Source organism: Lactuca virosa, chromosome 3 (genome assembly GCF_052849685.1).
Source record: "Lactuca virosa cultivar CGN04683 chromosome 3, Lactuca_virosa_CGN04683_v6, whole genome shotgun sequence".
In the NCBI taxonomy this organism is placed as follows: domain Eukaryota; kingdom Viridiplantae; phylum Streptophyta; class Magnoliopsida; order Asterales; family Asteraceae; genus Lactuca; species Lactuca virosa.
In genome coordinates, this window is record NC_136428.1 from 245,164,014 (window position 1) to 245,230,109 (window position 66,096).

The 66,096-nt window shown below is 36.0% G+C and overlaps 1 pseudogene across 1 annotated transcript; it reads left to right on the forward strand.

Moving 5' to 3' along the window:
- Positions 1 to 23,039: 23,039 nt before the first annotated feature.
- Positions 23,040 to 26,365, forward strand: LOC145167093 (aquaporin NIP2-1-like; annotated as a pseudogene). The gene is made up of 5 exons (XR_013740894.1): positions 23,040 to 23,245; positions 24,645 to 24,869; positions 25,535 to 25,729; positions 25,818 to 25,879; positions 25,964 to 26,365. The product of XR_013740894.1 is annotated as an aquaporin NIP2-1-like (transcript).
- The last annotated feature ends 39,731 nt before the right edge of the window (positions 26,366 to 66,096 follow it).

Below are 66,096 nucleotides of genomic sequence, written 5' to 3' on the forward strand. Positions count from 1 at the left end.
ATGCAGGTATGTATACTTGGTTAAATATTTTATTATTTAAAAGTATAAACTCTTGGTCAGAGTATTTTAATCCCGTTGTGTTCATAGTTTGTATATCTTTTATGGGTTGATATACTCGATTCACTATAAACAATGCTCTGATACCAATCTATCACACCCCAAAACCGGAACGGCGGAAACGTTCTGGGGCGGAGGACGTCATGTACAGTATCACAACACAGCAATATAGTAAACAAGCAACCACATCCATTGCATTAATAGTGTATTTAAATACAAGCGTGTTCTGTACAGTTTATAAGACACCAAAAATATGAATCAAAATAAGATGGATCTTGAAGAGTGCTCCATCTTCTCAGAAGCTGGTTCTCTGTACCTGTCTACTGATGACCTGAGAATACAAGTTATTTTGAAAGAGTTTATCAGCATTAAAGCTGGTGAGTTCATAAGTATTTTAGTGTCATTGCTTACATGAAAAGTTTGTAAGAGGTTGAGTGCGTAAATTTGTAAAAATGTTTGTAGTGATTGTTTCAACTCTTAGAAAATCCTATATTTTCTATTTAAAAGTAGTCTTCTACCAAGACATCAAGTACTGCATATTTGTTCATTTCAAAAGTGAGTATTTCCCCCAAATGTGACTATCATTTAATAAAATATAGCTCTTGTATTACTGTCTATGTGAGAAGATCACAAAGTAGATGTAATGGGAAAATAACGTAGTACGGTAGTATTACACTATAATGGCTACAGCTGTATTAACTACCTTAAACCAATTCTTAATTAAGGTATAATGTGATATAATTGTAACCATACTTGATCGACCTTAGTAAAACATGACGCTCGAAGACGTCGAGATGGTATGACATTCATCACCCGAAGACATGCAGGTCCCACTGTAACTAGCAACAAGGTGTAGGACGGTCAGTCCAGTATAGATCTATACACGAATTCACGCTCTTCCTTCAGAAGACTCTGGTTACAAGTCGAGCCATGACAGAGTTGTCATGCCCCGAAGTAGTGCCTCACATTTTAGTTATAGTGTGTATGTATTCCTTGTATTAGTGTAGTGTATGTTCTCTCCTGATCCTCATCATAGTGTGTTCTTTAGTATAGAGTTTAGTTTGTAAGAATAGTATGTATTAGTGTATGTTCTCTCTTTCTAGTGTGTAGTATGTTATGTTATATAGTGTATGTATCGTTTACAGTATGTATTGACTCATGTATGAACTGACTCCTTGTATGTTTCATAGTATTAGAGATAGTGAGTAGTATACTCCTAAACTATACCTATTATAGTTTACTAGTAATGTAATATAAGTAACTTAGCATATGCAACTTTGTTACCCAAAGGGTTAGAACTGAAGTAAAAGCTTTACATCTACACATATATACATGATATATAACTAAGGATCAAACGACAGTTGGACAAACAACCGGGTACTCTAAGTCCACAACCAAACAAGGAACAGGAAATAAAGTGAGTTATCAGTCCTAAGTCCTTCAAACCTTACTTATATAACTATATACGCATTAGACATGGTTTGGCAACATATAAGTTTAAAGAGTTGAAAGTAAAGATTTGATAATCAAGAGTAAGTTTTATAAGCAGTTTAACATGTAAAAGAGTTTGATAACCATTCTGAAATAGTTTCGTTGATAAAACAGTTAAAAGTATAGAAAATCCATTTATTTGCAAGTTATAAATCACAAGTGATTGATATTATAACTAGTTTGATGCAACTTGTATTCCCCCCCCCCCCATAAAAGTATTTAAAACATTTGAAAGGTTGATTTAGGGGTATGAACTCACCTGCAGTGAGTAACTCGAATGAAAGGTCGATATAGGATCGTCGGGTGTCAATTGAAGTCTTGAGCACAAACAAATCCTATTTTCATGTAATAGCACATATATGAATACACTTAGGATATATAACCACTAATAGACACTTGGACACGCCTTAGGGACATGAAAACACCTAGAATCAAGTGTTACTAACACCCCTTGAAGTCCCTAAATGAGTGTAGGGCCTTAGATTTGAGTGTAAGGCCACCAAACTCAACCTTTGTGAGTGTGCGGCCAGAGTGTGCGGCCAGACCTGTGTGCGGCCAGACCTGTGTGCGGTCGTACACTCCCACCTAAAAGTGCCCAAATCAATTTTCCAAGGCTTGGGGATGATCCTAAGAAGGTGTTTTTGTCGTTGTTATGCTTAAAGGAGTGTTTAAGTCCATTTTAGGACCAAAAGATGTGTGTGCGGTCACACATGATGTGTGTGCGGCCGTACACACATGAAGATCATCTTAACACGATGTTTTCATGGATCAAACTCGAGGAAAAGGCCTTCTAAGGTGTTGTAGTAATGATCTAAGGATGTTTACTTACTTGTATTGCCGATTGCAGAAGAAAACTTGAAGAACTCTAGAGAGAAAATGTTCCAGCTTTGAAGGAGTGGGAAAAGGGTGTAAGGTTGACTTAGGGGCCTTTATATAGGCTGGAGTGTGAGGCTAGGAGGGTGTGCGGTCGGCTGTGTGCGGCCGCACACACCTTGTTTGGTGTGTTTGGCCCGATTTTGTGATGCTACACACATTCTAACCCTTCCTAAGACTCATATCTTGATTATACTAAGCCTAATGCACTTATATACACCCAAAACTTCATTACAAAATAGCAAAAACGAGGCTAACTTTGATAAGAATGAAGAATGTATAAGTTAGAAATTTCGGGTTGTCACATTTGAACCTTTTATATCTTTAATAATACTTCATTTATTACTTATATATTTGGAGTTTGTATATGTTTAAAAAATCACCATTTTAAAAACTTATATTTGAGTATTTCAAAAAATTTCATTACTAATGTTTTTATAAAACCTGATTTTATTTTAAAACAATAACTTGTTACATCTTATGTCCACATTATAAATTTTGAAAACCAAACTCCTTGTGATGTTTATTTTGTCCAAAATTATTTTAGCCTGTGAAAAACTAATTTATCAACCATACATAATAATTGCATAAAAATAAACAACACAAGCATGCATAAAACATATTTGCATAAACATAACCAACTAATGACATTTTTGTGAGCCAACACAAAAGATGTCAAGTCCATTCCTAAAGGGACATTTAAAGGGACCAAATATATTCTAGTAATGTTGTTTCAGAAGCTCCCACTTGAGAAAACACTCATTGCTTGCAAAATATTAAAAAAGTTTTTTAAAGGTAATAATTCAACAACATGCAACACTTTTTTGAAAATTTTGCAGAAAGTGTTGCATTAGGTCCAACAGCTCCAAGGAAAACTGCCAACAGCAACACCTTTTGCAACAGTTTGTAGAAAGGTAGTCTATCCCCCTACACACTTTAACATTGCGAAAATTACCTTTTGGTCTTCAAAAAATGGATCCATATTCATTTCTTGTTCCCTTTTTTTTATCAATAAATTATTTCTAAAAACGAATCTATTCCTTACAAAAATAAACCAAGAAAACTAATCTATTTAATTTATTACATATTATATTAATTAATAAATTATTACAACCATTTTTATAACAAAAACAACAAATACAACAACACAACAACACATTGGTCCTTTGGCTAGTTTATGCACATCACACATATCAACATTCACACAAAACAACATTTTGTTTTTCTAAGACAACTTTAAAATGACAAAAGATGCATGAAAACTTTTGTAACAAAACTAACAATTATAGAGTTGTCATAGAAAATATATATGAACTCATTTTCTTACAAAAACAAGTTATCTATATTTTCCAAAAACTAAGATAACAAAAAATCATAAAATCTAACCAAACTCGCAAGGATAGTTCTAATACTAATTGTTGGGTTTTTTTCTAAAATTAGTTTCAAAAACAAGAGATTTAGAAATGGAAGACTTTATATTTTTTTGAACAATTATAAATTGGTTATAACCAACCATGGATCTTCTTGCAAACTTTCGAAAGAAAACAAGCACCATAGAAGAATATGAAGAAATAACAACCTTTGTAGTTTTTTGGGACCTCTTGAGAGGCCTGGAAGTTGATGGAGAATGTGGAGTAGCTCCTTTATGGAGACCAACAATGTTTCAACTTGATGTAGATGCTAGTCCAAAACCCTTAAACTCTTAACCTTTAGTTCATATCAAAATATGAACTAAAGAGAGCAAAAGAAATTAAGTATTATTCAAAAGTTTAGCAAAAACTAGAGAGAATGAGATGAGAAGGGGAGGATACATTTTTTTTTTCTTCAAAAACTAGCCAAGAGTGAACGTCTCATGTGTAGTCTTAAAGAAAAGGTAATACCCTTAAGGTCTTAACACTTTTAAGACTAACATGTCCCTAACGTTCCCCGTACCTTTAAGCCATGCTTTCTTTTACTTAAAATAATCAAAAGGTCATGTTTCTTTTATTCATTCTTATAAAGATATAAAAGAGGGCAAAAGTTTATAAATTTTGTAAACTTCTTTTATAAAATATAAACTTTGGCATTTGGCTAAAAGACAAAAGTCTTACTAGTCTAGAATAATGTATATGACATAATAAATCATAACATATGATATATATTATGTTACTTGCTAATGAAAATTATTATTTCCAGTAAATAAATAATTTCCAATTAATTATAAGAGTTTCTTGAATATTTATTAAAATCAATTTCTAATAAATAATCAATTGTATCAGGTTGTTGTTAGTGTGACCATTTACGATCATATTTTATCTAGCAACATCATTTTATAATGACTTTTGGGCATATATATATATATATATATATATATATATATATATATATATATATATATATATATATATACATATATATATATATATATATATAGTAGTTTATAAACCATGGCAACCACGGGTACAAAATTAATTAAACTTTCATTGTAAAAACTCAAAATTATTAATCAATTAGTTTAAATAAATTATTAATTAAGAGATATTTTGTAGTTATATAAAATTATAAACGTTGATTTAAATAAATACGCGACCTTATAATCTGTATTAGTTTTATTTTAATTTTTATTCTAACGTTATTAATTTAACTTAGTTAGAATGGAAAATTTAAAATTTCTAATTTGAAATGGAGAATCAATAGGTTAACAAATGACATGACATTAATTAGGAGGCCTAATAGGGTGACACATGGCAAAAAGAGAATAAAACTATTCTTTTTATTGGAATAGGGATATATATATATATATATATATATATATATATATATATATATATATATATAGAGAGAGAGAGAGAGAGAGAGAGAGAGAGAGATAGGTTCAGGTATTCTAACTAAGTATTGTATGGATGTACGTAGGAATGATTGTGGGTCAATCGTTTCAAAATGGTAAATTTGTACTTTTATATATAATCATTTTTATAAAACAAAAATAAATTTTATTAGATATGGAAAATCCCCAAAAATATGGAACAGTTTCTATATAAATCCCAATCTACGTCACATAAACCCTAACTTGAAATGCACCACCGGTCTCCATCGTCTGCAATCTTCACAAACTCGGATTTTCGATTTCATCACTTCCCATCACCAAGTGTAAGTCATCCCCCTTAAACCCTTCATCAATCATCAATCCTAAATCCCTTACTGTCTTTGCCTCTGTCAAGAAAATCATCGTCCTCCTCACGAGACTAGCCTCCGTTTCTCCCTGTCATTCCCTTTCCGAGCTGCCTCCCTTCACCGTCAACTTCGTTGCCGACAACCCCTCCAGCGACGCTGCCTCTTCCATCGCCGCCGATAGTGCCAAATACTTCGTCAAAGTAGCCAATTTCTTCGATTGCAGGTGATATTTTATTACTTTGCCCTAAATCTTGACTTCGTTGCCGACAACCCTAGCTTGAAGGCTTGTTATTATCGTCGATTTCATTGATTAAAATAAGGTATTTACTTTTTGTGTTGATTTTCTAGCTATGACATTGATGTATTTGCTCTGATTCGATGTAAATATGCTCTGCTTTCTTCAAAACAAGATACCATTAGGTATTTGTTTAGTTGTACTTGCCGATTGGATTTTCTTGATTCTATAGGTTTTTCAACAAAATCCTGTGTGCCCAAACAATCAATCAACACAGAAGAACCTGAAACTCCGCCCTGAATACCACACAATTTCTTCTGAACTAAAAGCTCTAACAAAAATGGTTCAAGAAAATCTAAGGGGGTCCACTGATACAAAACAAGTTTCAAATGCTGCTTATCGTAAAAGTTCTTTATTAGAAAGGGGAAAGTTGTATGAAGAGTATTCTGCAAGAAGAAACAAAAGGCTAAAAAGAAAAAGAGGTGAATCTGAGGTTGAGAAAATACCCCGTGTAAACAATATTTTGGGGTTAGGAATGAGTCGGCAAAAAAAACAGAAGTCAAGAAATTTGAGAGTGGAAGGAAGATGACAACCCCAATGGTGGAGAGGAAAGAAGTGGGGTCCACATTGAGGTATTCGTTGAGAAGTAGCTGCAAAGAGAATTAGAAACCGCCTTTGGAAATGAGTTTTGATAGATCGATGGAAGGAACTGTGGAAAAGAAGACTATTACAGTTAGACGAACTGCAAGAAAAGGGTATTAGCGACTTGTTTTTGTATCAATATTTGTTAGTATCTGTTTCTATTACTGTTAGTAGAATGACAATTGCATTCTTATAGAATGAATATTCTTTAAGAATGACTTACTATAAAGCATTGTATTCTAATAGAATGTGACAAAAATTCCAAGAATGACGAATGTGTAATTCTCCAATTCATAGCTCAAAAAATGTTGTTATTCTTGAATAATGTTAATAATAGATGATTATTGTTTAAGAGTGTTGTTATTCTTTAATCCATTGCTCAAAAATTTGTTATTCTTCAATAGGTTCTTTCAATCAGAATATGTATTCTGTCATAATTTGTATTTTGTCAGAAAATGTATTCTTACAGAATTTCCGAATTACGAGAATTATCATCCCTACAATCAGATTTTTAAAATTAATAGAATCTATTATCCTTAAAATATGCAATTTTCCTTTTTTAAATTTATGCTAATTAACTAAAATACCCTTAGAATGAAATTAGATGATATTTTTTAATTATCTTTAATTTAATAATATGTATTATTCACTTTCTTAAAATAAGTAAAATGATTGGCCCACAATCATTCATACATCCACACAATAATTAGGTAGAATACAATAATGATTGGTCCACAATCATACCTACATCCACACAATAATTATAGTCAAAACTACAAAAATGGGCCCTGTGGTATGCATTTTTTTGGGTTTTGGTCCAAACGCCGACTTCTGTGGATTGGTGGTCCTTTTGAGCTAGTTTTGTTATGTATTTAGTCCCTCTGAATATTGAAATGACTATAATACCCTTAGGGTAATTATTTTCCATTTTTCTTTAATTTTTTTAAAATCTAATATTTATTTATTTATTTTAAGAATTAAAAAATTAGAGGGGGTCCGCCTCTCTTTCTCTCTCTCTCTCTCTCAAATCTGAAAAACATAGAAAAGTGTTTCATCTCAACCCTTATGCATCATCGTCTTCGTTCCTCTACCTCTCCATTTTTTCCGGCAACACCACAACCACCACTGATTATCACCTCCCTCTCTAGCCTCTCCCGTGCTCTCCATTCCCATCTCCAACCACATGTAGTTTATCCAAACCCAAATCCTCACAAGCTGAGACGAAATCGATATGGGTGGGAAACTCACCGGCTCTGCCACACTCTGTAACGCCCGTGTTTCTAAGATAGGCATTAATGATGATGTAAGAGTCTAGGTCAACCTTTGTAACTCATTTTGAAGAAATGAAAAGGAATTATGTGATTATTATGTGAATTATGTGTTTATGCTTAATTATTAGGATTTAATTAATTAAGAATAAAAATAAGCGTCGAAAATAAATATTAGATAAACCCAAAATCTACGAAGGAAGTTGTAGTGGTCGCGACAAGGATTCCGGATATATAAAGAATACCGAAATCCGAGTTATAATGAAGAAGTTATGACATGTCGAAGTTCCACGACAAAACCGGCACGACGCCGAATGACGTAAAAAGTGAGTTTTTGATAAACTACTTTTTAGCCTTGGTGATCTAAATGAAAGTCGTAGTGTTCGTTAAACCGAGAGTATGTATAAAAAGAACGTCCAAATCTGATTTCGTATGAGGAAGTTATGATTTTTCTAAGTTTCAACTTAGCAGTAGACAGCTAAAAATTCGAATTTTGGATCGAGTGATTTTTAGCCGACACAACCTAAACGAGAATCGAAGGTCTCGTCAATAGTAGTACAACGGTAAAAAGACAGACGAAAACGGACGTCGGATGAAGAAGTTATGAATTTTTAACGGATTTTCCTGTCCCGGTCTGTTAAAAATAATAATATTAAAATTAAAGTCAAAATTATCCGACGAAGTCTAAACGAAAGTTGTAGAGCATAACTTTACCTACGCGTGCATATAAAGAACGTCAAAAACGGAGCTCGTATGCGAAAGTTATGGATTTTAGAAGTTTTTGGCTCAAAAATCGAGAAAAACACGAAATCCGAGAAATTTTGCATGGTCCGGAATAGGCCACGTCACCCACTCCTCGCAGGCGCCCCGTGTCCGATCTCGGTGAGTCAGCAGACGCGTGTCCGAAGCAGCTTAGTCATCCGATGCTTGGTCCAACCGAAATCCGACGCGTGCCCGGTGACTCCTCGCTTCCGAAGCCGCCTCGCCTCCGTCCGATGCGTATCGCACCAGGTGTCCGAGCCTCGCATGCACGCTATCTACCCCCTCGCATCTGCTGCCGCGTGTTCGCTTCTCAGCCCTCGGATCCGAAGCCCCCCCCCCCCCCCCCTATAAATAGAAGGGTGCGAACCCTCCTGATGATAATTTGGAAAATTGCCATATTTCACCCCTAACCCCATATTTCTTCCATTCCAACCTCCCCCAAAGCCCCGGTATCATACCAAACACCCGAAACACGTCCCGAAGAGCCCGAGAAATTTATCTTTTCGGTTTTGAAGCCCACTCCTCGGAGACCCCGATTTCTCATTAAAACTCCCGGTTTTATCAGAAACGATTGTTTTAGGAAACGAAGTGCTGCTCGATTATCGTTAAATCAAGTGAGTGTGTAGTCACTTTCATCTTACACATAGATATGAAGTATTTTCTATAAAATACATGCTATGTGTAATTATATTAATTGTTTATTTGAGATGACTGTTGAATAGATGTTTTATACAAGTTTTAAACTGTATATGTATTTTTATCTACAAATATGTTGGGTAAAACATGAGTAGAAGAAATAGTCGATGTGTGTTAAAATGATGAGAGGCCTCGATGTTGTTGTTGTTGTAGTCATCTAGCGGAATATAGATGACGACCATGGACCTTTCTAGACAGTCCAGTGGAACACTAGCAGGTTCGCAACTTGTAGGTGTTGGTGAACTATATGTTCATTGGTGTATTCCATCCCCCTCATGGTTGCCTTTAGGACATGTATGGTTGAGGAGTCCCCTTAGCAGTAGTGTCCATCCCGATGATAATCCTTAGGCTAGGTCCCTTGTGTTAGGTGTTTAGGGACGTAAAGTGAGGATAACGGGAATAGGTAATCAGGGTTATTGTTGGTTGATGGATTTAATAAATTTATTATTATTGTGGGTTGAAAACCCTATATGCTCACCAGGCTCCCAAGCCTGACCCACTCAGCTTTTTATATTACAGGTAGTGGACCCCGAGCATAGTCGGATGATGATGAGAGATTTTTGGATTATAGGCCAGTAGTTGTAAATAACTGTTGTAAGGCTTATAATGTCTTGTTTATGCTTTTGATCTGTATCGGAACATGACATCCCGAGGTTTTGATATAAAATGAAAATATATATTTCTTAAAGAAAGGTTTTGATAAATTTTATCATGTTTTGTTTTGGGGGACAAATTCCGCAACATCTTTTAAAAGGATTACTCTGACTTTATTTTAAAAAGCATAAATTAAATCGGTCTTTTCTGGCCGAGAAATTAGGGGATGTCACACACTCCAACAGAAGTGGTTGGTGAGACATTGGTTGTCAATTTCGTGTTTTAGGTCCGCGTCTGAATGAAATCGAAAAACCTCCATCTCCATGTACCTTAAGTATTCAAATCTGGTCGACCATTCTTACCAGGTACTTATTAATTTGGTAGAATGCTAAATAGAATTGGTGACAAAGTGGAGGTAGTCACCGAAAGATATGCTTCAAACCACATTTTAGATGTAAAACGGGATGGAAAGAGGAAAGGGAAAGAAGATGATGTGGGTTAGGTCTAGGAGAAAGAAAGAGATAGAGTGGGCCCCATACGTTTATTAATAAAATTTTAAATTAAATAGAAAAAAAAACATAAAAATTGTATTAGAAGAGTATTTTTAGTCTTTTTATTTTTTCGAATGACCAAAATCACAAGTAAACTAGCTCAAAAGGACCACCAATCCAAACTTGTATGGTTTGGACCAAAATCCAAAAAAAAATACATACCACAGTGACCATTTTTGTAGTTTTGTTATATATATATATATATATATATATATATATATATATATATATATATGATTTGTTATCAGCAGGTATTCATGATGCAATTTTTTGTGAATATTTTTATGTTTTTGTATTAATTTGGATTTATTTATTGATTTGTAGTTTGGGAAATAACATCTTTGACATGGATGAGATGATATTTTAAAAAGTAAAAACGTAAAAAAGCAACAAACTCATAAACATAAAATATAGACAAAATTATATAAATGGTCCTTATGGTTTATCCATAGTCACAAACTTTGTCTCTGCTACTTGAAAGATTGAATACTCATACACTAACGGATGAACATTAACAGTGACTGCAAAAACAAAATTCACGCAAGTTTTGGAAACCTCAGGGACCATGTCCGTCAAAACAAAATAGCAATGACTGAGTTTGTGATATCTAGTAAACCACAATGACCATTTATATAATTTTGTCTTTTTTAAAAAACATTTACTTGCTCTTTTTATGCACGTGTCGATAAGTTCGAGTTTGAATTTGTTTCAACATAGTTTTTTTTTACGTTTTCGTGCTTAATTTTATGTATGTTTCCTACATACGATTCGTATCATATATAATAACTTCTGCTCGTTAATTTTAAAATATATATATATTATATTCACGTTTATCTACGTTTCAACGTATTTTGTTTTACATTTTCTTGTTTGATTTATGTATTTTTCTTACTTGTGAGTCGGGTCACATATAATAATTTTTGTTCATTACCTTAAAAAAATTTATTATATTCGAATTTGTCTACGTTTCGACGTAACTTCTTTTATGTTTTTCGTGTTTAATTTTAAGTACGTTTACTACATTTGAGTCAAGTCAAATATTATAACTTTAATTTGTTAACTGGAAAAAAATGTACGCTTATTTTCATGAATGTGTCGGTATAATAAATTCAAAGTGGTCAACTTTTCAACGTAAATTTAAAACTTTCGTTCATTAATTTAAAAATAAATAAATAAATAAGTGGTCAACTTTTCAACGTAAATTTAAGTACGTTTACTACTTTAATTTGGTCAACTTTTCAACGTAAAATTAGAACTTTCATGAATGTGTCGGTATAATATATAAGTGGTCAACGTTTCGACGTAATTTTTTTATGTTTTCATGCTTATTTTTATGTACGTGTTTTTTTCGTTCGTGTTTTTTTTACATCAAAACGTAAGTTTTATCAATACAATCGTCAAAATTTAGCTTGCAAAATTCAATGCTTATAATTACGTTTTTGTCTATTGTGTTGATAAAAGTATAATTTTGACGATTGTATTAATAAATATTAAGTAACATTGCATTTGTTGGTAGATAAATATACAAGTACCACTGACTAACTCCAATTTATACCGTCAAATAAAAAGACATTATATGTGATCAAACTGATACGTAGGAGCATACATAAAATAAGCATCAAAACGTACATAAAACATACACTGAACATAAAATTTAGAAAAAAAATCAAATTAAATTTATATCAACACATAAGTAAGATATTTTTTAAGTTAATAAAAAAATCTCAAATAATCAAAATCGTATTAAATGTGACCCGAGTTATACGTTTCAAACGTACATAAAATAACGCACAAAAACGTAAAAAGAAATATGTAACGTAGACATACTCGAATATAATACATTTTTTAAGTTAACGAACGAAAGTTATTATATGTGACCCAAATGATACATAGAAACATACATAAAATTAAGCACAACAATGTAAAAAAAATTACGTCGAAACATAGACAAACTAGAAAATAATACATTTTTTAAAAATTAACAAACAAAAATTATTATATATGACCCGAATCATACGTACGAAACGTACATAGTGTTAAACACAATAACGTAAAAAATTACGTTGAAACGTAGACAAACTCGAATTTAAACCGACATGAGTATAAAAAAACCAAGTAATTTTTACAAAAAAAAATAACCTAACAAAGTTTTAAAGTAAAATGTTGATTACCTTGGATTATACCGACACATATATAAAAATTAACACGTAAAAAATAATTTTTTATAAGTTAATAAACAAAAGTTGTTAATGAAAATCAAATTATATATAATACGGGGATAAACACGAAAATTTAGGAAATATAAGGTGAATGTAACATTTTACAAAGTTCAAAATAAAGGGTTCAAAAGTGATATTTTAATAAGTCCAATGGTGGAAAAGTCACAAATTCATCAATATAAAATATAGACAAAACTACATAAATGGTCCCTATGATTTATCTAAGGTTACACACTTAGTCTCTGCTACTTGAAAAGAGCAAATTACTCTCACACTAACAGATGAACAGTAATTTTGTTAGCAAAAAATATCAGTCACGCAAGTTTTGGAAACCACGGGGACCATGTTCGTCAAAAAATGAGCAAGGACTTAATTTGTGACCTTTGATAAACCTGACCATTTATGTAATTTTGTATATATATATATATATATATATATATATATATATATATATATATATATATATATATATTTCTAATAACTATTGTGTTCCTGAATGCACCAATCAAAAGTTAGCAAATAGTTAAATAATTAATTAAATCAAAAATTGTATTTTCGGTTTTTTGCACTTGCAATTAATTGGATCATTTAATTAAATTCCTTCAGTTAAGGAAACAAAATAAATATGTTGACCTAATCTCTCTCTTATAATTCCTCATTCAATCGTCACCCTCCTTCTTCCATGTACCTATCGGCACCATCGCCTGAAGGAGCTGCAACAAGATTTGGGCTTCATTCGATCTTATTTCACCGTCGTTTTCTTTATCTCTCTCGTTCGAATCCATGGGTCAATCCTAGAATACAGTGATTTATAGTCACCATAAAAAGAAAAATGTGATGACTCTCATCAAGAATTGGAAAATCCATGTTCGTGTCCTTAATTTCACTGGATTTTATGTCGAACTTGAGTTTCATGATCTATCGACTAGCACCGGCCAACACCACTCCATAATATATGTTGTCGTATTGCCTTCACATGATGCTGCCATCCAGGTATGCAATTATATTTCTAAATATTATCAGTTCAACAAATCGATTTTATTACCTTTGACCTTTATCACTTAAATTTTGAATTACAAGTTTTAGATTGAAATTGTAAATCATAGGCATTGGAATTTTCTTTTTGAGGATTTCCTTTGAACCTGGGTAATACAATATCATTAGATTATATTATTTATTATTCAAATTTGACAATTTGGTAACGAGAGTTAATTTTTATCATGGATGTTAAAACAAAACAATGAACTTTGTTAATTTTTATCATGGATGTTAAAACAAAACAATGAACTTTTTAATTAGCAGATCAAAATAATCAAAGAAATTGTGTTGACGTTTTTTGTATATGATGTTAGTGTTCTTTGACTTTTTTTGAATGGCTTGCATATGAATATTTATTAATTGTTTGTGATATGGTGTTCATATTTGATTATAAAAAAAATATGTGCGTTTTTTACATATCTGACAGAATATATTTATATATGCTTTAGAATTTTTATTATACATATAATAAACTAGTAGTTGCATTAAATTACAAAATGTTATTGAAGCAATAACTTGGTAATTTGATTGTTCTAAATTTTTCTTTGCATTGTCTATTTCTTCATTCGACATTTATCAGCCTTAATTTCTTCATTTGTTCTTGATATTTGATTGTTCTAAAATTGTCTTTGATGAAAAGGGTTAAGCTGGCATTTTGTCAGAATTTGCATGAAAATGGTTAAGCTGGGGATTTTTTTTATATCAAAATGCAAACACTTGTTCATTCTATGAGAATATAAATATTACATAAAACATGTGTTGCCAGTAATTCTGACAGAATACATTTATACATGTTTTAGAATGTTTATACATATAGAAGAAAAGACTATGATTTAAGTGCATTATGTAATGTATTCTGTCAGAATTTATTTATATAAATACATTCTGTTAGAATGTCTTTGAGAATGTTTTTTAACAACAAGTATAATATTTTAAAGTTGATTATGTTTTTTTTTTTTTGGGATTTAGGTTTTGAAGGGCTGCCATTGATGTGGAAAATGAAGAAAACATGGAGAACGAGAATACTCTAGCAGAATATTGTTATTTTTTAAGAATTTTATTCATTTTTTTATATTCTTTTAGAATATGTATAATTATATTAAAATGTATAAGGTTTTTAGTCTGTAAGAATATGTATGAATTTGTATTTAAGTTCGGGTGTATAAGAATATATTAGAATGTTGTTATTTTTCAACCTCGGATTCAAGAATTTTGTTATTCTTTAATAACATTCTAATAGAATAAAATTCTGAAAGAACATCGTTCTAACAACAAAATATTCTAACAGAATAAAATCGGTTATGTTTAAAAATAACGTTAAAATTAAAATTGAATTAATTAAAAAAATTCAGATTTTTAAAATTAGGAGAATTAATTATCCCTAAAAATCCGAAAATTTCCTTTTATAAATGTAGTTAATTGTCCAAAATACATTTTTGCTAAAATTTGTGTGATTATATGGTACATGTTATCCCATTGTATTATCATACACTCTCAAATCATGTTCATTGATTAATTTCATCCGTTGGTCCAGATCTGTGCATTCTGACACACAATAGTTAGTAAAAACAAAATAACCTAAGCATATATATATATATATATATATATATATATATATATATATATATATATATATATATATATATATAATTATGTGAAAGTTCAAATGAAAACAATTATGAAATCGAGAACGCGAGAACATATCCGGGTCACATATTATATTTTTCCGCAAAACCCTTCGGTGTACCGGCGTGACAGATGAATGTAATATTCATATGTGAATATAATGGTAAGTATATTCTCGTATATTTCAAATTTGTCACTTAAGCGCTCTAGTGTATCGGGATGACGGAACAGATAACATTCATATATAAATAACTATATTCATATATATGAATAAATATATGTCTATTCATATATGAATATAACGGTTCGTAGCGGAGATAGTGGTGGCAATGGCGGTGGTAATGTCATTGGGTACTAAAGGTGTTGGTGACAATGACGGATATTCATATATGAATAAGTATATAGTTATTCATATATGAATAAGTATATATACTTATTCATATATGAATATATAAGTATATACATATATAAATAAATATATATCTATTTTCATGTGATTATTCATATATAAATATGACGGTTGGTGGTAGAGGTGATAGGGATGGCAAGGGTAGTGCTGGTTGTGGCAGTGGTGTTTGCGAGAATAAAATTGTTTCATTTAAATCTAAGTTCATATATATATATATATATATATATATATATATATATATATATATATTGTTGTAAATAATTGGTGGTGTTGTAAATAATTGGTGGATGACATAATAATTGGTGCATGGTACATTTGTCAACATTTCTAACTAGTTACAATTATATGTTAGTAAAATTTGCAGTATAAATATCCCTCCATTGTAAAGAATGTGATACATCAAAAAGTTATAAGAGATATAATTTTCATATTCTCTCTAAATATTCTTTCTTCTCAATTAAAGTTCTTATCAAAGTTTACTAGTTTGGTTTGATTTATAGTTACATTAATTACGCATTATTCATAACACGTTATCAGCACGAAAGCTCTAATCAAGGTTATTAAACAAGTGGAAATTCACATCTATCTTAATCAAGGTATGTATTACTTATTAAAAACACTATTAATTATAAAAACCTCAATCATATTAAAATAATAATAATACTAATGAATTAATGAAACTTATACATTATGTACATTATGGACTACTAACAATTTTTATTTCTTATACTAACATTTCTTTATGTATTCTAATTTTTATACTAACATTTACATTATGCAACTAATTTTTATTTATGCAAAATAACATTTACATTATGCAACTAACTTTTATTTATGCATACTAACATTTATATTATGCTACTAACTTTTATTTGTGCATACTAACATTTAAATTATATTTATTTATACATGTCAATGTTTATTTATATTTTAGATACTCTTCATAATTTTATTTAAACATTTACTAATATTTATTTATGTTTCTAATTAGTAAAGTTATGTATTAGTTATAAGTCTTATTACATGATTTATAAAATACATATACATATATACACAACGGGAATATATATGCAACGGTTATAAACAGCAAAAACAACGGCTATATTTTTTTACCATAAATAAACATCTTTACCCTGCTTATTTTACCCACAACAAATTTTTCTCTCTTGTAGCAAATAAATCAATTTCAAGAAATCAAGCTTCAAGATGATTCATCCTTTTGTGATAATCATGACTATAATAGTCATGTTACTTTTCATCCCAATCCTTAACATCGAAGATAATATGGAATTTCATCTACTTTTAGGCTTGTATGCAATGTTAGCTTTACCGCTTATTTTTTGTGTAATATTTATTGAAATAAATGGATTTTAATTTTAATTTTTATTTTGTTTAAAATTTATAGTTACATTATGTCCAACATTGCAAAGCTCGAGTTTGCAGTACTTGAAGTTAGTGGGAAAAACTATGTGACATGGATGATAGATGTAAAAATGCATCTTGAATCCATGGGTATCTCAAATACTATATATGAATTTAATAATTGCTTGGCACAAGACAAAGCAAAAGCACAAGTTTTCCTTCGTAAGCATATTGATGAAATGTTGAGATTTGAATATCTTGATGTTACTGATCTAAGTATTCTCTGGAATCTTTTGAAAGAAAGATTTGATCATCAAAAAGAAGTTATACTTCCAAATGCTAGAGATGAATGGAGAACACTAAGGTTTCAAGACTTCAAGAAAGTAAATGAATACAACTCAGCTTTGTTCATAATATGTTCACAACTCAAGTATTGTGGACAAGAGGTTACTGATGAAGATATGTTGGAGAAAACTTACTCAACATTTCATGCAACAAACATTACTTTGATGCAACAATATCGGATGCAAAAGTTCACAAGATATTCTGAATTAAATGCATGTCTGCTCGTTGCAGAGCAAAACAATGAACTCTTGATGAAAAACCATGAATCTCATCCAACGGGATCAGTAGCACTTCCTGAAGCAAATGCTACAAATATTGATGGTTATCGAAACAATACACGTGGACGAGGACGAGGTCGTGGTCGAGGACGAGACCGTGGCTATTTTAATCGAAAAAAAAGCCATAATCAGAACCATAATTATGGTCGTGGACAAGGTAATAATCGTGGTCGTGGCCAGAAAAGAAATAATTACCAATATTCATAAAGAAACAATGTCCACACACAAGATAAGGCCAAAGTGGCAAGGCATGACACTGGGACATCACAAAAATCTGATGGTTCATGTTATAGATGTGGTAGCACAGGCCATTGGTCAATGACCTGTCGCACACCTGCACATCTTTGTCAACTTTATCAAGAGTCCATTAAAGGAAAAGGAAAAGAAGCAAACCTCATTGATAATGTTGAATTCACTCCGCTAAATGTTGCTGATTTCTGCAATGACATGGAAGACATAAACTAAAAAAAATCTATTATTGTTCTAGTAAAACTGTTTTTCCTTCGTTTGTTTTTCATGTAATGTCTTTCCTACAATAAATGAACTTTATTTTTAATAATAATTATGATTATGTTTATTCACTTATTATTCCTTTTATATGTGAAGTTTAATATGAGTCCAACTGGAGCACAACACCAAGAAAATATTGGAGATCTTTGTATAGCAGATAGTGGTAGTACACATACTATTTTGAAATCAAAGAAATATTTTTCAGAATTAGTACCAACAAAAGCAGTCATACATACAATATCAGGTCCTGCAGACTTGATAGAGGGAACCGGGAAAGCCCATTTTATATTACCAAATGGTACAAGTTTTTGTATAGAAAATGCCTTATTTTCTCCAAAGTCTAATAGAAACTTATTAAGTTTCAATGACATATATTTCAAAGGATATGACACAAAAACTGTGACCATTGAAAATAAGAAATATATGTATATTATAGACACAAACCATGTGCTTGAAAAACTACCAATACTTGATTATGGTCTGCATTATACATATATACATATGATTGAATCAAATATGGTAGTCGAAGGAAAACATTGTGATCCTGGGACATTCAGTTTATGGCATGATAGGTTGGGCCACCCAGGATTAACAATGATGCGAAGGATAATTGAGAATACACATGGGCATCCATTGAATGACCAAAAGTTCCCTCAATCCAATAGCATAAAACCATGTACATCTTGTTCCCTTGGAAAGTTAATTATAAAACACTCTCCAATGAAATTTGAAAGGGAGTCACCTAGATTTCTAGAAAGAATTCAAGGTGATATATGTGGACCGATTCACCCACCATCTGGACCATTTAGATACTTTATGGTCTTAATAGATGCATCCAGCAAATGGTCTCATGTTTGCCTATTATCAACTCATAATATGGCATTTGCAAAGTTTCTTACCCAAATTATTAAATTAAGGGCACATTTCCCTGATTATACTATCAAAAGAGTGAGACTTGATAATGCTGGTGAATTTACTTCACAAGCATTTAATGACTATTGTATGTCTGTAGGAATTGTTGTTGAGCATCCAGTTGCTCATGTACACACACAAAATGGTTTAGCTGAATCACTGATTAAACGTCTCCAGCTAATAGCTAGACCATTGATAATGAGGACCAAACTTCCTGTTTCTGTTTGGGGCTATGCAATCTTACATGCTGGATCATTGATACGCATGAGACCAAGTTCATATCATGTATATTCTCCACTACAACTTGCTTTCGGTCAAGAGCCAAATATATCCCATTTGAGAATTTTTGGGTGTGCAGTATATGTCCCTATTGCACCACCTGAACGGACGAAAATGGGTCCTCAAAGAAGGTTGGGAATATATGTTGGTTATGAGTCAAGTCTCTATTATAAGATATCTTGAACCATTAACAGGTGATGTTTTCACAGCACGCCTAGCAGATTGTCAATTTGATGAGGCAAATTTCCCATCATTAGGTGGAGAAAAGAAGATTCTGGAAAAGGATGTGTCATGGCATGAGCCTACTTTATCATATCTTGACCCTCGCACAAAGCAATGTGACATGGAAGTTCAAAAGATAATGCATTTTCAAGAAATGGCAAATCAATTACCTGATGCATTTACTGACACAAAAAGGGTGACTAAATCATATATACCAGCTGTCAATGTTCCAGCTCGAATTGACATTCCACATGGACAATCTGATGATAAAGTCACTCAAGAGTCTAAAACACGCCTGAAGCGTGGAAGGCCATTTGGTTCTAAGGATAAGAACCCACGAAAAAGAAGAGGAGCAGAAAATGCACTAGATCACGATGAAAGTGTTCCTGGAGAAACATGAATTATTCAAATTCCCCCAGGAAAGGAGGATGATGCATTAAATTATGGTCAGACAAATAGAATATGTGACCAAAATGAAACTGACAATATAGGTGCAATATTTTCTTATTTAGTTGCATGTGATATTATGAATGATGATCCCGAACCACAATCTGTCATTGAATGTCAAAGAAGAAATGATTGGGCTAAATGGAAGGAAGCTATGCAAGTTGAATTAAATTCTCTTAACAAGAGAAAGGTTTTTGGGAACATTATCCTCACACCTGAAGTTGTGAAACCATTAGGATATAGATGGATCTTCGTACGAAAAAGAAATGAGAAAGACGAAATTGTAAGATACAAGGCCAGGCTTGTTGCTTAAGGTTTCTCTCAAAGACCTGGAATTGATTATGAAGAAACTTATTCACCGGTAATGGATGCAACCACTTTCAGATATTTAATCAGCTTGGCAGTATCTAAAAATTTAGAGATGCGTCTTATGGATGTTGTTACAGCTTACTTGTATGGATCACTTGATAGTGATATCTATATGAAAATCCCTGAAGGATTTAAAATGCCTGAAGCGTTAAGTGAAAAACCCAAATAAATGTATTCTATAAAATTACAAAGATCTTTGTATGGTTTAAAGCAATCTGGGCGAATGTGGTACAATCGTTTAAGCAATTATTTGACAAGTAAAGGTTATAAAAATAACACTATTTGTCCATGTGTATTTATTAAGAAAACAACATCTGGATATGTGATCATAGCAGTCTATGTTGATGATCTGAATATCATTGGAACGAATAAAGAAATCCTTGAAGTGATTGAACTTTTAAATAAAGAATTTGAAATGAAAGATCTTGGAAAAACCAAATATTGTCTTGGTTTACAGATTGAGCATATGCCTAACGGAATACTTGTGCATCAATCAAATTACACAGAAAGAGTCTTGAAACGTTTCAATATGGAAAATGCAAATCCTTTAAGCACTCCAATGGTTGTTAGATCATTAAATATTGACAAGGATCCATTTCGTCCATGCGAAGAAAATGAAGAAGTCCTTGGTTCAGAAGTATCATATCTAAATGCAATTGGAGCTCTTATGTATCTTACCAATTGTACTAGACCTGACATTTCTTTCACTGTAAACTTGCTAGCAAGATTTAGTTCATCCCCAACAAAAAGACATTGGAATGGAATCAAACATATTTTTTGATACCTTCGAGGAACTAGTGATTTAGGGTTATTTTACCCTAACAATTCAAAACAAGGCTTGATTGGTTATGCAGATGCAGGTTATTTGTCTGATCCTCATAAAGCTAGATCTCAAACTGGATATGTATTCATGAATGGAGGTACTGCAATTTCCTGGCGTTCTCAAAAGCAAACACTTGTTGCCACATCCTCAAATCATGCTGAAGTAATTGCACTAAATGAAGCTAGTAGAGAATGTACATGGTTAAGATCGATGACACAACTAGTTTTAACTTCATGTGGACTTGAAAAGGATATATGTCCAACTTTAATTTATGAAGATAACTCAGCATGTGTCACTCAAATGAAAGAGGGATATATCAAGAGCGACAGGACAAAACATATACCTCCAAAGTTTTTTGAGTACACTCAAGAGCTTATAAAGAACCATCAAGTTGAAATCAAATATGTTCAATCCAGTACCAATGCAGCAGACCTTTTTACGAAGGCACTTCCTACTGCAATTTTTAGGAAACATGTTCATGGCATTGGAATGCGACATGTGCATAGAATATAATGTGACGGGTGTCTAAATAAGGGGGAGTCAACTATACACTGCACTCTTTTTCCCTTCGCTAAAGTTTTTTTCCCACTGGGTTTTCTTTAGCAAAGTTTTTAATGAGGCAGTACGTCAAAGTTGAACGCTAAAATGATGTCATCCAAGGGGGGGTGTTGTAAATAATTGGTGGATGACATAATAATTTGTGCATGGTACATTTGTCAACATTTCTAACTAGTTACAATTATATGTTAGTAAAATTTGTAGTATAAATACCCCTCCATTATAAAGAATGTGATACATCAAAAAGTTATAAGAGATATAATTTTCATATTCTCTCTAAATATTCTTTCTTCTCAATTAAAGTTCTTATCAAAGTTTACTAGTTTGGTTTGATTTATAGATACATTAATTACGCTTAATTCATAACATATATATATATATATATATATATATATATATATATATATATATATATATATATATATATATATATATATATATATATATATATATATATATATATATATATATATATATATATATACCCCACCCCTAGCCTATCGACCACTCATGTTTAGACAGCAAAAACTATAATAATGTGATATCTAGTCATCTACTTTTGATTTAAAAATTATACAGGATACAATTTAAGGAAAAATATCATTTCAATATAGATTATAAAAGCTGATAAGGTTTATTATTATATTACAAATAATTATGTATTGATGGTGGACACAATGACATTAGATAAATTTTGTAAACGTTGAGAAACACTACTATGAGCGTTATAGCGCCTGGGATGTGGATTAATAGAAGTTTTGAGTTCAAAACCAAACACACTTTCTTGATTGTTGGTTTGAGTTTAATGAATGATATAACAAAAAATATGGATTCAAGTTTTTGTTTTTTTTTAACGGCAAGTCTAACGAGATTTGAACTTTCAACCTCAAGAAGGGAGGGCAACACCGGATACTTCTAGGCTCTACTAAAAATCTATTTTCATAAAATAGTTTTAAGCCTCTAAAAGTGGTATATAGTTATTTGTATTGGGTGTTTCAGTTATCACAAGTTTCAAAGAAAATTATTTTAAAATCATTAAAGCGAGAGAAACTTCAATCAAGAGATTATAACTATAGTCTTTAGGCCTTTCTTTTAGATTTACAATACTAATGATTGGTAGTTTAATAAAATCTCTGTCGTCGTCGATACAGAAAAAAAGACAATAAAAAGAATATCTAGCCAACAAAGGGCCAAAATGTTAATTGCCAAGACCGTCCTATCAACAAATCATGCATCTGATGATTTTATCTTGTTCACAAGTTATTATTGTTTATAAAAAACTTACTTTCATATGCTTCAAGTTGGTTAATTGTTATATAAACAGAACCTCAAGCACCTAAGGTGTCACTTTATAGCTACCACTAGCATAAAAGATTCCCTTACATTCATAATCAATGTCCAAAATACATTCAAATTATGGCACAAACGAGTTACCCATCATTACAACCGAAATAACGGAAGAAAACCAACAGTTTAAATTCGCTACATTACTTCAGCTTCGTTATCCTCCTGGTTTTTTCCGAAAGGTAAGTTACCGTTTCCATAATGTTTGATTTCATATCATCTACATTACATTAGGGATGAGATTTAAAACCAGAACCGGAATATGTAGAACCAATCTGAGTTCGGTCCGGGTTCCGGGTTTAAAGAATGGATTTGTTCGGGTTTCGGGTAATCTGGGTTTGGGTCCTTCGGGTCCGGGTAAACCAGGCTTAAGAACCGGAACCGGTGTTAGGAACTGGAACCTAGGGGACGGAACCGATTTTTGTGAAAAGTTTAGAACATACATATCTCATTCGTTTGAAGTTGGATTGATATGTGGTTTTTTTCAGCATGTAGTTTAGAGTTTATACATGATTTTAGAGTATAATTGTATCATATTTTGTTTCATATTCATTGACTTAACGTCCCTCAAAGTTAGATATGAAAGCTAGAAATTTTTTATTTTTCAACTTTTTTTGTAATATGTGAAAAATTAAAATATACATATCTAATTCGTTTGAACTCGTATTAGCATGCAGTTTTTTTCAACATGTAATTTAGAGTTTATAAAAAAAATTTAGACTATAATTTTGTCATTTTTTGTTTTTTATTCGTTGATTTATAGTCCTCTAAAGTCGGGATATCAAAGCTTGAAATTTCAGTTTTTCAGCTTTTGGTTTTCTGTGAAAATTTTAAAACATGCATATCTAATTCATTTGAAGTCGGATAACCATGCAGTTTTTTCTAATGTGTAGTTTAGAGTTGTACTTGATTTTAGACTATAATTTTGTCATTTTTGGTTTCATATTCATTGATTTACAGTCCCCTAAAGTCGGGATATCAAAGTTGTAAATTTTCAGTTTTTATGTATTCTGTGAAAATTTTAGAATATGCATATCTAATTCGTTTGAAGTCGGATTAGAATGTGGTTTTTGGTTTGATATTCAATGACTTAAAGTCCCCCGAAGTCGGGATATCAAAACTGAAAATTTTCAATGTTCAACCCACTAATTAATTACCAACAAATTCTGATTTTCCTAGGTTTTCCGGTTCTAGATCCACTTTACACGGCTCCACTCGATCCACTTTGACATTTCGTGGTTTTGCGGTTCTAGACCCACTTTATTTGGTACCTTACCCGAAACCGAACCGAACTCGGTTCCTATATACCGTTCTAGTTTCCGGTCCTACAAAATCTCGCGATCTCCGGGTTTTTATGGGTTCGGTTCCATCTGGGTCGGGTTTGGACCCACTTTCATCCTAATCTACACGGCATCACATGATAACCGTCATACTGCTAACAAGATGAGAATTGATAAGAGATATCTCATGTTCAAAATTTTGAATTACCTTTCTTGCTTTGAGGACATTGTGATTTACATGTGTATACCCTTTTTTATCATCTTCAAGTTGATTTCAAGATGTTTTGAAATTGTTTTTCAGGTGGTGGCAGAGGCGGTTGCCACCTTCTTGTTGGTGTTTGTGACATGTGGATCAGCGGCACTTGCCATAAGCAACGAACACAAGGTGTCTCAACTTGGAGCCTCGCTTGCGAGTGGTCTAATTGTGACCGTTATGATTTATGCAGTTGGACATATTTCGGGTGCACACATGAACCCTGCGGTCACACTAGCGTTTGGAGCCGTGGGACATTTTCCTTGGAACCAGGTACGTGGCTAGACCTAGACCATGAATACAAAATGTATCATATTATTTAAAACCATATAACTCAATAGGTTCGAACCATATGTGGTTAATATGAGTGTGTGATAAGGACGGGAACATGAGGACCAATAGGAAGCCAGGTGAGTTCGTGTATGACCTGATTTGGGCCACTACATGACCTACTTTTAGTCAGCATATTGTATAGCTCCAATAGTTTCATAAATATTTTTATGGTGTTTAATGAACTCAAGTCAAATCCATCCAACTTCAACTTCAAGTAAGGTTTTTATACTTAGATATAAATACAAATATATAAACTAATTAATAGTTATCGTTATTATGATATTTTAGGTTTTCTATTATTAGATGTTATGTTAATATGAAGATATGATATGATTTTTGAATCGTTGACTTAGTCCCAAGGTGGTAGCAAATTTAAAAAGTTGTACAGAAAAAACTATAACCCGCTGTAGATGCTTCCATAATAGAGTTTTTTCTAGATCTTAATGAAAAACTCGTTCAACTTACAAGTAGTTTATCTAAAAGATTATTTATTGTGTACTCTAAGTTTTATAACTTAAAAGTTTTGAGTCCATAAATAAGTTAAGAATCTTTATAATGGAAATATATATTGATGACAAATGAAGCTCACCCATTGTGTTTATAAGGTCCCAATCTATGCAGTTGCACAACTAACGGGGTCTATAGCTGCTTCATTCTGCCTACGTGTACTTTTACAACAAGGGACACATTTGGGCACAACAACACCTTCAGGGACAAACGAACAAGCTCTAATAATGGAAATCATCGTCACTTTTACAATGATGTTTGTCACTTCAGCAGTAGCCACAGATTCTAAAGCCGTAAGAACACCACGAAAGTACATTGACTTTTTTGAAAATGTCATAAAGTTAACAAGACACATAATTCGATTCTAAAATTATTTTTCAGGTAGGAGAGTTAGCGGGTATAGCAGTAGGATCGGCAGTATGCATTACTTCCATCTTAGCAGGGTAACATTTAACATAATAAAATCTAGTTTTTAACTAAATATTATTTTTATAAAGATTAAGTTTTTTATATGAATTATTTTTCAGACCGATATCTGGGGATCGATGAATCCAGCACGCACTTTCGGGCCGGCTTTAGCTAGCAATAATTATAAAGGGATTTGGGTGTATATTATTGGCCCTATAACAGGAACGGTATCTGGGGTGATGTGTTATAATTTTATTCGAGCAACTGATAGACCTCTTCAGATTTAAACATGGAGAATGAAGAGCAATGACGAAAATGCTATTGTTTAAAGATAAATTAGTTCTCTGTAATTGTATATTTCGATCAACTATAATGGTTTCTCATTGAATAGAATAATAAGGTAATAGAATTAGTTATTGCATTCCATTTCATGCCGGCGTTTAGGAATGGAATGTAATTAATCTTTTGTATTATATAAATAGCAATATGGTATTAGAAATATTATGCATATTAGTTTATTATAGTTATAAATTATGGTGATATTGCCCCATTTTACGGGGATCATAATCTCTAAAATTTCTTTTAGGCAGAGACCATTTATATAGTTTTTTAAACACATAGACAATTTTCTAGTGGGACATTTTTTGTAAATTACAGGGGTGCATTTTGAATCCGCTTCCCTGATTCTTTTTATTTGAAAGGAATGAAATATATCCCACATTGGTTGTTGTACGTAAAATCCACGCTATTCATACGTTATATAATGGAATGGTTCATATATTCGGATTTTTAGATTGATTTTAAGCTAACCTGAATTATTATTTCAATTTCGGATTGATATTTGTTTATAAAATAAGAACGGAATAGTCCAAAAAAATTGAATAACAATTTCTTTATTTATTTTTAATATATAACTTTTATCATTTATAAATTTACTAAATAATTTTTAATTATTAGAAATTTCATCTAATATAATACTTTAATATGTATTTTTTATCAAAAGTTTTTTGTCAATAAAATACTAAACTACAATCAATTTTTTTTAATAGTTGTTTTTAAATTATAATTTATAACTACAAAGTTTTTTTAGTTACTTTTATAGAGTTGGTTAAAATTTAAGTTCTATATTTTTTAAAATGTCTTGCCTCTTAACAACCGAATTATAAAAACCGATCCAGCCGAATTGTAATTTGGTTGGATCGAACACCCCTATTCTTAAAAACCCACAGTTCCACATTGGTTGCTAATAAAAGCAGTCATCCTCCTAAGCCTCTATATAATGATTTATCAAGGCTTAGAAAGATAGGTTGCGATTAGGTTTGGGTTTAAACCTGAAACAAAACCGGAAGGAACCGAAAACTGACACATCGAACTGGCCGGATTGGGTATTGGATTCGGTTTCGAATACTTGAAAAGCAATGATAACGGTTTTGGGTTAAAGCCGACCCAAACTCACCCATACTCATCCCTAACATTTATCACAAAATAATAATCCATTTTGCAATATACAATTCACACAATACATTTTTCACAAAAATTGATTTATGATTTATCCTTGCTACTAAAACATTTTAATAAAAAAATGGTTGTTTGCTTGCCGCATGTTTTGGCGGGATCAACCGTTTTGTAAGTTGAATTTTCACGATAGTATGATAAAAGTTAGATATTGTTGTATTTGTTGTTAGATAAATGTACAAGGTCGCTATCACTGATTAACTCTAATTTATAATGTCTAATGAAAATGTATTATATGTGACCAAACTCATACTAGGAAACATACAAAAATAGACACAAAAATGTACACAAAATTTACCTCAAAACGTAAACAAACTCGAATTTATACTGACGCGTACATAAAAATAAGTGAGTAAGATTATTTTTTTCAAGTTAACAAACGAAAGTTGTTAAGGAAAATCAGATTATTTATACTATGGGGTATAAACATGAAAATTTAGAAAATTGAGGTGTAATACTCGGATTCAGGTATGTTACCTTTTAGTCCTTGAGTTATTGATTTTATTGCAAAAGAAGTCCCTTCGTACACTGGGCGTACATCTATGTACACTTAGTGTACATGGGCAAGCGGAGTCAGGACCTTGAGCCAGGTACGCGGGGCGTACGTAGCCAAAAAGCAAAACCCTAATTTTCGGGCATGACCACTATTTAAGCACATTAATGACCTTTGTACCCTCACCATTCTCATCCTCCACACCTCTAAACGTTCCAAAAACCCTAGTTTGCTTTGGAGTGTGATCTTTGAGCTTGAAAGTGACATTAGTGGCCCTTTTTGGTGTGTTTGCAAGAAGAAGAAGTTGGTGAGCAAGCCTTGGACGTGGTTGAGCTTCAAGATCCTGAATCTACATCATATTAGGAGGCTTTTGGAGGTAAAAAGCTCCTACATTGTTAATCCTTTTGATACTTAGAGTTAGGGTTTGCTTTTAAGCTCATTTTTGGTCCATGGACTCTTCTTTACGAGTTTGGGCAACTCCAGAGACTAGAAATGTTAGATCTTAGTTCTTATGGCATGTTAGAAGCATAAAAATGTTATCTTGGTGGTGGATATGAAGCCATGCATGAACCTTGGTCCTTTATGTGAGCTTTGATGAACAAAAATGGATGTTGAACTCCCATAGCACATGTAAAGGCATAAAGTCGCCAACTTTATGCCCTAGGACCTCTTTTATTATCGAGATATGGCTTTTGGTGTGAGTGATTGCATGGTTTAAGCACTAATGGCCGAAAGTGCTTAACAAATCTGTACGTCGGGCGTACCAAGAAGTACGCAACGCGTACTGCCCAGGACCGAGTACGCTAAGCGTACTGGAGTTACGTTGCGCGTACGCCCCAGTGGGCCTTTGGCGGTTATTGGACTTGTGGTGACTTTTGGGCCTTAACTAGTTTTGGGCATTGGCCTGTTTAGGATAGGTGGGCCCATTTTTCTGTTGTGGGCCTTGCGTGTCACGGTTTGGGCCTCGTGACAACCCGGAAATTCTATTTTGTACAACTATTCAATTCAGTCAATGTTAAACTCGTTTCTGTTGTCTTTTGGCACTGTTTAAGGGTTCGTTTAAGTGTTCCAAGCTTGAGTACAACCAAGGTTGAGATTAGGGATGAGTTATCAAGTCGTCAGAGTAGTAAATCGGGCCATACACTCCTTTAGGAGGAGTGTACGGCCGTACACATGGGTGTACGGCCGCACACCCCCTCATGGCTGCACACTCATGGTGGTGGGTCACCCACCCCTATATATATGAGTAGACCCCCTTCCTTCATTCCTTTCTTCCCTTGCTGCACACTACTCCTTCCTCTCTCAAGTTTCTTCAACCGTGAACCCTCTAAGGCTTCAAAAACGTAAGTATTCCATCCTATAGCTTGTTATACTTGAAAGACCTCTTGATTCAAGCCTTGGTTCATCAAGTTTCATCATGTTCTTCATCCCTTGAAGGAGTACGGCCGCACACCTTCATAAGGTTGGTCGTACACCCCCTTAAAGGCCCTCCAAAGTGAGAGTTTGACCCCTATCTTCTAGTTGGACATGACCCTAGCCTTGATTCACCTTAAAGTCGAAAAATTTGGCATGAACATGAAGGGTGTATGGCCGCACACCCCTTGTACGGCCGTACACACACCTCTTAGGGCCGTAAACCCACTTTGATGATCATTTTAGGCCTCAAACTTGCATTGCAACTAAGCATGGGACATAGAACACTTCTTGGATGCTAGTTAGAACCTTGGAAACACCTCAAAAGCACATCTCATCATGAGTGTACGGTCGTACACTCATGGTCCGCACACCCATGGCCGTACACACCCTTAGGGTGCCGTACACCTCCCTCACTCAATCACATGTGGTTTTGACACTTAGTTCAAGTGTTTCCAAGTCCCTAGAGTGGTTTCCCATCATGTCTAGTAGTGAAATACCCTAATTTGACTCCTATATGTGTTATTACATGTTAAATAGGATCGAATTGTGTTCGAGGCTTCGCTTAACACTCAGCATCTCATATCGATCTTTCATTCAAACCACTCACTCGAGGTGAGTTCATACCCCTATATTTTCCGAGTTTTTAATGTTTTCAGGGGGATACAAGTAAAAGCACAAGTAATCTTGTGTTCAAATATATTATTTTGTTTAATATATTTCCATTATTAATATACATCGAATATCGAAATCAGTTTTACAAAACGTGTTAGGATACAAACCTTGCAAAAGCAATTTTCAAAACTAAGGAAATGAACTTATGAATCATGAAACAGAAGATATTATTTTATAAGGATTCATGTTAATAACAAAAAGGGTTTTTCATGTATTATTACTTGTAAAGTCGTTAATCTAATTGGAGACACGTCCTTGGGCGCTTACAAACTTAATTAAGTGGAGGACTACCCCTTATGAACCAGAGTCTCCTCGAAGGAGAGCGTGATTTTTGTGTATAGATCTATACGGGACTGACTATCCCGCACCTTGCTGCTAGCTACAGTAGGATCGGCAGGTCTACGGGTGACAAAGTCATAAAGGATATTGGTGCCCGATTCGCTCCATATCAAGCTAATGTATGGTCATAAAGCTCGCAATGTAGATAACAACGATGTATTTACGTAATAATAGATCGAACGAACTAACTTTAGAGTTAATAACTAAGTGATCACAGGAGGGTATTAACAATACTTTCAGGATTCAGATCACCACGTTTTCAATTAGTTTTATTTATGTAATAAGACTAATATACATTACTGGGAGTAACCAGGATTTTTCAAAAGGAACAATGCTTAAACAATATAAGTATGGTAGATACTTGTACTTTCCGATTTAGAACGGGTAATTCAATAAATTTCACATAAGAGAAATGCAGGATTTACCAGGGTAAACATCAGTATTTTATAAACAGATGGTTTATTAATCAACTAACGAATATTCATATTTCTTCCATAACTCCTTGGTTTATGCGTGACTAGTATGAACCAAGAAGTCGTAGAAGAAATGGGTTTAATCATGCTTTTCATAAGAAAATATGGGATTTTCTCGAGGAACACTTTCTACAGATATCAAAGAATTATTTTACTTAAGGTTTATGCATTTATTACACCAGATAATATAAGGTTTTCTGGAGAAAGATATCGCACTTTTCAAAAGAACCGAGAACCGTCTTTCTAAAACAAAATGCTTATGAACTCACCAGCTTTATGCTGATACTCTTTCAAAACTTACTTGTATTCTCAGGGCTCTAGTAGATAGGTACACCCCCCGAAGCTTTTGAGAAGACTGCCTAGTACCGTACTGCGACTCCTGTCGTCTTCTGTATCTACTTTGATGTTTGAATTTGAAATGTTTAAAATACTTATGTAAAACTTATACTTATTAATGCAATGGTTGGTTGTACTTTGATTACTATAATGCATGTGTTGTGATACTTACATGACGTCCTCCGCCCCCGAACGTTTCCTCCGTTCTGGTTTGGGGGTGTGACATATTGGTATCAGAGCATTGTTTATAGTGAACTCAGTATATCAATCATAAAAGATATACAACTATAAACACATTGGGATAAAAACACTCTGACCAAGAATTATACTTTAAAAATATATCAATATTTTATAAAAGTATAAATATATATTCAGAATATGTATATACTAGAACAAGAATCACAAGAAGAACAAAACAAAAGTATTTGGATGTTGGAAACTACGGTTAAACCTGGGCAGTTATTAATCATGTCTAGGATCAATATAGCCTGACAAACTATATTTATTCGAGACATGACCAACATGTGCTTGGGAGTGACTGTGGTGTTCCAGCAAGCCTAAAACTTACCAAGTATATGTACACCAGATATCAGTAGAACAAAAACATACGACTTAAAATATTATAGGAGTATTTTAGTTACTATAAGATAACAACAAAGTATCAAGCATGCAATTATAATACTATAGGAGTATTATTAGACTCGACATTTATTGACTATCCCTTTTCGCCTCTATTCTCGCGTAGATAACATGGCCGGATTCAATATTCCTGGCGACCCGTATTTTCCCAACCAAGGAAATAATGGATGGCTTGAGGAAGAGCCAGAAGAAAATCATGAAATTCCTTTGGACGATGACTTCGCCGAACAATTTCCTAAAGAGACTGACTCAGAACCTGAAGTCGAGAACCTACCTCAAGTGGCCCCAATACCAAATCCTAACCACCGACTTGAATTCCAAGGTCCAACGCCTATGTGGGTTGGGAGTTTGAATAGGTGGAGCCACGAGCACGGTCAACCCCTCCCATACAACGGAAACCGCAACTTCTACAATCTGAACGAAGGAGGCCCCGCAGACAGGGGCCTTCCAATCCTGATACGCCGAGTGGCTCGCAATGTTGAGCTAGGTGTGGCAACCCTTCAGCGAACTGTGGAACTCGAAGCACTGCAGCGAGAGTTAGCTGTAACCCGAGCTGAAGTCATAGAGCTCCGAACACGCCAGTCAGTATACGAGATACGCCTACGGGGTGTGGAGCGTCAGCTGGCCGAATTAAGGTTTCATCTGAGGGGTGCCCGTCGTCGATAGGAAATACTCTACTCATCCTTCCTTTTGGTTTAAAGAATAGCCTTCATATCTATGCTCTAAGTAGCTCTTTTCCCTGTAGACATTTCTGTCTTGCAAGTACTGTTTCACTAGTTCTTTATGTTGTCAACTTTCCCTCTGTTGGTATGCTGTAGACCTACTCCTAGGTCAAATTTTCCGAACTCTGTGTAATCTTAATACCAACTATAGTGACAACAATCTTATTTCAGTTAAAGATCATCATTATCAAAAATATATCTTAGATCGGTAACATGCAAACTAAGTAACTTTATCAAGGTCGTACCACTATTTCATCTTCGGAACATATTCATAGGCTGTACTCTTACCCTAGACGATCATTCCTTTCCCATCGATCTTATGCCAGTTTCCATAAGAAGCCTCGATGTCATAATCGGCATGGATTGGTTGAGCCCAATCGTGCTGATATCCTTGCTACGAGAAAGCTATTCGTCTCAATCTTCCCTCTGGCGAAGACCTCACTATTTACGGTGATAAACTCAGTTCGAACCTTTGTAGCATTTCATGCATCAAAGCCCAGAAGTATCTGCGGAAGGAATGCTCTGCCTTTCGAGCTCATGTTGTTGATGAAATGCAAAAAGTTAAAGACCTCGAGAGCATCCCCGAAGTCTGCAACTTTCCTGATGTCTTCCTCAAAGATCTTCCAGGGATTCCTCCCGAGCGCCAAGTCGAGTTTCGTATCGACTTAATCCCCGGAGCTACTCCTGTAGCTAAATCTCCATATCGTCTAGCGCTGGCGGAAATGCAAGAGTTATCCAGCCAGCTCAATGAACTGATCAGCAAAGGATTCATAAGTATATTTTATGTGAGCTTTATTATGACTTGTTTTCAAATCTTTTCAAAAGTTGGAAATCGATATCCACCAATCGAAGGTAACTTAGTTCGGATGACACTCGGTCTCTAACCATTCTAGAAACTTACTTCTATTCTTGCTAGAACTACATCATAGGGATGTAGGTCGAATCAATGAGAACCAGATAACAAAATGGAAAATTTTCATGCATATATAAACATTTAGAATACATCCAAAGGCAACCATTGTTGCTCACAAGCTCATTTTCTCAACATGTAGCAGATCATGCCTCCGAAGAAACGTAGCCCACCCACCAGTAAAACACCAATCCTTCAGATGGATTCAGCTACGTTTCAAGCTGCAGTCACAGCAGCCGTAGCAGCTGCCATGACTCTCCTTAATACTAACAACGCAAATGTTAGTGGAAAGGTTAACGGCAATCCTGATCATGGTGATAACCAATTTCAGCAACAAGTGCCTGCTGGTAAAGACACACCGGACTTCAAACCTAATATCCTGAAACGAAAGTTCGAGAACGAGAAAGGGAGTTGTTCAACTCAAGGACCTACTGAAAGGCAACGAACTGGGGCAGTCAACACCCCCGTCAGCCCTGTTATTTCAACACCAACCACACCATGCTTGGGAAACCTCCCATACTGCAGCGAATGCAACTACCATCATTATGGAGTCTGCCGAGTGTTGCACTGCATTAGATGCAACAAAAAGAGACACACCGCCCGCATCTGTAGGACCCCAGTCGAGTTCATCACTTCGACTACCAATGTTGGGGCTAGTCCAATATGTCACCTATGTGGTGGAGTAGGACATTTTAAGAAAGACTGTCCAATAGAGAAGAACGACGGGGAAGCAGGAGGAGTTTGACCCTAGAGAATGGGGAAGCATCAAAGAACCCTGCTATATTTTGGTACGCTTTCAAAACCCCCAATAATATTTTATAATTCTGACTACTCTTTCGTTCAAATTAAATCACATCATTCATATAAAATTTCAAAGTATCAGAACCCTCGTATTAGGAGTACCCGCCAACTTCGAATCAAAAACAGAAATCACCATAAACATACACCCAGAGGCACCAATGTTCTAACAAAACGCTCCCTCCGAACTAACTTAACACACGATCCTACGACGTCATCCCGCCTAGTCCGACTGAGTCTACGTCATACCAAACCCGCACGTCCCTAAGGAGACCCTTTGCCTTAAACCGCTCGAATCCCAAAACTTTCGTCACTCATAACGGCAAACTAGATGCGAACCTCGAAAATTCATCTCCCTTCAAAATCCGAAAGTATCCATGCGAAGAGTATGGCATCCACCCATAACCTTCTTTAAGCATCCTCGGTAGACCATTCTGGGATTACCATTCGAGCAACAAGACAAGTTCAGGCACAGAGACTAGGGACAAATACGGTTAACCTATCCATGAATGATGTACATACGAGGGTGGTATATAATTAAGATTCTACTGACTTAGGATGTGTGCGTCCGCCCTATCTCCTGTTCCTTGTCTGATTGTAGACCTGGGGCAGAGTCACTCATCCGACCGTCTTGTCAATCTTAATTATATACGACTTGTGTACACGGGACAATGATAGACGAACCAGGTATGAGTCCTACCACGAACTTCAAGACAAAAGTTGCACGGGACCTCAAAAAGGGGCATTCTACCAGCTGGATGAACATGATAGAGCGAGCTAAACCTACCCACCCTTCACAGATCAGAACAGCAGATACCACAGTGAAGATCACTGAAACACCCAGCTAGAATCCGAATTCACTAGAGAGCGCGAGAGTTTTATGAAACTCAGGTACCCTACCGATCCTAGAAAGTGTCTATCCAATGAGACACTTGTGATACCCTTCATCTTTTTCCAAGTCCAGGAATTATATTCCATGTTTCAATTTCGGGACGAAATTCCCTCTAACGGGGGGATGATGTGACAACCCAGAACTTCTATTTTGTACAACTATTCAACTCAGTCAATGTTAAACACATTTCTGTTGTCTTTTGGCACTGTTTAAGGGTTCGTTTAAGTACTCTAAGCTTGAGTACAACCAAGGTTGAGATTAGGGATGAGTTATCAAGTCGTAAGAGTAGCAAATCGGGCCATACACTCCTTTAGGAGGAGTGTACGGCCATACGGCCGTACACCCCTTCATGGCCGCACACTCATGGTGGTGGGTCACCCACCCCTATATATATGAGTAGACCCCCTTCCTTCATTCCTTTCTTCCATTGGCTGCACACTACTCCTTCCTCTCTCAAGTTTCTTCAACCGTGAACCCTCTAAGGCTTAAAAAACGTAAGTATTCCATCCTATAGCTTGTTATACTTGAAAGACCTCTTGATTCAAGCCTTGGTTCATCAAGTTTCATCATGTTCTTCACCCCTTGAAGGAGTACGGCCGCACACCTTCATAAGGTTGGTCGTACACCCCCTTAAAGGCCCTCCAAAGTGAGAGTTTGACCCCTATCTTCTAGTTGGACATGACCCTTGCCTTGATTCACCTTAAAGTCGACAAATTTGGCATGAACATGAAGGGTGTACGACCGCACAACACCTCTTAGGGCCGTAAACCCACTTTGATGATCATTTTAGGCCTCAAACTTGCATTGCAACTAAGCATGGGACCTAGAACACTTCTTGGATGCTAGTTAGAACCTTGGAAACACCTCAAAAGCACATCTCATCATGAGTGTACGGCCGTACACTCATGGTCTGCACACCCATGGCTGTACACACCCTTAGGGTGGCCGTACACCTCCCTCACTCAATCACATGTGGTTTTGACACTTAGTTCAAGTGTTTCCAAGTCCCTAGAGTGGTTTCCCATCATGTCTAGTAGTAAAATACCCTAATTTGACTCCTATATGTGTTATTACATGTTAAATAGGATCGAATTGTGTTCGAGGCTTCGCTTAACACTCAGCATCTCATATCGATCTTTCATTCAAACCACTCACTCGAGGTGAGTTCATACCCCTACATTTTTCGAGTTTTTAATGTTTTCAGGGGGGATATAAGTAAAAGCACAAGTAATCTTGTGTTCAAATATATTATTTTGTTTAATATATTTCCATTATTAATATACATCGAATATCGAAATCAGTTTTACAAAACGTGTTAGGATACAAACCTTGCAAAAGCTGTTTTCAAAACTAAGGAAATGAACTTATGAATCATGAAACAGAAGATATTATTTTATAAGGATTCATGTTAATAACAAAAAGGGTTTTTCATGTATTATTACTTGTAAAGTCGTTAATCTAATTGGAGACACGTCCTTGGGCGCTTACAAACTTAACTAAGTGGAGGACTACCCCTTATGAACCAGAGTCTCCTCGAAGGAGAGCGTGATTTTTGTGTATAGATCTATACGGGACTGACTATCCCGCACCTTGCTGCTAGCTACAGTAGGACCGACAGGTCTACGGGTGACAAAGTCATAAAGGATATTGGTGCCCGATTCGCTCCATATCAAGCTATTGTATGGTCATAAAGCTCGCAATGTAGATAACAACGATGTATTTACGTAATAATAGATCGAACGAACTAACTTTAGAGTTAATAACTAAGTGATCACAGGAGGGTATTAACAATACTTTCTGGATTCAGATCACCACGTTTTCAATTAGTTTTATTTATGTAATAAGACTAATATACATTACTGGGAGTAACCAGGGTTTTTCAAAAGGAACAATGCTTAAACAATATAAGTATGGTAGATACTTGTACTTTCCGATTTAGAACGGGTAATTCAATAACTTTCACATAAGGGAAATGCAGGATTTACCAGGGTAAACATCAGTATTTTATAAACAGATGGTTTATTAATCAACTAACGAATATTCATATTTCTTCCATAACCCCTTGGTTTATGCGTGACTAGTATGAACCAAGAAGTCGTAGAAGAAATGGGTTTAATCATGCTTTTCATAAGAAAATATGGGATTTTCTCGAGGAACACTTTCTACAGATATCAAAGAATTATTTTACTTAAGGTTTATGCATTTATTACACCAGATAATATAAGGTTTTCTGGAGAAAGATATCGCACTTTTCAAAAGAACCGAGAACCGTCTTTCTAAAACAAAATGCTTATGAACTCACCAGCTTTATGCTGATACTCTTTCAAAACTTACTTGTATTCTCAGGGCTCTAGTAGATAGGTACACCCCGAAGCTTTTGAGAAGACGGCCTAGTACCGTACTGCGACTCCTGTCGTCTTCTGTATCTACTTTGATGTTTGAATTTGAAATGTTTAAAATACTTATGTAAAACTTATACTTATTAATGCAATGGTTGGTTGTACTTTGATTACTATAATGCATGTGATGTGATACTTACATGACGTCCTCCGCCCCCGAACGTTTCCGCCGTTCTGGTTTGGGGGTGTGACAGGCCTTTTGGGCCATGGAGCTCGTTATTGTGGATGAGCCAAATATGGTTAGGCCCATTATGGGAAAGGCGAATGGGACATATTTTAAGAGTTGGGATTAGGGTTTTGGCCCATGTTTTGGGGCTGTGACCTAATTCTGAGTAGGGTAATTTGTGTTTATTCAGTGTGAGATTGTCGGATCGGTAGCCGAGCAGTTAGTATTTACCAGAAGACCGAGGTGAGTTTTCTCACTATATCCATGGGTCGAAGGCACCAATGTCGGCCCATTACTTGTCATGTGGAAGGATAGGTGTCTATGTGTTTGCTTGTCTGAAAGACCTCGGGGTAGCCCGTGGCACTTGTATTGAAGACCATGGGGTAGCCCATGGCATGGAAGACCATGGGGGTAGCCCATGGCACGTGGATATTAGACCATGGGGGTAGCCCATGGAATTTCAAGGAAAAGACAATGGGGGTAGCTCATGGCAATTATAAGTATGTTATGTGGTATTTGTGGGAAACTCATTAAGCTTTTACTTACAATTTGTATTGTGGTTTCAGGTACTTCCGCAGGGCCTGCTTGACGGCGCAGCATTCACTCTCCACTATTTTCCGTATTTACTGATAGTGTTACTCTGATAATTTGACACGTATATTATGTAGTGGATTTTGGAAACAAATTATGACTGTAATTCCTAATTGAAAAATAAAAAAAAATTATATGGTTTTTGGGTTGTTACATGAGGGAGTGAAAATGACATTATACAAAGTTCAAATTCAAAGGGGTCAAAATGACATTATAAAAAAAGATGGATAAAAAAATATCATTTTACAAATTAGAATGATGACAAATGTTCGATTGAAATATTCACCCACATTGCTAATTGATAATAGTACATTGTCGGATTCTTATTCTTTTGTTACTCATAATGGAAATTGTCAGAAAAGTCTAAATATTTTCGGAAAAGTTACACTTTAGTCCCAAGTTTTTTCTTAACATAAAATTCTCGATTATTTGTAAAAACACGATAATATGTCATTTCCTATTAAAAGAAAAAAAAAATTTGTTAATTTTAGCCAAAATAAAATAATCGAGACTTTTATGTTCAAAAAAACTTGGGACTAAAGTGTAACTTTTCCAAAAATATTGAGACTTTCCTGACAATTTCCTGACTCATAATTACATAATTATTTTGATAATCACGTTATTTTGTGTAAAAAGTTATTTCTTGAAAAAGGCATTTCAAGAAGTCTATTTTTTTTATTATAAACAAATAGTGACACAGATAGATAGTTGGTTTGCTATGGTAGATTTATTAATTTTATATTTTTGATTGAGTAACTAATACAATAAGTTTGATATATAAGATTACTAGTGTAAGTTATATATTTGAGATACACACCCAAAGAAAAACAAAATAAAGATCGGGAATGCCTATTTATTAAAATAAATATTTACATAATTACATAATTACATAATAAAAGTGTCTACGATCGTTTCCAATGAAGCATTGCAGCAGGGTACATTCAGTCAGTTATAGAACTCTTCTCTCTCTCTCTCTCTCTCTCTCTCTCTCTCTCTCTCTCTCTCTCTCTCTCTCTCTCTCTCTCTCTCTCTCTCTCTCTCTCATAAACTTGATTCTTTCAAAACCATTTTTGAGCATGGATTTACTTATACCAAGACACCTTTTGGTTTTTCAAAGTTTATTTAAATATGGTTTACTTATAAAGAAAATATTTTTTTAACGCTTTTAAAAGTATCATTACTGTCGTCGGCAAAAAACCTGTAACTCTCACCAACCTTGTAGTGACCCTCAAAACTACATGTATTCACAGGAAATTACTAAACAGACATTCAAGACGGATTGGATTACAGGTGGCCTAGTTTACTTGTTGTTGTATTATATGTCTATTTGTTAAGGAAATTCATGTACTATTATTATCTGTAAAAACTTTGTATTCAAATATCAAGATGGAACATGAATGCTATTTTGTTTATTGTTGTACTTGTGTTGTATATTCATTTTGTCTGTGATCCATGAACTTAGACGCACAACCCGGCACGTTCCGCCGCCTCGGCCGGGGGTGTGACAGTTATAAATGAGCAAGTCAATGTTTTGGACCAAGTGGCTGACAAGGAAGCTTGGGTATGTCCAAAAGACAAGTGTAACGACCAAGTCATACTTGTTGGACCAAGGTCTAATCAAACATATTATTTCCTTTCAATATTATATTTATCTAATTAGTACTGTTTTAATTATTTGTTAAATATGTTAGTTTTATGCTCAAAATTTGAGTACAATGCATGGTGGGAGTAGTGACTCTTCTTATGTTTGATTGGGAGGTCAGAAGTATTCTAAAAATATATGCATTAGATTTGATAGAAAAATATGAAAAGGTATATATTATAAAACTTACTAATTTATTGCAGACATTTCTATGTTTTCAGTATATTTTTGTTAAATTTACATTCCTTATATTTATTGTAGATGGGTAAGACTGATGATTTTCCTGTTGAAGGACCTTATTGGTAGAAAAATGGATTTCAAAATAATTGTTGAAAGCTTTACCTCTAGTAGAAAATACGTCTGTAGTTGCAACATATCAAAGATAAGTGATAATGTTTGACATAATTTTTGCATTAGAGAAGCTGAAAAAAGCGAATAGCATTGAACAGGTTAAACTACAACCACATTTTAAATCCATATAAGTATCACATTCTATATAGATTTTTTTACCCATCTTACATGTAATTTACCAACTATTATTTAGGAAATTGAAAATGAGTCTGTTAATTGCATGGTCTCATATTTTAACTCTCAAGATACAGTTGGTTTTAAGGTATAATTTCCTACTTTTTCATTTTGCTTTGTTACATGACTACTATGTCAATCTTTAACATATATAAATTTTCTCATTTAAGGATTCTGCTTCCTTCACTGTTGATAATACTCCTATCTCTACTTTTCCGAATAGCACTTCAGTGACTCCATCAAACAACCATGACACCAATGATCTCATGTCACCATCTACCAACGTGAAACGTAAACTTGTAGATGTTTACAATCTTGATGATATTGTTTGTGAGTCATCAATAAAACCTTTAACAAAACCCATTGGAGTGAAGGAAGGAATTGTGTCCACTCAACTATTGATTCCTAAAGTTGAGAAGTGAGATCTTTTGAACGTTTCAAACAATTTTTCATTTGGAGTTTTTTATTTAACATATCCAATCCAACAACAATTTTGCGCTTTTATGGTTTGCCAAGAATACCCAATTTATTGGTTTCGTATTTGTGGTTTCTTTCATTTTATGTTAAGTAATACTTTGGATTTCGTTAATAAATGTCGTCATTTATTTATTTTTAAACAGTATATGTGTGTATGGTAAATATGATGCATGTCTACGTATGTATGTATCTAAATGAATTAAATAATGATGCTATATTACACAATTTACGTTAAGCTTTGAAAAAATAGGGACCTTTTCTGTAAACGTTTAAAAACATGAAGATTTTTTGTGAAGTTAGTAACAAAGGGACTTTTTGACCTTTTTTGTAAATTTAGTAACACACAGACCTTTCAAACAAGAACTATCCTGCCAATTACTATAATTTTATGAAAACTTCCCATATTACCCTTTTTTATAACTAACAATGCCTTAATATCATAATATCCTCATAATATAGCAATGCACTTTTCTTTTAACAGTTTATAGAATATATTTATAATCACTTTTTATCCTTTCTACCCTAAATAGCAATGTTCTTTTTAAGTACATTGCTATAATTATCAATAGTGTAAACTGATTTGTGCAAAATGCTATATTTTCATTGATTTTGTGAATTCACCTTATATGAGGAAAGGAATTGAATGTATTAGAAGGAATTTGAATGGAATGGAATTGAATTCCAACTCAACCTGGTTCTGAAAGCCTTGCACCAGCTTCTAGACAAGCTCTTAGCACATTGGTTGTAAATCCTTTTGGTCTTTATCTATTTTTTTTATTTAGACAAAAAATAATAATATTAAAAGCTTATGAGAATCATGATACAAGTTTCAATATTCGTTGATATTTTGTATGTGTTTGTGGTTGTACTTTGTACATTTGAATAAAAAAATATATGTTTTCGGTTGTTGTATTTGATTTAAATTAAAAAGGGTTAAATGCATATCTATATAATGTTACATTTATTTTCAAATTTATGAAATCGTTAATGTTTTAAACAAAAAATAATATTCAATCTAAGACCAAAATATGCAATATTATATATAACCGGAAAATGTTACGTCTGACATAAGTTAAATATTTATTTGTATGACAATGTTACAAGTTACAGCCAATTAAACGAGTTATGTTGTTGTATGTGTGTGGTTTTTATATGTTTTATGTATGTATATGTTGTATATCGATAACTACATTGCTATTTAAATATCAAATATTGACAGAAAACTGAGGAATAAAAAGATATATCAAGATGCCTGAATTCCTGCTAATGCAGCATCAGCTGCAACTACAGATTTGGCTGATACAAGTTTTCCAACATCTTCTGCTTGATACAGATCTAATCGACCATGTAGGAATGCACAACATTGCTTACTTTGCCGTTTTTAGATAGTTTATTCTCCAAATTCATCGTCGCCTACAACAACAACTAAAGAAGGTTAGCTCTGTTACTTCTTCTACATCTGTACAATACATATAATTTCCTGTTTATATTCAACAAAAATATAGCATTTGTTTGATATTGGGTTAAAGAAATAAATAGAATTGGTTATGTATTTTCATATAACATCGAAATCTTTGTGTTTCAGAATTAATCACCATGAATTTGGTATGTTATTGGCTGAGGGAAATATTGTAATTCCATACGATGTTGTTTACTGTTTATGAAACTAATGTTACAAACACCTAATGAATTGTTTTCGAAAATTTATTGTACTTTGTCATGTACACCGTTCTGTGAAAGATGTGCACCAGAAGGACTGTTGAACCATTTAAACTTGACGGTCTATGGTAGTCATTTTTCATTAATTTACTATATTCGTGAGCTTATATGTTGCAGGGGTATAACAATCTTTTTTATTAAGGCTAAATGCAAGGAATATTAAAATACTTTCATTTTATTTACCGGATCTATTATTTTTTGTATTATACATACATCATATGGATTCAAATTATCCCAAAGACCGGTGCAAACAAAGAAAATTAAATTTAGATTATAGAAAATCCAATGTCATGTCCACCACTTCAATTGGTAATTGTTTTTCGACATCTCAATTTTGTTTTATTATCATTCCTTTTTTAGTTAACTTATTTTATAAAAATATTGTTTTATATCATTTAAATGTTTGTCACATAAGCAACAAATTATATTAATAAATGGGTAGACTATTATAGATTCAATGTAGTTTATCTTTATCAACATTTAATTGCTTCAAATTATTGTACATATCTTGCAGGTAACAATGAAAATATAAATCTAAATATTTCAAATGGATATTAGCATTCAAGTTTTCAATCTACTTTAATTTTTAATATTACAAATTCATTAATGATGCTAAAGACAAAAGAAAACTTGGAAAGTTATATTTAGATAACAGAAGATCTAATGATATGACCACCATGTGAAGCGGTATATCTTTTTCTATCATGCATTTTAAATTAGTTTGCTACCATATTAGTGTTTTTACATATTAATGTTAATTTTGCTGAGTAGTTTCTTTTATCTAAACCATTTGCGACATATACAATGCATATTTTTATATAATACTCTTAGTATTTCACACGCAATGGTCGTCATGATCAACATTGATTTGATTTTTTATTAAAATTTTTAAATAAATCTGTTATATTTCGTTTTCGATGATATAAGTATGCATATTTTTTTCTTCATATATACGTTAGCTTACAAATATTTTGAGGTATATTATAACTTTTTTCTTATATATTTTTCTCAGTGCTTAATAATAACAGTATCAAAAGTCAAACACTGTCATCAAGCAAGTTTAATTATGTTGCCGGTAACAATCAAAATGTCAACCCAAACATCTATAAAGGAAAATGAAAACAAAGAAAAGATTATTTGGATAATAGAATATCCATTCAGACTTGCACCACACCAAACAGTAATATATTATAGTAGGTGAATCTTTACACGTTGCGCGAGAATATAATTACTTAATTAAAATAATAATTTTTAAACAAATTATGATTTAATATTTATATATAAAAAAACAATGTCAGTAGCAAATCAAAACATATAGCTAACCTATTAACTGTCATAGTTTTATATCATTGGTTATTTCTACTGTTAATTGATGATTTTATAGACCGTTTTAACTTGTGTAAATTGTATGTCAAACGTTCGTTGATTTCTCTGAATAACAAATAACAAACTAGTATGAAAAATAAACACAACTTTTGAGTACACTTGCATAGTTAATATGACTTCATATAAATATATTAATTCACTACAAATTTAATTCATAAAGTTTAACAATTCATCTAATATAAATGATATTGTAACTAATTTCATTGAAACAAAAAACGAAGTAGAAATTTGTACTTTATATAATATCAAATATAATAATCTATCACTAAATAATTAGTTTAGTTATTTTATATGTGTATCAACTATTCAATTTGAGATATTATTCAAACCTAGAAAAGCACATATGTAAATATATAAAATTGATATGATTTTAATGAAAACCTTAGAAGCTTCAAACATGAAAGAAAAATAATAAACTAAAAAATAAACCCAAAATACTCATTAATGTTTCAATCTTCAAAAACTTTATACACGATATAGAAATATATAAACCATATTTTATCATCAACCAAACAAAACAAATTGAAAACCTTAGCAACATAATATACATCCATGAACTATATATACCACTATATCAACCAATTAATGATCATAAGCATTATGGACTATAAAAATTTTGAGTTGTAGTGGTTGATTAGTACTAATTCAAAGAGAATATGAAAAGCTTTGTAGGTTTCAAATAAATATGGTTAAAGTATTTTGACCTTTTATATAGTAAACATGTTATTTTAGATAATATCTTTGTCTTGTCGGGTGTAAAAATAAAATAAATTTTACGAATTTCATTAGGTACACTTTCATAGTTAATATGATTTAAAATAAACATTTTAATTCACATCAAAATTTAATTCATAAAGTTTAACAATTCATCTAATGTGAATGATATTTTAACTAATTGCATTGAAACAAAAAAACAAAGCAAAAAATCATATAGCTAAACAAAAAGCAAAAACATAAAGAAAAATAAAAACTAATGTTTTATATAATATCAAATATGATAATCTAGAACTAAATAATTATTTTTTAGTTATCTTACATGTATCAACTTTTCAGTTTGAATTATTATTCAACCCTAAAACAAAACATATGTAAATACATAAAATTTACATGATCGTAATGAGAAAGTTAGAAGCTTCAAAAGCTTCAAACATGAAAGGAAACTAATAAACTGAAAAATAAACTCTACTAATTAACCTTTCAAAATTCAAAAACTTTATACACAACATAGAAGCATATACACTGTATTTGATCATCAACTAAACAAACCAAATTGAAAACCTAGCAACATAATCTACCTCCATAAACTATATATACCACTATATAAACCAATTAATGATCATAAGTATCATAGATTATAAAACTTTTGAGTTGTAGTGGTTGATTACTATTAATTAAAAAAGAAGATGAAAAGTCTTGTAGGTTTCGAATGAATATGTTTAGAGTATTTTGGCCTCTATTATTATTATTATTATTATTATTATTATTATTATATATATATATATATATATATATATATATATATATATATATATATATATAATTTATCTTTCATCTATGTAATGTATAATTATGTAACACCTGTGTTCCAGATTGGTTAAGCCTTTTGTTGTCAAAGACTAAAGATGGAATTTGGAAGAAAAATATATGTCACGACGTGGTGCAGGATGCCCACGACGTGACGATGTTGGAAAGGAACACGCGTTTTATGGAGCCACCACGGTGTGGCAGCTGTTCAGAGCCCATGTATTTTTAGGGTTTCTCCCATATTAAATCATCTTAACCCCCATTCTAGGTCTCTCCTTCAGCCTTCATTCCTTCATTTCGAAACCCTAGCCTCTCTTTCATGGAAATGAGCTTGGTGGTTTGATCTTGAGGTTAATGTCCTCTTTTGGTGAAACTTGAAGAAGAAAGAAGTTCATCTTGGTGCAAGGAAGAAAGGAACAATCTTGGATCCAACATCATCTCCACATTTCTGAGTTATTGGAGGTATAAAGCTCATATCTTGACCTTTGTGTATCTTGTTTGATGTTTGAGCCTATTTTTGGATGTTTTGGTCCCATTCTTTGATGTTCTTGGAGTTTGAGGAACTCCAGAACTTGATATGGTTTTCTCATGGTCTTGAACTTCTGAGTTAGTGATAAAAAGGTCTTAGCTTAAGTGTTCTTGATCCCATGTTTGAGTTTTGGTCATATTAAGTGCTTATTAGACTTAGGGCTCATGATTTTACCTTTGGATGAAGCCCTAATGGATAAAGTTGGAAATTTTATCCATTAAGTCATTGAGAAAGAGTACATCTGAAGTTTTGGATTTAGATCTGTAAGGATTAAGTGCATAATGAAGAAATGGCACTTCAGACAGTTTCCCACGGCGTAGCGAAGGTGACCACGACGTGGCGGAATTTTAAAACTCGACTGTTTTGTCCTGGCATTGCCACGGCATGGCCAAAGAAGGTTACGACGTGGCAATGGTCTGTATGTTGACTGTTTGACTTTGACCGTTGACCGTTGACTTTTTGACAAGTTTGACTTTTGGTCAAACTTGAGTAGAATTGAGCTTTTGGCTAAGGATTGATTCGGTTTGGCTTTAAGAAGCTTGGGTTCGCTGTTCTATTGCTGAGGTGGCGGTTGAGCTTCCGATGAGTAGTTCAGGTGAGTTTGCTTACTATACTATATAACACTAGGGATTGTATGTGCTTGTAGTCTTTGTGACTCCTGTTGTATGTGTTGTATTTATGTGTGCTTGTTTGCTATATATGTGGGGTGAAATAGACCTGGTACAGCCTTGTGTTGACATATGAGTTGAAATAGACCCGGTACAGCCTTGTGTTGACATATGAGTTGAAATAGACCCGGGGGTGAAATAGACCCGGTACAGCCCTGAGCTAACATATATGTATGGTATGCGGTATTTTGGGGAACTCACTAAGCTTTGTGTTTACCGTTTTGTGGTTTAAACACTTTCAGGTACTTCCAGTTTTAAAAAGAAGAGCCCTACTTGATTGCACTGCATCCCCTGAAGATTTATTCCGCAATGATTATTTATGATTTTACTCTGATTTTTTGAGAATACTTTTACTTCAATCGTCTTTTGAGATAATGTACGAAAGGTTTTGACTTATTTAAAATGAAACTTTTACTCCGTATTTTTGGGATGTTACAAGTCGGTATTAGAGCCTTGGTTTGAGGGATTCGGGCATACTCTCGGGTATGTCTGAACTCAAACTAAGGATTTCTAAAATCTTTTAAAAGAAAATGATTTTCTAAAAAGGTTTTCTAATAAAAAGGGGTGCGATGCATGCAATCAGCCGAGCTCAAGTAAGTTTTCCTAAAGTACCCATATATGTGATATGCTTATTGTTTTGGTATGAGTATGTGAGAATTGCATGCTAGATTAGGGCTAAGGATCTGCTCAGGATTTGCATGATTGAATGCTAGGAGATATGCCTTTATATGCATGTTGATTGAGCTTTTAGAACTGCATCCTGGTATGGATTTCAAATTGTTTGATAGAATGGACTAATTTAAGTAAGTCACTTGTTTAGATTACCCAATGCTCGAATGTTGCTTGTTTTGTTCTTTTAGGGACCTCCAATAATATCGGCTAACTATTAAGAGAATACATTAGGTTACATGTTGCGGGGACTAGATAATTTTAGAAGGTTAGGTTTAACTCTATTGCGTAGCTCTTGTTTGAGTCCAAACCTTGTAGTGTGATACCTTGCAGTCGAAGAATTATCTAGTTCCTGTGGCATGTAATTGTATTTATGAGGTAGTTAGAAGGTATTGGAGGGAGTCTCTTCTGCATCTGATGGCGGATAGTGGTGTGAAGGGAACCGTAGAAAAGCCTAGGAATAGTGTTTGAACATTTTCGAAAGAGAGATTCTCGAAGGAGAATCTAGGAATATTAGCAATGTTGGTAGAAGTTCCTAGCATCGCAAAAGCAAGTTAGTTGGAGGATTCCTTTTTATGTTTTGTGGCCTATAGGATATTATTGCCCAAATGTTGCTTGATATGTGCTTTGTGGGACCCATATTGATGTGGGATAACTATTAAATGAATATGTTAAGTTACATGCTGCAAAGGTTAAATAATTCTGGAATGATTGATTTGGCCCTATTGTGCAGCTCTCGTTTGAGTCCAACTGTTGTAGGGTTGGGTCTTTCATTCAAAAAATTATTTAAGGTTTGTTGCATGTAATTATATTCATGAAATAGTTAGCTGATATTAGTATGGGTTATTCAACAACTGATAGCAGGGTGAGGTGGGGATCCTAGGAGAGCTAGGAAGTGCCTTAGTGTGGGAGCTACGATGTTTAGTGGATTTTAGTAGTATCATCATGAGGAGGTAACTTCGAGGATTCAGGATGATTCTTGAGGAAAGTATGGATAGTTGTGGAAGGTAGTATTGGACCCGTACTACTGGAAGCACAGGATCCGTACTCAAATCGAGGAAAATTTTTAGGATTCTAAGGAGCTGATTAGGGGTAGATTGTATGGTTTGGCAACATGGTTCATTGCAAGTGTTTCCGTCTTATTCGGTTTATCGGTCATGGTTATTCAGGCTGGAGATGGGCCTTAGTGGCATTGCCATATTAGAACTGAATGGTGCAGACCTAGGTAAGTTAGTTGATTTCGAGGCCTCGAGGGCCTTGCACAAGTTAGTGCCAGTTGAGTCGTAGGATTCAAGAAGAAAGCGATTATGATGATCGACTCGGGGATTGCAGCCAGAGGATGATTGATTGGCAGACGGATTGGGATGTGTCTATCTTTGATGGGAATTATGTTCATCCATATTTCCATATTCGGAGGAAAAAGAAAGCAGACATGAGATTTTTAGAGTTGGGATGTAGACTCAGCATAAGGCTAGATGGTTGCAGTGTGTTACAACAAGTACGGTAGTGTGGGGAATGCACAAGAGGATTTTTGTGGTATGATTTCCTTGAGATTAGATCAAAGTTCTGCTTCCTTTATGTTTGGTTACATCTGGTGCTAGTTGATTGCTCCAGGTGATCAAGAAAGGTGAATTGAGAGTGATAACTTTTGTTGTCTCTGATGTATCCCGACTATGAGTACGTTTCCCTTTGTATTTATGAATGATCCTCGCGATGAATTAATGGTTGGGGATTTGCAGGCGAAGAGAGTGGTAGTACATTTGTTTCTGGATAGGAAATCGGTATTATGAATGGACTGTCAATTATTATTGTGCATCTGCATGGGATTCTTGATGTTAGAGGCGGTTACGATTGGGAGGGTTCTGAGGTCTCCATCTGAGATTCGGAATCTCTTTAAGTTGCTTGGTATTTATCTGGAAGATCATCTTGCGTCGTATTATACATTCCAAGGATCAGGAATGTTATATATCTGGTTGATCCAATTTGAGTTTTGGTCGGTTTGCAATGTCAGTTGGTGGTAGTTCGAACCCTAAGTGGGGGATAACTGGGTACTCTGCTTGAAAGATCATCGATCTGTTCGGACAATTGGTTTCAGAATAATGGGTCACAGGAATCTGCGGTTCGGGTATGCAAGACTTTGGTTCAAGATTTGGTTAAGTTGGGGGTGCAGAGTAAGTTTCTATCAGATGTATGTGCTCAGAAATGCATGATTTGTCTTCGCGAAAGGAAGTCGTTGGTCAGAGAGCTCATTGTAGCGATTGGTTCCTTTCGGGAATGTCGATGTATAAATCGAGAGGCGTTTGGGTTGCTCAAGTTGAGAATCGGTTGTTAAGGGATTTGTCAGCTCGTTGTATAGATTGATATCTATAGTCTAGGCTGGGCAGTTTTTGATCGGTAAATCAACTTCAGAGTTTGGTATGTTTAGTTCCACATGGTTTTTTTCAGTAGTGAATTGGATCATGGATTAGTTGTCAATGCATTCTCGATCGTTGGACATTTCGTTCATCGTTAATAGCTGATATTCTTTGAAAGTTTCGAGCTTTAACAGTTGAAGTTTAATGGATGCATCAATCTATCGTCAAAATCTGTACATTGTATATTTTGATTTCTAGGTTTGGGTACCCTCAATTGTTGGTTATGGAAGTATTGTTCATAGCGGTCTCGGGTTTGGCAGATGACCTTGGTTATTGGAAGTTCGGATATTGAGGCAGGATTGTTTAGTTTTTTAGGTATGGATTTGGATCTGCATAGAATTCAATTTTGGCATATCGTGATGGAAGGGTTGGTAATTTGGATTAATCCAACCAGAGTTTGACAACATTTCTGATGGATTTGGAAGTTTACCGATTTATTTGTGCATTGGTGGGATCTATTTGATTTCAATCAAGGTATGGGATCTTAGTCTTCGGCCATCCATGAGGATGTTTCTATTAGTGGTTTAGGTTCGTCATTCGGTTAGATCTTCTGGTACCACACCCGATGGGTAAGGGTTGTGAGTAAGAAGGAGTGCAGAAGATCTAGGGTTGGTTATGTGTTTTCTCTTGGGGATATATGTAGGTTAAATAAGAGGAATGATAAAACTAGGTCTGAGTTATTGGTATGGTTCTTATCTAGTTAGTATCCTTTGATTTGGAGCAGGAGTGCAACCGCCTATCTCATTCCCTGGTTGCGTGTGACCATGTTTCCGTCTGTTATTGCGTTGGTTGCTGCATGTTCTGTGAAATGAAATTATGCGTTATAGAACGGTATGGCTCAGCTTGTGTTTGGTTAGTGTTGAGAGGGATTCTGATTGGGTTCCTGCAAGTCGGTGGATTGATGGTTGGGTATCTTTAGGCCCCTATGGTGTTGGTCGTGAGTCTCCAGGACAATGATGGAATAACGACAAGATCGGCGTAGTATCGTGAGCTTATCGTTTTAAGTGGTTAGAAGGTGTCACGATGTATTGTCAACCAGTGGTTGTATGATTCTTTTGGACAGGGCCCAGTAGTCGTTGAATGAGACTCTTAGGTCTCAGAGCGTTAGTCCTATTGGCATGCTTGGGTTTTAGTGCATTGTTGGGCGTCGGGAGACTCGGTGACCAGCTGGTTTGGATCTTAAGAATTATAAAAGTGTGTTTTGGTGGGTGTATTAGTTATGCATCGGAAGTTGCTTGTTGAATGTTTGCAATTTAGGACACTCCTCTAGGATGGCTTATTATGGTTATGGTTAAGAATGTTGGGTATTGGTTTTGAAATCTCGAGTCATGAAGTTCGTTGTAAATGTCTTGAGTGATTTTTCAGGTGAAGGTACACCAGAGCTGATAAGAGATTCGGATGCAACGTGAAATTATTGGGTGAACCATCATTATGCTTGCGGGATCAATGGGTTAGTGATGACTTATCAGGAAGTCAAGCGTATATTTAAGGTTTTTGGGCACAACTTTCGGATTTGATATTTGTGTAAATTCATGATCGGGATGTTTTAAGTATTCTTTCGGCAGGAATTTGTGGTGTTCGTGGTCAGGGAACTAGGGGTAGGTAGGATGAATGGATGATCATCAGTCTTAGGGTATGGTTACTAAATTTTAACTGATGAGTTCCCGATTTCAGGAAGTGTAATGATGGAGTTGGTTTGTGGTTGCAGTTTTGAGAGTTTCTAATTTGAGCGGTTTTCACTGGAAGTTGGCTCTTACATGTTAGCTGTAAGGAATGTCTTTATCAAGTTTCATATTTCTTGCTTTGGATGGAATCAACATCGGTAGCGGAAGGTAGTCAGTTTCTTATGATGTCATCCGGAGTTTTGGAAATCATGTTGTTCCCAACCTTTTGGGTCTCCCAAAGGTTTGGGATGTGCGATCGAATTTGGAATCCATAAGTTCTTGGTTACAGTTCGGGATGTGAGAACTTCGGCAACTTGTGTAGGAGGAATGAGAATTGGAAGAACCCACAAGGGGTTCGGAGGATGTTTAAGAGTAAGTTGTAAGAGCAGATTTCGATGACGAAATCTGATTTAAGTGGGGGAGAGTTGTAACACCTATGTTCCAGATTGGTTAAGCCTTTTGTCGTCAAAGACTAAAGATCGAACTTGGAAGAAAACTTTGTGTCATGATGTGGTGCGGGATGCCGACGTGTTTTTAGGGTTTCTCCCAATTTAAGCATCTTAACCCCCATTCTAGGTCATCTTCTTCAGCCTTCATCCCTTCATTTTGAAACCCTATCCTCTCTTCCATGGAATTGAGGTTAGTGGCTTGATTTTTAGGTTAATTGTAAGGTCACACCTTATGATCTGATAAGTCAAACACTCTACACTATCTGTCTGTGACAACCGGCAAGTTTCTGGTCAAGTCAAAGTCAAGTCAAGGTCAACGGGGCAACTGGTCAACTCATCTAGTGCTTATATGTTAGGAATTACTTTATGTTTTCTAATGTATGACTATAAATCTTAATGCAAAGTAACACTTGAAGGTTTCAAATGTTCAGAATTTAAAACCCTAATCTGATTGAGGGAAGTAATAGCTCTATAAAACATTAGTAAGTGCCCTTCGGGGGTGTATAACACTCAAAATGGGATGTAACTAAGTCTACGACCTTTGAACTACGAAGAAAAACATTAGTAAAGGCCTTCGGAAAAGTCTCCCTCAATCTCTCCCACTGTATCTCTCTCTCTCTCTCCAAAATCTCTCCAAGAATATGAGGTCTCTCCCAAATCTCTCCAAGAATATCAAATCTCTCCAAGGGTATGAAGTCTCTCCCAAATCTCTCCAAGAGTATCAAATCTCTCCCAAATCTCTCTAAGTATGTGAAATCTCTCCCAAATCTCTCCAAGAATATGAAATCTCTCCCAAATCTCTCCAAGTATGTGAAATTTCTCCCAAATCTCTCTACGTACCTTCCTCAATCGAAAACAGCCCAAAACCGGAGGAGAAAACCCAAAAGGACCCTCTTGGTCCGGAACCCTCTTAGTCCGGACACCTTCTAAGGAACCAAGAGGAGTGCATTTTCGGAACTCCCCTCCTTGCTCCGGATATCACCTACTCCGGAAGGGTGAAGCCTTGCTTCGGACCTCGCATATAGGAAGCACCCGGATCCGGACAATTTCGCATCTCAGCACCTTCTTGGCTCCGGAAGATCTAGCCTCGCCCCGCTTCGGTTCGGAAACACCTGGTCGGTCTGGACCACTGATCCGTCTCCTGACTTCGGAATCCGAGAAGAGCCCTCCGGACCTGAGCAAGCAGCTTCGGAATTTCACTCTCTTGCTCCGGAATGTGATAAATGACTCCGGAAATTTCATCCTGACTCCGGACCTCGCCTTTTGACTTCGGATTTGTGCCATTTACGGACCATTTCATCATTTTAAGGCATTTTGACGTCGGAAATCGCACCAAACTCATATTTTTCATATCTTAGACCCCTTAAACCCTTATTTTATGCCAAAATCAATTATTTTAAACATGTTTATATAAAATAATACCCACGATTTTAAAGATATTTTTAGAGGATAAAGGGGTTTGACTTTATGATGTGATGCTAATTCCTCATTTCCCATGCAAATCCCAGATAAACACACATTATCCATAAGAAAATAAGCTATACCCACCAGCTTATCATGCAAATGTCAAGTCACCCTTATCCTTCCTTTTAGAGACGTGAACTCCTTTCCTCTCCAAGTCCCACTTCTCTCATTCACATTTAGCAAACTCCCAAGAACACTCTCAACACCTTCAAGCTTCAAGTTCATCCATTCAAGGAAAATTTCCAAATTTCTTTGGTGAGTATTTTATCCTCTTTAAACAATTATTCTTCCCATTATTCTAAGATTTCACTATATTTACACACAAAAATTATTCTTAGAATCCTCTAAAGTTTTAAGAATCTTCCAAGTTTTGGAGCTTGGAAACTTCCTCATCGCTCTTCAAATCACCCAGCAAAGATAACCAAGGTGAGCTTCATACCCCACTTTTTCTAAGTTTCTATTGTTTTTGGGGGAGAGTACAAGTCATCACTTGTTCTAAATTCTTGAATGATTGCATGTATACGTATGTTTGGTATGTGTGTGTTGAATATTATTATTTTATTTTAACTCTCTGTGAACGTGAGGATTCACAAAAAACATGAAGATAAATAATATTTTAATCACTACATGAAGAATACTATTTACAAAAGGAGTCTCCCAAGTTTTTGAGTATGTCCAGCATACTCCCTTGATCCATGGCCCTTTGTCTAAAATTAAAACTTGTTGAAATATATCTTGATATGATGACACTGTGTCTAGAAACTTTCGAAATTTGGAACTTAGGGTCATATTAATGACTTTTTCCAAACTATTAGTAATTAATTACAAATATTTGAGATGAACAATTTCACAAAGGAAATATACATATAAAGCCTTTATGACAGAAAAATTTGCATGTCATAAAGCTGTTGTCATAACTTCACAAAAGTCATAGTTCTACACAAACCATAACTTGACATCTTCCGACAAATGGGGTCTCACTTAGTAATTTATAAAGAAAAGAGCCATTTTGTCGATTTCGCTAATATTGGTTCGATTGGATAAATATTTAAAGTGGATTATTTTCAACAAATGAAACGTAGCGAAACGAAATATCTAGTCAACGAGTACGGCTATTATTATCTATTTAGTAAATAATGGTTTTCACGATTTGCTCAAAAGTCGGTTAGTATTCTAGTCAGACAAATCTTCACAATACATTTATTTATTTAATATTGTACGCCTAAAGTCCTGTAAGAGTTATAACCAGAGTCTCCTGGAGGGGGAGCGGGAATTTGTGTATAGATCTATACGGGGTTGACACCCCGCACCTTCGTTGTTCGATACAGCTAGACCGGCCAGTCTAGGGTGACAAATGTCTTGAACAAAACCGACGCCTGAAGAACGTCATAACAGGCACTCCGTCATATTAGTATGGTTATAACGACTCACTAGAATATATCATAAATGTATTTATACAGATTTCACTTTTGGTTACAAACAACTATGTTTTGGTTTGTTCAAATGAAACTTTTCTATACAAGTGTTATGGTTTTCAAAGCTACTACTTTATACATCCGAAAATATTGGATTTTCTGGATTTCTAAACTATCATCACAGTTTTATACAAAAATGCTTATGAACTCACCAACATATTTTATGTTGACGCTTTTCAAACGACTTGTATTCTCAGGAAACCAATAAGCAGGTTGTGGATCGTGGACTCAAGATTATTTTGCTATATTTTGGATTTGCTTACTGATGTCTCTTTTGTGTAAAATTTGAGAACATGAACATGATGTAAAACAATGTAAGCTTGTTATATTGATGTATGATGTTTGGATTTGCTATGTTTCATTTATATACAATTGTTATGATACTGCGCAATGAAGTCACCCGCCTTCGGACGTTTCCGCCGTTCTGGTCCGGGGGTGTGACAGATTGGTATCAGAGCATTGTTTATAGTGAACTAGTATATCTAGCCATACAAGATATACAACTATAAATACAATGGGACTAAAACACTCTGATTAAAAGAACACATACTTGCTAGGACTGTATCATAACAAGGAATAAAACAAAATAACTCAGAGGTTGAACACTACAGTCAAACCTGGGCAGTTATGTAATCATATCTGGGATAAATATAGCCTGATCAACTATATTTATTTGATATATGACCAACATGTGTTCGGGAGTGGTGGTGGTGTTGCAACAAGTCTAGAGTTTCCCAAATTACCATCCAAAAGTTTTGAGAACCAACCCTAAAATAAGTAATGTAACGACGTAAATTTTCAACCCAAATTTTTCATTTTAAAACACAATAAATCACATGTCACATTTTCTCAAAAATCACAAGTATCAATTTATCAACACATTTCAAAATTGTTTGTCACAACTCCAGGATCATCCAAATACATATCTCCAACTCAGATGTGTGTACAATGAAGCCGGTGCCTTCCCGCGATTCCTGATAAGAACTTGAAACACATAACACATAACACGGTAAGCATGAAGCTTAGTGAGTTCTCCAAAATACCACACAAAGCTCGTTAGCCACTCGAGGCTATAACTCAATAAGACCCTCCGGTCAATGTGTCTTAGTGGGACCCTCCGGTCCCTCAACTCAGTAATCTCAATATAATTCACAACATATATCACATAGACATAAAACAGGATATCACAGTACTCAAATAAACACATAAGACCCTCCGGTCACACGCAACTCATATTACCACTCTAGGTACGTATAGTGAGAAGACTCACATGACAAGCAGCAAGTAGATAACCTCGCACCCGAATCTCGAACTAGCCTCCGCCTAACACAAGGGATGAATATCACTAATTAATACTCTTTTCACAATTCAAACAACCGAAGACTATTATTTCTCTTTCTAACTCTTTGAAGTGGATAAAAGACCATTTTACCCCTCCATGGTCCTTATTACTCATGTTGACCAGAACCCCAGAGTCAATAGAAGTCAACACTCGAGTCAACAGTCCAAGTTTGACCCGACTCGTCGAGTGCACTCTTGCGACTCGTCGAGTCCCCTCGTATCCTCAGAAGTCTCAAAAGGTCCAGCTCAACTCGTCGAGTTGACCCCCAACTCGCCGAGTTATCACTCAATCAACCCATCGGGACAAACCCTCACCGACTCGTCGAGTCAGGCCATGGACTCGGCGAGTCCTTTCGATCAGATTCCTCATTCAAACGATTTAAGGCAGATCCATCACCCCAAACACTAGATCTACCATCCTAAGGGTCGATTGTCACGTAAAGCTGCAAGCTTTATGTTTAAACATGGCATATAAGGCTCATAATGCCAATATAACTCTAACACAGATGATTAACCACAATAACTCTTCTATGGTTAAATAAAGCTATAATCTTTGGACTCTCTGGACCTCACAAGGTCCAGATCTGAAGTCTAGGCTCAAGAGAGACCTTATGCATACAAAGTCCCAACAATGGTGGAAGAAACCCTAATCTTCCATATTTACAAGATCTAAGCAAAATAACAAGAAAGGTGCAAGCTTTTACCTCTTACTCAAGCCCTTACACGAAGTTACACCAGATCCACTGATTCTCTAGCTCCCTTGATGGGAGATCTCCTCTTCTCCTCAAGAGATGCACTAGTCTACTCCAAGTTTTAGCTTCTAAGACTCTCATGGCTCTCTATACACGTTTAGCGTTTGCTCTCAAGGAAGGGTAGCCGCAAATGATACTATAAGTTCCTTTAAATAGGTCCCAAACCCGGGAAATTAGGGTTTCTCTGCCCAGCACCTACTCGGCGAGTCAGCTCTCTGACTCTTCGAGTCCAATCATTAATCCCACGTGGTCACTCGACTCTACTCGACGAGTTGGACTCACAACTCGTCGAGTCACTCCATAAATCTCAATATTAATCACACAATAATATACCTGAAAGTCCGGATGTTACAATTCTCCCCCACTTGAATTAGAGTTCGCCCTCGAAATCGCTCCTCAATAACACATAGATCGAACCCAATAACCGAAAAGCACCACCGAGAGGATCTCATACCACACAAATATCTCCCTCCATTGACACCTAAATCCAAACAGGAACTCCCACCCAGAAAAAGGACAGACCCTTCTGCTGCTACGATAACCCTTCTGACTCTCCAAAATCTGGAATCTCTAGTGGCCTGTCTCACTGCCAGACCGCCTTCTCAAGATATCACCATGCTATTCGCTCCTCGAATAACAAATCCTGACAACTCACAGCCCCTCTGATTCCCTTGTTGCGACTGATAAAACAAGTCAATGCCCAAAAATTGACTACCGATCACTCATGCCAGACATGTTAAACAATTCAGATCATACTCCAAAGAATGAAAGGGTCACATCACACCAGGGACCCATCCACTGTACTGCAATCAAACCCATCTGAGTAATGAACTCTCAACACCCTGTCCTCAGACACAAGACAATGATCATGTTTGTACACAATTATCCTCTAACATCTAACAATCATAAACCCCAGCTCCCTTCTCCAATATCCCTTTCAACACTGAGCACCAGGTCATCTCCCGACCTAGCAGTTGAACCTCTAAAGGTTTCCCATTACATACCTCAACATGTCTCACTGACTTCCTTCCCACACTAGCTATCTCGGCCCAGTGTGACACACAAGTCACGAAGTCCGCTTACCCCAAGCGATTACTACAATCCCAACTGAAGATCATCTCACCCCGACCTCTGTCGTCTACTACTCGTTGGTTCCATGCGTCTCGCGATACCTCCCGTATCAACGAATTGACCCACTCAGGCCTAAGTCATCAGATGACAAACGATGCCCCTCAAAACGGAACTCCTTCTCTGGATCCAGAATCTCATTTCGTCTACTCAATACATCACTAGAGTCAAACTCTAACTCGAGAGTCTGGCCCGGCTCAGAATTGGAACCACTCGTCCTAATGAAACACTCAACTCATGACCCATGACCCGCAACTCACGCATACATCACTTCTCCAATTCCTTCTGTTTGCGATAACCACACCTTAACTAAGAATATAACGATTCCCGATCATTAAGGACACCTCTGTCTCTCTCCCAGTCTGGCCACTGGGTTCCTGAAAACTCAAAGAATAAGGCTACCCAAGCCTAAAAACTCTTCTGCGTCATGCTATGACTAGCAAATAATACGGCTCCCTGTAGTATCATAACATTCCCTCTCACTATCCCGTTAAGGCTTCGGCTCCCCGCAGGCCTATGACACCTTCTCACTGACTCGTGAATACTACGGCTCCCCGAAGTATCACAACACTCTCCCTTTAACCAGTGAATACTACGGCCCCCCGCAGTATCACGACACTCTCTCGCCGACTAGGGAATATCACGGCTCCCCGCAGTATCACGACACCCCTTTCTCTTACTCATGTATGATGCGGTTCTCTGCAGTCACACGAAACTCTTTCTCTCACTGACTCGTGGATGCTACGGTTCCCCGTAGTCTTACAACACTCTCTAACTCACTGAACCGCCATGGGCTCACTCCATGGTTGTTCCCCGATAATCCTAAGTGATTACTCCCACTCGGATCCACTCGCTCTCTCATTACTTCAAAATCTCATCATCAAGTCATCACTACATTGAGTTCACTAACTCATGCCCCACAACCCGACATAGATAAGTGCACACACCCACTCAGTTTATGCACCACCACTCCTGATGTAAGTTCTCGTAGGCAAGACACTCTTCTCAGCACATATACACCCTTAGACAGTCTCACTCCGAAGACAATTAACTGCTGGGTTCCCACTGGAAAAATAAATCACTCGGGTACCTCGGTACACCATCACAGCATCTCACAATGTCTTGCCTTAACTACTGATCCGCTACCCATGGCATCATACTCGGATACCACAATGTATCCATCCAGAATCTCACAATATCTCTACTCCACCACCGATCTTCCTCTCGCACAACTCGTAACTTCGGATTATTCCAACTCTCAATTGAAACACGGAGGAATTGACGATGACTCAGAACACGTTGACGACAATCCGAAACTCCCCCCTCTAATGCTCAAAACCCATGTAGGAATACTCATATCGATTCTGAAGTTGGTTGCCCAATCAACTTCTATCCTTCCCAAGGTGCATATAACAACCCATACACTGAACCAGGAAATTCTCAACCGCTGGGACTATCTTTACGAGCCAACCACCTCGAATTTACCATTACATCCTCGAAGAATTCATATCCACCACAAGGTCTCTGACCAACGGCCACCTGCCGTGGGGACACTCATCCTTTCCTGAACACGTACAACATGCACTATCTCGCTCTGCACCTCGCCTTGACCACCAATAATCCTGGTCTCATGATTCTCGTACCGCAGATCTCCATAATCAGTTCTCTAACCGCACCTGAACAAATCTCTGATCCTCTTAATAAATATTCAGTTCTCCCCCACTCAGGGTTCGAACCATCACCAATAGGCATACCAACAGTCCACTCCACAGACTGTTTCACCAGGTACGTCACACTTGACTCTTGGATTCGTACAACGCAACACTCGATGATCTTTCGATGAAAACCAAACAACTTCAAATATCCCGTAACTCATACAAAAATCTCAGAATCCCCTCGACGTGACTGCCTCTAGTCATCTCGAAGCCTCAGACCGACACACCGCCGGATACCCCTAACCGTTCCGAAACAGTCGTGACTCTCAATCTAGAATTAATGCACTATCACGCACCTCGTCTCTGATTCCTGTGACCAACCTCCCATTGCAGAAACCATCATAAAAGCAAGAGACCTCACTCTCACAGTCGATACCGACCGTAGACAATGGGGGCCACCGCCCCAGTATACTCCTCTTGATCACTTGAAACCACTGCTAAAAGTATGCCTGACTCGGCTAAGGCATCTCCTTGTCCTCATCTCAGTCTCCACTAATAGCTCTCTCGTGGTATATGGGACACCTCGCAACAAACATACTGCCCAAATACTCTGGTGAAAAGGTTGCAACCCTTTGCTACCCCACGGGGTTTACCTCCAACTCTGAAACCGGAAGCTCAATATCTCGTTTTGCTTCTCCTAGGAAACGGGAACATTGCAAATCTTGTCACAGAAAGTGACATTTCAACTATCGGCTGATTGCTCAACTCAGGTCGCAATTCTCCATAAAGTCTCATCTCTACTCATCCCTGTGTCTTGCGACTCCAACTGGCATCTCACCAATGAAAATCTCTCAGAACTAACTCAATTTTCCTCTCCAGGTATGTCCCACTGAAACTCGTTCAACATGGCCCTCTGGCCCCACACTCTATCACATCTGATCTCAATCTAATCAATCACAATGGAATAACTGGTAAAACCAAAAGCACTAACCGTCACGAGTCATGGTACTCGAACCATGTGACCACCTCTCGATCTGCTATGAACCATGGTACCCGAACCATGTTATCTCCTCTCACTCTGCTACGAATCATGGTACTCGAACCATGTTATCACCTCTCACTCTACTATGAATCATGGTACTCGAACCATGTTATCACCTCTCACTCTGCTATTTAGAACCTCTGGAATTCTCCCTGCTTCGAGTACGGGTCCTCTGCTTTCAGTAGTACGGGCCCATACTACCTGCCACATCTACCCATACTTTCCACACGGATCATCCCGGTTTTCCTAAGTAGCTACTCAACCTTCTCGATCCCCAATCCCATAAAACCTGGTCGCTCCCCAGCGAATACTCTCCTCTACTAGCATACTCATCTGACTAAGTTCACTCCATAGGCTCTTCCTAGGTTCTCACACTTCTCTGCCATCAGCTGCTGAAGAACTCCTCATGATGTGAGCCATCTACCTCCTGAATATCGTCATATTCATTTAGTAGCTGTCTCCCATCATCAAGGGTTCCACAAAGCACGAAGCAAGCAGCATTCGAACATCGAATAACCTCCACTAACATATAAAGCCACTCTGGCGTAAAATTCCTCTTGCTCTATTCACAACTCAAAAGACATCGCCGACTCAGGCAACCCTACCTCTCGAGGTATCTAACTACTCTACTCAGTAGACTCCTCAAATGCTCATCTAGGTATCTCTCCTAGATTATCTCTCGACTCAGAACTCTCTCTCTCTCTAGGTGATTCCTGCTAGATACTCTTACTCAGCACATACTCAAAAGCACATCACAGATAGCAGCAACTCCTAGGCTTAGGCATCACAAATCAGACAACTCTAGTCCTAAAGTATGAAATACGTAGCCTATCTCTAGCATGCATAATATCTCATAAAATATCTCATAACACAAAAGTAAGGGTATTTTGGGAAATCACCGTTCGGGCTCTGGCTGATTGTACACACTGCTCCAACTCGTTTTCTCTTAAACTCTTTCACATTTTATAAAAATCATCTCTTTTGAAAATTCTTCTCAAATCCTTAGTTTGAGTCCGAACGTACCCGAAGGTGCATCCGAATCCCTCAAACCAAGGCTCTGATACCAACTTGTAACGACGTAAATTTTCAACCCAACTTTTTCATTTTAAAACACAATAAATCACATGTCACATTTTCTCAAAAATCACAAGTATCAATTTATCAACACATTTCAAAATTGTTTGTCACAACTCCAGGATCCTCCAAAGACATATCTCCAACTCAGATGTGTGTACAATCAAGCCGGTGCCTTCCCGAGATTCCTGATAAGAACCTGAAACACATAACACATAACACGGTAAGCACGAAGCTTAGTGAGTTCCCCAAAATACCACACACAGCTCGTTAGCCAATCGAGGCTATAACTCAATAAGACCCTCCGGTCAATGTGTCTCAGTGGGACCCTCCGGTCCCACAACTAGGTTGGACCCTCCGGTCCCTCAACTCGGTAATCTCAATATAATTCACAACATATATCACATAGACATAAAGCAGGATATCACGGTACTCAAATAAACACATAAGACCCTCCGGTCACACGCAACTCATATTACCACTCTAGGTACGTATAGTGAGAAGACTCATCTGACAAGCAGCAAGTAGATAACCTCGCACCCGAATCTCGAACTAGCCTCCGCCTAACAGAAGGGATGAATATCACTAATTAATACTCTTTTTACAATTCAAACAACCGAAGACTATTCTTTCTCTTTCTAACTCTTTGAAGTGGATAAAAGACCATTTTACCCCTCCATGGTCCTTATTACTCATGTTGACCAGAACCCCAGAGTCAACAGAAGTCAACACTCGAGTCAACAGTCCAAGTTTGACCCGACTCATCGAGTGCACTCTTGCGACTCGTCGAGTCCCCTCGTATCCTCAGAAGTCTCAAAAGGTCCAGCTCAACTCGTCGAGTTGACCCCCAACTCGCCGAGTTATCACTCAATCAACCCATCGGGACAGACCCTCACCGACTCGTCGAGTCAGGCCATGGACTCGGCGAGTCCCTTCAATCAGATTCCTCATTCAAACGATTTAAGGCAGATCCATCACCCCAAACACTAGATCTACCATCCTAAGGGTCGATTGTCACGTAAAGCTGCAAGCTTTACGTTTAAACATGGCATATAAGGCTCATAATGCCAATATAACTCTAACAAGGATGATTAACCACAATAACTCTTCTATGGTTAAATAAAGCTATAATTTTTGGACTCTCTGGACCTCACAAGGTCCAGATCTGAAGTCTAGGCCTCAAGAGAGACCTTATACATACAAAGTCCCAACAATGGTGGAAGAAACCCTAATCTTCCATATTTACAAGATCTAAGCAAAATAACAAGAAAGGTGCCAGCTTTTACCTCTTACTCAAGCCCTTGCACGAAGTTACACCAGATCCACTGATTCTCTAGCTCCCTTGATGGGTGATCTCCTCTTCTCCTCAAGAGATGCACTAGTCTACTCCAAGTTTTAGCTTCTAAGACTCTCATGGCTCTCTATACACGTTTAGGATTTGCTGTCAAGGAAGGGTAGCCGCAAATGAGGCTATAAGTTCCTTTAAATAGGTCCCAAACCCAGGAAATTAGGTTTTCTCTGCCCAGCACCTACTCGGCGAGTCAGCTCTCTGACTCGTCGAGTCCAATCATTAATCCCACGTGGACACTCGACTCTACTCGACGAGTTGGACTCACAACTCGTCAAGTCACTCCATAAATCTTAATATTAATCACACAATAATATACCTGAAAGTCCGGATGTTACAAGTAAAATACTATAGGAGTATTTTGGCATTCTATCTATTTTCTCGTACTCACTCATTCTTGCACAGACGACATGGTAGGCTTTCACCTCCCCGGAGACCCTTACTTTCCCAATCAGGGTAACGGGGGTTGGATTGAGGAAGACCCAGAAGAAGACCCCGAAGAACCGGTGGAGCGGAGGTCAGAGAATACCAGGAGAGACACACGGCGCTGGAGGAACGTGTACGGATCACCGAACGTAGATTAGCCGAACTCTAGGGCGCGTCTACCTCATCGTCAGCACCACCATGCCCTACTCGTCACGACTAGTACCTGTTGTTTTGCTACCATACTAGTTTTCCTTTGTGCTTTTCCCTATGTATTATCGATGACATGATTAAGTGATTACACTAATCATGGAGTCGTCACTCTGTTAGACTTTGTTGCACTTCATGTATTTGTATGCCTTATGAAGGCAAAATTTTCATGTACTCAAGAAATTAACATCAATGAAAAATGGATAGATATGTTTCTTACGATGTGTTATCTGTGATGTGCTCTATTACTATTATTGCATGTTAAGTCTATGTCCACACTTGCTTATATGCAACCAAATCACCGATACTATTCTATAATATCGTGAAATAAAATACATTGGAAACTCACTGTCCTTCTGATCAATGACAGAAAGATGCCGAGGAGACCGATCCGAAAGAACAACAACACAGCACCACCACCGCTGCCCCCGCCGGAAATGAACTCTGCGGCCTTCCAAGCGGCAGTTTCAGCCGCAGTGACAGCAGCTCTAGCCCACATCCAAGCCGGAAATAATGGTGGTGGACAAGGCCAAGGGACAGGAAGCTCCCACCACGGGATGAATCAAGGCCCGTGAAGGCCTGTACCTACAAGGATTTTTCCAATGCGAGACCTCGCACTTTCAACGGGACTGGAGGAGTCATAGCCTTGAAACGATGGATCGAGAAGGTAGAGTCGGTGTTCGAGATATGTGAATGTCCGGAAGGAAGTAAAGTCAAATTTGCGGCCTGCACCTTCATCGACCAGGCACTGTCATGGTGGAACGGTCATATCGAGGCCATGACACTTCCCATTGCAAACGCTCTGTCCTGGGAAGAACTCAAAGAAATGTTAATTGTCGAGTACTGTCCCCGAGGGGAAATACAAAAGCTCGAGCAAGAACTGTGGAACCTTACGGTGCAGAATTTGGACATTGACGCGTACATCTCAAGGTTTAACGAACTATCTCTTCTATGTCCTGGTATGATTACATCCGAAGGAAAGAAGGTCGAGAGATTCACCTGGGGACTGACACCCCCCATTCAAGGTAACGTGATTGCCTCGAAACCTAAAACCTACGACAGTGCAAAGCGCCTGGCCAAGAAGCTTTATGATCACGGTGACAAGAAAAGTACCAAAGCAACCGGGGGAGAGAGCAAACAAGAAGGAGAGAACTAGAAAAACCAAGACAACAAGCGTAAAGTGCGACAGAATTCAGGGACATCCAAGAAACCACAGACAATAGCGGTCCATTCAGCTACCGCTCCAGCAGCACCAGCCCCAGCCTCAACCACAACCGCGCCCACAAAGCCATACGCGGGATCCAATCCCAAGTGTGACAAGTGTAACTATCACCACTATGGGGCATGCAAAGATTTCCAATGCACCAACTGCAATCGAAAAGGACACATTGTCCGGTATTGCAAGATGCCCCCACAACAAAACAAACAGCCCAATGACAACAACGCCGGAGCCAGCCGCTCATGTTACGGATGCGGGGAAACTGGCCATTTCAAACGCAACTGCCCTAAGAACAACAATCAGAACGCTGGAAGGGTCTTAACCATGGGGAAAGGGGAGGCGGTGCAATATCCAACAGTGGTGACTGGTACGTTTCTCCTCAACAACTCTTATACGTGCATTTTATTTGATAGTGGAGCTGAGCGAAGCTTCATAAGTCACAAATTCAAACACCTACTCAATCAAAATCCCCACAAATTGAACGAAACTTATACGGTCGAAATGGCCAACGGTAAAACAGAATCAACCAACGATATCTACGTAGGGTGCACGCTAACGTTAAATAATCACTCCTTCCCAATCAGTTTGATGCATGCTAATATTAGGAGCTTTGATGTGATTGTTCGCATGGATTGGTTAACCCCCCACCGTGCTGAAATTATGTGTCACGAGAAGGTCGTTCGCCTTCACCTACCCAACAACAAAACCCTAATAGTTTATGGCGATAAACCCGGTTCAAACCTCCGACTCATTTCTTGCATCCAAGCACAAAAGTGCTTGCATAAAAAGAATCACGCCTTTATTGCTCATGTCATTGATAAAACAAAGGAGGAAAAGAACCTTAACAATATTCCTGAAGTACGTGACTTTCCTGACGTATTTCCCGAGGATTTGCCAGGAATCCCTCCCGAGCGCCAGGTCGAGTTCCGAATCGATCTTGTACCTGGAGCCACTCCAATCGCCAAATCACCATACAGGTTAGCTCCTGCCGAGATGCAGGAGTTATCTAGTCAGCTAAGCGAGCTACTCGATAAAGGATTCATCAGGCCGAGCTTTTCACCTTGGGGAGCTCCGGTTCTGTTTGTCAAGAAGAA